At 34.9% G+C, this 57004-nt stretch overlaps 2 protein-coding genes, 2 long non-coding RNA genes and 1 pseudogene across 8 annotated transcripts; 4 read left to right on the forward strand and 1 right to left on the reverse strand.

Moving 5' to 3' along the window:
• Window positions 1-1815: 1815 nt before the first annotated feature.
• LOC129892287 (transcriptional adapter ADA2-like) lies at window positions 1816-20470 on the forward strand (annotated as a pseudogene).
• A 1067-nt stretch (window positions 20471-21537) lies between these two features.
• Window positions 21538-22379, forward strand: LOC129891979 (uncharacterized). The gene is made up of 2 exons (XR_008767250.1): window positions 21538-21863; window positions 21935-22379. It is a non-coding gene; the product is annotated as an uncharacterized LOC129891979 (long non-coding RNA).
• A 250-nt stretch (window positions 22380-22629) lies between these two features.
• On the reverse strand, window positions 22630-26883 carry LOC129891978 (uncharacterized). Of its 4 annotated transcripts, XR_008767249.1 has the most exons (6): window positions 26804-26883; window positions 26505-26621; window positions 24699-24880; window positions 23969-24313; window positions 23792-23869; window positions 22630-23418 (listed from the first exon to the last, which is right to left on the reverse strand). It is a non-coding gene; the product is annotated as an uncharacterized LOC129891978 (long non-coding RNA). The 4 variants fall into 4 exon arrangements; XR_008767248.1 differs by lacking the exons at window positions 26505-26621; window positions 26804-26883 and adding an exon at window positions 24990-26498 and having other exon boundaries at window positions 23969-24296; XR_008767246.1 differs by lacking the exons at window positions 26505-26621; window positions 26804-26883 and adding an exon at window positions 24990-26498.
• Window positions 26884-29907: 3024 nt separating this feature from the next.
• LOC129893058 (bax inhibitor 1-like) lies at window positions 29908-31847 on the forward strand. The gene is made up of 5 exons (XM_055968553.1): window positions 29908-30080; window positions 30693-30836; window positions 30922-31013; window positions 31178-31358; window positions 31456-31847. Exons 1-5 carry the CDS (start codon window positions 29943-29945, stop codon window positions 31648-31650), a joined length of 750 nt encoding a protein of 249 aa, XP_055824528.1. The 5' UTR covers window positions 29908-29942; the 3' UTR covers window positions 31651-31847.
• Window positions 31848-42117: 10270 nt separating this feature from the next.
• Window positions 42118-44416, forward strand: LOC129892605 (uncharacterized). 2 transcript variants are annotated; one of them, XM_055968188.1, is made up of 5 exons: window positions 42151-42375; window positions 43149-43186; window positions 43272-43363; window positions 43764-43944; window positions 44043-44416. In XM_055968188.1, the coding sequence occupies exons 3-5, from the start codon at window positions 43293-43295 to the stop codon at window positions 44235-44237; spliced, it is 447 nt and encodes a 148-aa protein (XP_055824163.1). In that variant the 5' UTR covers window positions 42151-42375; window positions 43149-43186; window positions 43272-43292; the 3' UTR covers window positions 44238-44416. The 2 variants fall into 2 exon arrangements, 1 of the variants encoding a protein (XP_055824163.1); XR_008767353.1 differs by lacking the exons at window positions 43149-43186; window positions 43272-43363; window positions 43764-43944; window positions 44043-44416 and adding an exon at window positions 43043-43142 and having other exon boundaries at window positions 42118-42375.
• Window positions 44417-57004: the final 12588 nt, after the last annotated feature.

Here is a 57004-nt window from a genome sequence, read left to right on the forward strand (position 1 = left end):
AGTGTTATTGATTTATTGTGTTTGCTTATTAGTTAGTGTGTGTTGTCTATATTCGACATTTATTGTTCTGTCTACAAATTTTTGGGTGCTTGGCCCAAGAATTTGTTCAACCCAAGATCTGCTACCCGCACAACTCAAAAATCGTTGTGAACATCATCTTGGAAATCAGGTTTATTTCAACTAGAGTTGGTACCTCCGGTTCCCATATCTTTCCCTATTTATACCTTACTCATACAATTGTAGCTACATTTTGCTAACTTTAAACCTTCGAATAATTTATTAGTTCATACACGTTTTCGTGGCTTTGGATAGTGATGGTAGACTAGGGTCATGTTCTCACTCAGGGACGGAGACGGGGACGGGGACGGGGACGAGGATTAGGAGGGGTAAGTGGGTTAAATGAGCATCTAGAATGAGAATAGGCTCTTGGAACATTGGGACATTGACGGGAAAATCCATAGAGCTAGTTAATATCCTAAAGAAGAAAAAGATTAATATAGCGTGTGTACAAGAGACCAAATGGGTAGGTTCTAATGCTAAGGAGGTAGACGGGTATAAGCTTTGGTTCTCTGATAGATCGAAGAATAGGAATGAGGTAGGCATTTTAGTAGACATTAACTTAAGGAATCGGGTGGTGGAGGTTAGGAGATCCAATGATAGGATGATGTCGATTAAGGTGGTCGTTGAAGGGAACACGTTGAACATTATTAGCGCTTATGCGCCGCAAGCAGGCTTAAACGAGGAGGATAAGAGGCATTTTTGGAAGGATTTGGACGAGTTTGTGGGAGGCATACCATCTACTGAGAAGCTTTTCATGGGAGGGGATTTCAATGGGCACATCGGGTCTACTTCGGGAGGGTATGATGATGTGCATGGAGGCTTCGGCTTCGGGGTCAGAAATGGAGGAAGAGTCTCATTGTTGGATTTTGCAAGAGCTTTTGGGTTGGTGATAGCCAATTCGAGTTTCCCTAAAAAGGAGGATCACTTGATAACCTTCTGGAGTGCGGTGGCTAAGACCCAGATAGACTTTTTACTCCTTAGGAAGGATGGTAAAGGTCTGTGCAAAGACTGTAAGGTCATTCCGATCGACAACCATACGTCCCGACATAAGCTCTTGGTGATGGATTTAGGGATCAAGATGACGAGAAAGAAGAGGATCGGGAATGACCGACCTAGGATTAGATGGGAGAGTTTGACCACGACTAGCGCCCTGGAGATGGGGGAGAAATTGAAGGATATGAGGGCCTAGGATAGTAGTGGGGATGCGAACACTATGTGGGATAGGACGGCTAGTTGTATTAGGGTTGTAGCAAGGGAAGTGTTGGGAGTCTCGACAGATAGCCGTGGCCGGCACCGAGGGGACTGGTGGTGGAATGGAGAAGTGCAAGGGAAGGTGGAAGCGAAGAAGATAGCGTATGCGAAGCTGATAAAAAGCAAGGATGAGGTGGAGAAGTGGACGAATAGGGAACTTTATAAGATAGCGAGGAAGGAGGCAAAGTCGGCGGTTTCGACAGCAAAAACGACAGCTTTTGAACGCCTTTATGCTGAACTAGAAGAAAAAAGGCGGGGATAGGAAATTGTTCAAGCTAGCCAGGATGCGGGAGCAAAGGGCACGCGATGTGGATCAAGTGAAGTGCATTAAGGACGAACATGGAAAAGTATTGGTAGAAGAGACCCTCATTAAACAGAGATGGCAGTCGTACTTCCATAAGCTCTTGAACGAAGAAAGAGACAGAGAGATTATGTTGGGAGATTTGGAACACACAGGGATGCTTCGCGTTGGTGAGTATTAGTATAAAATGGCTTAATAGTTTATTCCTCAAATCGAGGAAGCCGCACTTGTGTCTTTGCAGCAGTTTCAAATTCGAAGCTCCAATTCGGAAAAGATGGGTCCTTCTCGGGCTGTTCATCAATCCACCGATGATGATCCAACCCAGAGGTCAGTTAAGCTATTCGATGCTTACTACATTTCATTAACAATTTTTTTTTTACTTTATTCGTGATTTTTTTATTGTTTCCAAGTGTTTGGGTTCTGCACATATATATATACTTTTTGTTGTTGTTGTTGTTAATTTAGAGTTGAAAACACTGATGGGGTTGCTTTAATTAGTTGAAATTCAGCAGTTGCGGATGAATTAAGGGGTATGGGAGAAAGTTATATGTGAAAAAGGTATAAAAGGAGTATGAATTAAGGGGAAGCATAATTATTTAGGTATTTTCAAATATTTGAAGGGTAAAATATAAATTTACCCTAGTTCAGCTTTTTCGCGCGATGTTTGAACTTTCAAGTTATAGCCTTAGAAAGCAACACCATTATTTATTGTAAGAGTATAAATTAAGGAAAAAAATTAAGGAAGAAAGTGAATCTTGTTAGATTATACAAGAGAAGAGTTGGAGATCTGTTATGTTGTGCAACGAGAAAAGAATGCTCCCAGGCACATCCCACGACATTTCTCTCTTCTAATTTCTAGGATTGTAGAGCACCTTTTCCAGTGAATACTTCATCGGAATCTATTCCTTTCTCTTCTATCCCCTTAGCTAACACAATCTGTGCTAGCTTCATAACCACCTTTTCTATCTTCGTGTTTCCTAGGCGTCTTTCTCGGACACGGGGGAAAACATAATTTATTTTAATGCGGGATTTAAGTCTTTTGACATCACCAAGTGGAACTCAGATGGCTCAACATGGTATGAATGGGTTGAGAGGAGTTGGAATATGATGGGATGCGTATCCACGATCAAGAAAATCATGGACTGGATCTGTCATACCCTCAAAGAGGCTTTTAAAGACAAGAGGAATATTTTCAGGAGATGGAAAACTAAAGATTCGAGCACAAAATATTTCAAAACTAAAAAATTTAATGCTCAAGGCAAATATATGAGCATTTCGGCTTTAAATGGAGATGGGAGATTGGCATTAATTATTCCTCAAGCAACCATTAATGTAGGGTGGCTGGACATTGAATTTAAGATAGGTGAGGTTCACTCAATCAACCTCTTACCCGGATAAAATAGAATCTCACAGACTCACGAAAGCCAGTTACCCCTATGCCAAAGTAGTTAAAGAGAGTAAATGGCAAACAAAAAGCCTTTGAGAGGGTGATGTTAGCAGCAAAGCAAGGAGTATTAACATTATTGACTCTCACGAAGCTAAGGATGATGGTTTACTTAGGAGATGTATACTGGCACTTTGACAAGGAGAGTTTTGAAAGACTAACTTTGGTAGCTGTAAGAAGGTGGACCACAACAAATTGGTAATATATATGTGTATATATATATATTTATATATATATATATATATATGTATATATATATATGTTAGATCTGCATCATAACAGTGCTATATACAAATACAAAAACCCAACCATGCTTAGGACTACTGCTTCACAAGGAACCTATCATATGAACTACTGATTTAGTCTTCTCTAAATAGTTTTATTTACACCAAAATAAAACAAAAGAATACTATTCATCTTGGCTTTCTACACAAAGTTGATTTTGTCTTCAAAAATTCTATAGTTCCCCTCCTTCCAAATTGTCCACCATATATAAGCTGGGACAAGTTTCCACCACTTCTTTTGTCTCACTGCACCACCATTATAGTTCCAGCACTTCAATAACTCACAACTTGTTGTTGGCATAGACCATCTTAGTCCGACCAAGTAAAAAAAAGCTGCCACAGCTGTCCAGTTAGAGACCTTCCTGTAGTTTTGGTACTTGTTTCGTCATAACAGAAGAGGAAAGGGAGAAGATGCAAGACAAGTTTCATGAACAAGAGGTTTTGAGATATCTGAAGTTGTGAGCTACAGACGAAGCTCCAGGGTCAGATTGCATCCAACAGTAGTGGAGTCTTACCCTGATGTTAATTTGTGCATGAATGGTCGATGACATCACGCTTGAGACGAGCTTCTAGACATCTCCATGGATGCCCGATGCAATTTGAAGCTTCGGTTCTTTTTCTATTTAGTTTTCATTTCCTATTTGAGACTTTCCTTTTGTGTTTTATTTCTTTTGGATTTGGCCACTTTTGGGCCTGATCCGTGTATATAGTTGTTGATCTCTTTTTTAATAAATGGGCACCTTTGCCCCACTTTTAAATTAAAAAAAGTATTGAAGACTGAAAAAGCATGAGTTATGGAAGCTTTTCATAATTTCCACAACATCAAAATCTTTGAGAGAAGCTTTCATGCAATTTTCATAGCCTTAATTCCTAAGAATAAAGGTGCCAATGAATTGAGAGATTTCAGGCCTATCTGTTTGGTAGGTAGTGTTTATAAGTTGTTTGCAAGGGTACTACCAGAGCGATTAAAAGGGGTGGTAGCTAAACTTGTGGATTCTCAACAAATGACTTTCATAAAAGGAAGACAAACCATGCATGCTGTCTTGGTGGTCAATAAAGCCGTTCACTCTAGGATCATACTTAAAAAACCTGGAGTCCTTTGCAAACTTGATATTGCAAAGGTATATGATCATTTCAGCTGGAATTTCCTACTGAGTATGCTTCAAAGGATGGGTTTTGGTTCTAAATGAATTAATTAGATCAAACATTGCATTTCAACTGTGACTTTTTTTGTCCTTATCAATGGTTCCCCTACTGGATTTGTCGGAGCTCATATATGTCTTAGACAAGATGTAACACCCTCCAAAATTTTTCCCTAAGATTCAGACCTTTCTTGTATACGTGTAGAGTCAAACTCATTTATTGTGAAGCATATGCATAAGTTAGGATGAGTTTCTAAGTAACTAAAGAGTGTTAGAGGTGATGTGGGGTCATGAGGGACCCTTAGACCCAAGCAAAGTCCAAAAGATTCGTCGTGGCTAAGTTTTAGGATGAGCTCGTATAAGGGGTCGACTTCTAACGACCCTATCTTTTGAAAGACGACAATCTGGGTGGCCCACGACCTATTAAATTAAAGGTCATCGAATCTTCTTTCCAACGCCACCAAGAATGTAATTGTTGGAGTTCGGAGTCAAAAGATATGACGATCCTAAGACGAACTAGCACGGCAGGAATTTCAGGCCTGGGATGCAACTGCTGGAAATCTGGGCTTGGCGCCGCAGTGGTGCGATGCGCTCCTATCGCGCCAAGAACAAGCCTCAGTAGTTTGGTCCCTGGCGCGGTGCGCCACTACGAGGTGTGCAGGGTTTTCAAGCCTATTTTCCAAAACCCAGAAAACTTGGGCTTGGCGCTGTAAGGGCGCGACGTGCCACTATCGCGCCAGGAACAAGCCTCAGTAGTTTGATCCTTGGTGCGATGCGCCACTAAAAGATGTGCAGGTTTTTAGCCTATTCGACTTGGCGCTGTAGTGTCGCGACGTGCCACTATCGCGCCAAGGGTATTTTTGGCCTATTTTCCAGATTTTTGAAGAAAGGTCAATTTGGGAATTGTCCAAATTATATATGTATCAGCCTTAACACGTTTTGGGACCATTTTCAATCCCTCACTCTCTCTCTAAAAGCCCTAGAAAATTTTCCTCTCCTCTTCTTCTTCTCCAAATCCTTCTCCAACAAGATTTGCCTCCAAGAGCTTCAAGACTTCAAGTTGCCATTGAAGACCCAACAACAAGGTTTCTTCAAGAATCTATTCTAAGGTATGTAAGGCTATACAAAGCATGGGTTGAGTCCACCCATGTGCCCTATACTTTCTTTGAGGTTAAATGTCCATAAAAATAGAGTTTCTTGATAGGTTTATGTTCAAATGAGTCTTGCCTTCTATTTGTTTGATTCTTATTATGTTGATGTTGTTGAGCTAAGAAATCCCTAAAATCTTCATGTTAGCATGAGTTGATGGAGATGGGTTGTTAATATGCTTTGTTGATTTCCTTAATCATGTGATTATGTTGAATATGTCAATTTCCTTAAATGTGTTATTCCTCTTGAATTGTTGGTTTAAAATTCTTAGAGTTGTGATGAGTCCTAAGGAGGTGACAAATGAGGAGAGGAATGGTTTGTTATGTTGTGGGATGTTATAAATGCATATCTAATTTAGGCTTAATTGAGTTGATTGGAGGATAGAATTGACGAGTGGACAAGGTCCTAAATGAGACTTGCCATTATGACTCGATTGAGTTGAATTGAGGATAGAGTTGATGAGTCAGCAAGGTTCTAAATGAAACTAGCCGTGAAGGCTTGTTTGAGATGATTGGATAGAGTCTTATGAGCATGGAGTCATGGAAGGAGTATCGAGCACCGAAGCAGGTAAGAGTATAGTCCATACTCGAACCGCAGAAACTACGTCGCCAACGTAGGTAGGGATGGAACTGTTAGAGTCGGATGCTTCCCGTGAGATTGAACCGTTAAAGTCGGATGTTTCCCATTTTATTGTCCTTAAATGGTAGGACTTGACTAATGATGGAATCTATAATTAGGGAGGCGTTCATGCCCTGACAAGGTATGGACGGACGTGGCAACAACGTCTGATTGTTGTACTATCACTGGATCATAAGTGATGGTTGTCGGATAAGAGAAACTCCCATTTAGGTCTTGATAGTACTCCGAGTCGGTTGAGTTGAGTGGCATATGATTTGGTCCCGTCTGAACCATTTCTTGTTAGACTTAGGACACTTGAGTGAGTTGTTACTTATTAATGAGTTGAGATTTCCGAGTTGGTTGATCCTTTTCTGACGTTGTTTTATTTGGCCATTTTACATACTCGTACATTCCACGTACTGACGCCATTTGGCCTGCATTGTTTCATGATGCAGAGACAGGTACCAGAGATCATCAACCGGCGCACCGTTGAAGATCTACACACATCCAGCTACTTGGTGAGCCCTCCTAGTTTCTGGAGGATGCCAGACTTTCTTTACCGTTTTGTTGGCTTTCTTTATCTTGCTTGTTGGTAGCCATGAGCTTGTCATTGGCACCTCCTAGATGTTTATAGAGGCTTCATAGACCAGAGTGTGGAAGGTTGGATTGTTATATTGAATAGTTTTTATTATACTTGTTTTGATGAGTTGATAGTGTTTGGCCTTCGGCCCTTATAATATGAATAGTGTGCTTATGATCGAGTCCTCCAATGAGTGAATGTGATTGAATGAAAGTGTGACTGGACCAGGTACCCTCCCGGGGCGTGACACAAGATGACCCATGTCTCCCTTTCTGTTTATTTGGCTATGGAAGGTCTTAGCAATATGATTAAGACAAACACTCGTGGTTGGATAAAAGGCTTTGAGTTAGGCACGAATGGCAATAGCAGTCTGGAAATCACTTATCTGCAATACACTGACGACACCCTAATCTTCTGTGATGCTAATGGGGAGCAACTAAATGCTATTAGGAGCTAAATCAAAGTCAAAGGTGATCTGGAACAGTGTTATAGAAAAATGTGAAAAGAAGCTAACTAGATGGAAGTCACTTACATGTCTTTGTGTGGTAGACTCACTCTTATTAACCTAGTGTTAGATGCACTTCCAACATACATGATGCCATTGTTCCCAATATTGATAGGGGTTATCAACAAACTTGATAAAATTAGGTCATTTTTATGGAAAGGAAACAAGAAAAAGAGAGGTTTTTACTTGGTTAAGTAGTACCTTTATCACTACCAAAAAACGAGGACTGGGTATAAGAAATCTGGAATTTCAAAAGAAAGCTCATAAAATGAGGTGGTTATAGAGATTCACTGAAGAAAATCAACATCTTTGGGGAAGAGTATTGCAACGTATAGGAGGAAGATAAATGGAGGACCAAAGAAGTAAACACACCTTATAGAGTTAGCATCTGGAGTAGCAACTGGCGTGGGAGTGGTAGTTTATAGGAGAATTTTCCTGATTTATTTGGTTTAGTACTTCATCAACACAAGACTACTGCAGAACTTAAAACAGACCAATGATGAGATCTTATCTTTAGAAGATTGTTCAAGGATTGGGAGATTCAGAGGGTAAGATAGTTTTACCAGGTGTAGGAACTCTTCAGTGGCCTACGGGGGTTCTAATAGTTTAAGGTGGTTGGGACATGGCTGTGGCTCTTTTAGGGTGGGTAGTGCCTATAAGTTACTAAATCAGACCAACCAACAGGTTGTGAATTGGTTATGGAAGCACATTTGGAAGATTAAAATTCTATATAAAGTTTCTTGTTTTGCCCTGCTTCTGGCTAGAGAGGTTGTTCTTACTAAGAGAATCTGACAAAAAGAAAGTTCGCCTTATGCTCAAGATGTTTTCTTTGTGGTGAGATAGCAGAGACAGTTAATCATCTATTTCTACATTGCAAAATCACAGAACGACTCTGGAGAATGTTCAACAACCTTAGGGGAATATCTTGGATAATGCCTGGAAGGATTATTGACGTTCTACGTAGTTAGGAGGAAGGAGGTTCTCAGGCAATAGACACGGATAGATGGAGAATTGTTCCAACAAGCATTTTGTGGACAATTGGGAAAGAAAGAAATTCCAGATGTTTTGATAATGTGAAAAATTCTTTGCAGAAGATAAAGTTGAATTGTCTTTTGCTTCTGTGTTTTTGGGGTAAACAGACCTACTCAGAAGATTCTGCTGATATAATTGATGTTCTGAGTAGCATTTAAGATGGTTGTTTTTGTATACCTGAAGCACTTTTGTAAATATGGTTTCAGGACTATCTATGTAATGTTTTGTCTATTAATACACACAAGTTACCCTTTAAAAAAAGAAGAAGAAGGAGAAGAGAAGAGTTGGAGATACAATGAAAAACGAGCGAAGATTCAAGAGTCCTAATTTGAATTTGTTCGATCAATCACTTATGATAGAGCATTATTGAATAGTAGTAATATTTAGGGGTGTCAAATAAGCTGGTTGAGTTGAATTTAGGCGGATTAAAGTGGGATGAGTTAATAAATGAGTAGGTTATTATTACTTGGGCTGGGATGAGTTGTGCTAAAAAGTTACCCATTCAGTGACTTTGGCACTGGACGTTCCCAAAATGGGGACTATCGGGTAAATTCAATATAATAGACGCCTGTTGGCATTTCAAATGAATTCTGAGTTCAATCCATCCTGTTTAACAGAAAGACGGATATTCCTTCATCTTGTTCTATTTTTCTGGTTGAGTCGGATGAATCGAGGGTTCCAAACCTTCCAAAAGTCTTGACCTTTGTTATTTTGAGGTCATATCTAGTATTCAGAGTTTGCCTCGATTTGGTACCGCTCTCGCGGCCGGATTCAGAGTTCATTCTCGTTTGATGTCTACTCAATTGAAACGTTGGGAAAGACTGTTCATAACCCGAACTCACCTAGTTCTTACTAAGTTTTAATTTCTTTGTTTATTCTTTTACAATTCGTTAAGTACCTAATTAATTTTTTTTCTTATTATGATTATATATAACATATCAAATCAAAAAATGTCTCTTTAAACATATTTTGACAAAGTTTCTCATAGGGTCAATTTAGGTTGAAATGTATTAGGCTAAAATGAGCTGAGCTAATAAATGAGCAACTCAATGTCCCACCCTAACTTTGGCAGGTTAGGGTTTCATGAGCTAGTTTTGTCATTGCAGTACAATTATATACTGATTATATTAGGAGAAAAGAGATGTTGAGTTGCAAGTTTTGATCTGGAATACAAAGGAAGGCGATCTAAAAAAAAGAGAAGAGAATACGATGGAAGAAGGTGAATTTTTTTCTTAATCTCTGTAATGTGAGAAGTATCTTACTAAAACTACATAGGATGTATCAACTCAACAGAAGAATCAAGTATAAATTTCCTCATATCTAGATGAGTCGAATAGAAAGCTCCTTGATCGATAATGTAATTTCTATGAGGACTTTTTGGATTTCCTTCCATTTTTGGTTGGTTTTGTGATCTAAAAGCGTATATTAACTGCTATTGGAACTGCGTGTTCTTGAGATGATAGTCTCGTGATTTGCTTGCCAATGCGATCATAGTTGTTAGAACAGAGGAATTTAATGAGATAGACATGCCTTTTTCAACTTGAATTAGTGTTATTAACATCTCATGGTTTTATGTGTAAAAAGTTAAGCTAGCTACAGTGAATTCCCTTTTTTTATTTTCTGTTCTCCTTTTCTTCTCCTGCAGCCCTGCTTTAGTTAACACCTTCTTTAGGGCTTTTTATTAAAGAGCAGCAATGGTGAAGCTATTACTCAGAGATAGATCCTTACCTTTTGATCTCGAACATTAATTTTCACGACTTCATAGACAAAGTATGTATTTTCTTGCATTATATATCCTGTATGGATATTGCAACCAAGGGTGTAGCCTAGTGTTTAATGAAGTGGGTTGAGAACCACAAGGTCTGAGGTTCAAATCTCAATGGAGTTAAAAAAAAGCACAACATTGGTGGACAGAGTTACCTAGGACTTGTGCTAGTGGCGCGCAAGCTGCCCAGACACCATGGTTATAAAATAAAATGAAGTTTTGTATGGATATGTGTCTGTAAACATAGTTCCATATTTATCATTGCTTCATGTGGAACTATATCAAATTTGATTCCATTATTTATTGGCCTGATCTGGTAACTTATATTTTCCTTGTCCCTTTAATTCTTTGGTAGGTCTAAGAGAAAAAAGGCAGCACCAAATGTGGAGAATTTTGATACTGCAGCGACTGGTATGATGTTTTACATGGGGTAATTGCACCCTTGGGAATGAAAATCATTTACAAGAAGCAGGATCCCTGCAATGCTATTTTCCCTTGAGATCTCCCCTCAGTTTAAAGAAACCCCTTTTTATATTCTCACGGGAAGTTCTGCTACATCTTGTACGACACAACATTTTCATTCATGGGGACTCCCCTTTTTGTCTTTCCAATATAACTTTTTACTTTATTTTTCTCTCAAAGATCAAGATTCAACATATGACCAAACATGTTTCTCCTATAAACGTTAAATTATTTTAGTTTTAACTCTTTATCATAAATAAATAAGACTATTTAACTTATCTCCTCTCATATATGCTACAGAGTCAGATTGCACATGAAGAGGAAGTACATAATTCTTTATTCATCACAGCTTGTACCATGTTGGTGGAACAAAAATCTATTTTTACCTTCTATTTCTTGTTTCATATTTCTTAATCTTGTTCATGGCGAAACAGAAAAAAGAATAATTTATGAGTCTCATTGTATGTGTGCTCCTACGACATGGACATGCATTATAACTACTCCAACTTCTGGAACTTTGTTATTTATGTCTGGTGTTCTACTCAGATGCTAATCCTGAAAGTTTTCCTGTTTTAAATTGAACCTTATAATTTCTCTTGTTTCTGTTTATGAAGGCCAAATATTGACTTAAGGGAAAAAGGCTTTGTACCATTGCAATTATTGCAATAAAGACTTATCTGGAAGGATTCGAATCAAATGTGTTGTCTGCGCGGACTTTGATCTTTGTGTGGAATGCTTTTCTGTTGGAGCAGAAGTTCAGCCTCACAAAAGCAATCATCTGTACAGGGTTATGGTTAGTGACTTCATCTAATTGAAAGTATGAAAGTATGGTAACTGTAGTGTAGTTTGACTATTTTATCCCTTATTAATTCCTTATTCTTTATCTATTTACGTGCATCTTAGTTCTAGAATAACTTATGCTAAGGGCAAAGTTGGAAAACAATTAATTCTCTCTTGATGGTTTATTTGAAAACTATTTTGGAACAAGTATTTTTAATATACATGACAATTGAAAAGGAACGGAGGGAGTAGCTTGTATGGTCAAACTTCTAAAATTAGCTTATTTTAAAAAATGTTTGTTTCAAAACTACTTTAAAAAAAGTACTTTTGTGAGAAGCTATTTGTGTTAGCCAATCCATTTGAGAAACACTTTTAAGTAGCAGTTAGTGTTTGACCAAAGTTTTAAATAGCGTTCCTAAGTGTATTTTCTCAAAAGTGTTTTTTTAAAATTACTTTTGGAAGGAAACCTTTTTTCAGCTTCTCAAAAACAACTTTTTCTCGTACTCAAAATCACTTTTTATTCCTCTGAAAGCTTGGCCAAACCACTCAACTTTGAAAAAAGTTTTTTTTTTAGAAATCACTTTTTTCCATGGAGAATCTTGGCCAAACAGTCTACTAGTTACCTATAGTGAAGCTAAGTTGGATTCATAATGAGACGCAGAGGCAGATCTAGAATTTCTAGAACATTGGTGCACCACTAATGAAAGGAGAAAAAAGAATGTCGTAAGTGGGAATTGATCTGTATTCCTTCAAATAAATAACGTAGCATTCAACCAAGTGCACCATCCAACCGTTTTGGAGCATGGATGCTAGCAAACAATATTAGATCAATTATAGGAAATATGTACATAAGATGCCTAATTTGAGGAGAGACCATGGGTTCATGTGAACCACAATCCCTAATGAGATGGAAGATAATAGATAGAAATGATTATGCTCTTGAAAGAAGGTTGTTCTAATTGCAATGATGAGATGCTTATGTGTGGGAGATGATTTTCACGTGATTCAAGTAAGTTGGAGGCTCATGTTGATATTTGATACTATATCTAGAGAGGTAGAATTGAAGTTCACGCCTTTTTATGTGGATGCTAGGCAATAGAGAATGGGATGTTTACTTTGTTGAACTTGTCAAACATAAAATTGGGGACAGGGTTTTTATGCAGCTGTTACTCATGAGTGAATTATAATTATGCTTAATTACAAATGATGGGAATAATAGGTGGTCGTATGTACAATGGATATTCACTTCCCATCTTAGCTGATCAATGATCTAATAAAGCATTTTTCTCATATGTTTACATTTGAGGGAGGAGTTCTGGCTCTGTTATGCTGTTTACTTTGTTTAGTTATGTTCTCTCCCTTTTTATAAGCTCTCACTTTTTATAGATATATATGTCTGGGATATGTCTTCATGGTTTTCTTCTATGAACAGGATAACCTGTCATTTCCTCTCATATGTGCTGACTGGACTGCAGATGAGGAAATGTTACTTCTAGAGGTAGTCTTCCATCTTTTTGCTTGTGCTTAAATATTTCAATCATCACTTATTTCTCTACTCTATTGTTTGTTAACAAGTTCTCTTAAATATATCCTAGCGATCTTGATCTTATTCATAATTCTGGGAGGATTGAAGTTCTGTTGGCTTTAGTTTATCGCCTGTCCTCTTTTTCTTTTGCAGGGTCTGGAAATGTACGGATTGGCAAACTGGGCTGAGGTTGCCGAACATGTTGGAACAAAGAGTAAATTGCAGTGTATTGACCACTATAAGTCCACATATATTAGTTCTCCTTGTTTTCCGCTTCCGGTGAGTAATCTGCCTAACAGCCTAACACAGTACAGCATTACATCAAGTGCTTTATTATGAAAAGCTGAATCGGCACACTATATTTCTCTAGGACATGTCTCACGTTACGGGAAAGAACAGAGAGGAACTTCTTGCCATGGCCAAGGATCAAGGTGACTGAAGAGCTTTTCTTTATCGTATTTTCAATTTATTTTTTTAAATGTCTTAAGCTTAATCTCTGATTTGGGATGGTTTTGCCTCAGTTTTTACTGTGTTCACTTCATAACACAATCAAGCTATGCTCTTCCCAACCTCACGTGGGACAGGCCGGCGTTTACTTCAATTGGCTGGTTTGGCCATTAGTCGAGAAATTGATCTGTATTGGGTTATAAACAGAATTTTGGCATGTCTTTCTGGGACCCCTGCATTTTCCTTTTTCATTGGATCAATAAAAATTATGTAGCAGACCAAAATCATTTGTATCCCACGCTCTTCAAAAGGGATCAAAAGAAAAACATAAAAGGGTAATAGCCAGAAATGTCTGGTTTCCGCTTTCTTTCATAGGCCTGTCTGCTCATGCTTCGTTAGTAGTTAAAAGATATCATCATTTGATAATTGAGTAATAATGGTGTCGGAAGAAGTACAAGCATATCCACCATGTTGAAGTGTGTGAGTATCACATCTAAAAGATTAAGTTATTAGAGAAAGCACACTTTTATTTCATTAACTATGTATTCAACAATGCCCCCATGTGTAGGCATTATTCATTAAGCCTGATTCTTTTTCATAGGCCAAACATGTGGAAATTCTTTTTTATAATGGGTGGTAGTGAGACTCAAATTCAGGATCTCCGCCTTCTTTGATGACTGATGTTAGAATATGAATAGAAACAAAAATAATATATACAATCCTAATTAGAATTGGAATAGTATATAGAATCCTACTTGGAAAAGGATTGTAAAAGTGTCCTAGTTGGAAAAGGAGTCTAATGTAGTGTCTATAAAGAGGATGTCAATGTAATAACGTAGATACAAAAATTCAATAATATTCTTCTCCAATATTTCTCACATGTTATCAGAGCCTCTACAATCTTGGTAGAGAATCAAAGAGTTTTCCCTGCCGGCGGGCGACTATTACACATATATGCTATGGTATCAGAGCCTCTACGATCTTGGTAGAGAATCAAAGAGTTTTCCCTGCCGGCGGGTGGCTATTACACATATATGCTGCCCGTCTGGCGAATGATTATGTTAACAAAACTAAGACCAATGATATATGCATGAACCCCATATTCAGAGGATGAAAACTTAGTCAGACAGGTCATCGTGTGTCAATTTTTGGTGACTTTCTAGGATTGTTTTGTGTCAACCCCATATCCATCAGTGTTTGTATAGCACCATGCCATCTTTTCGGTGACTACTTTTTATATGTAATTTGTGTAGCACCGTGTCATCTTTCTGATAACTACTTTTACATATTTAATTTTTGTAGCACCGTGCCATCTTTTTGATGACGAATCTCTCATATCTAATTTGCGTAGCGTTGTGCATCTTTCCAGTGACTACTTTCTCATATCCGATTTGCGTAGCACCATACATCTCTCCGAACTCTTCTCATAGCTAATTTGCGTAGTACCGTGGATTTTACCGAACTACTTTCTCATAGCTGAGTTGCATTGCACTGTGTGTCTTTTCGGTGGCTCCCCAGATTTGATTTGCATAGTTTCATGCATCTTTTCGGTGACTCAAATCTGATTTGCATAGGTCGTGCCATCATTCTGACCCAACCCATATAATTCTCTTTCTCAGTAGGGTCATGCCATCATTTCGACCCTATCCATATAATTTTACTTCTCAGATTGTGACCACTTTCAACCATCAAATCTAGTAATTCGGTGCAAGAGCATGTTCTGACCAGTTTTACTGTGAATTTCTTGTTTGAGATCTACTCATCTCTTGATTTCGAGACGATCCACATATTTTGTACTTAGATTTCGAGCACTTTCTAGTGACCATTGCATTGTTTTCGACAGATTTGGGTTTTCCCGCAGTGTTTTTTCTTGTTTTAGATTTACTTTTGCCAAAAAAAAGAAAAAAAAGTAGGTATACTCAGATATTTGGACTGGATTACAGTGATTATTTCTCTATCGTGGCTAAAGTAACATATGTCTGCCTTTTTCTATACATTATTGTCGTTCTCCATTGGCCTTTTAATTAGTTGGACATTAAGAATGTTTTTCTCCACGGTGATTCGAGGAAGAAGTCTATATGGAGCAACCACCTGATTTTATTGCTCGAGGGGAGTCTGGTAGCCTTGTATGTCGATTGTGTAAGTCACTTTATGATCGAAAACAATCTCCTCAAGCTTGGTTTGAGAAGTTCAACACTGTAATTGAGGAATTTATCGCTCTGTGTTTTTATTGACATTATGTATCAAATCTATTATTTCATGAGAAGACCAAGCACATTGAGATTGACTGTCGATTTTGTGAAGTCAAGTGATACAACTTGTAGATATCTCACCAAGCCCCTCATTGGTCCTCGTATTACTCACATTTGTAACAAGCTAGGTACATATGACTTGTATGCACCAGCTTGAGAGGATTTTAGAATAGGAATAGGAACAAGAATAATGTATACTAACAATCCTACTTAGAATAGGAATAGGAATATGAATAGTATATAGAATCCTACTTGGAAAAGGATTGTAATGTATTGTCTATAAATAGCGTGTCAATGTAGATAATCAAATTCAATAATATTCTTCTCCAATATTTCTCACAACTGATACCATGTTGAAGTGTGCGATCATCTCACCTAAAGCTATTAGGGAGAGCAGTTTTTTATTTAATTAACAATGTCATCAACATCCATTCTCATAATCATATTGTCTATTAGTCTAATTGAATGTTCATTCTTGTTAGGATGTGCTGCTCCCGGGGGAGTTATTGTTACAGAAGAGTCTCCATTCTCTGCAGGAATCAAGTATGCTCGGGTTTGTTCCAAATGAATGCAAGTGTCGTAGTCTTCTCTATTCTCATATGTTTGGAGATGTATTTTCAGGATGGAAGACCAACGGGAAGAAAATTCAGCTGGACTTGCCTCAGGTAGTTTAGCTTCTGGCACAAGTTGCTCCTTATAATTGACATAGAAATTCTTTTTCATAATGGATGGCGGTGATACTCGAACCCAACACCTTTGCCTGCTTGATACTATTTTGCAATGTATGATCATCTCATCTTAAAGTTTAATCTATTAGAGAGAGCACTCTCGTATTTAACTTATTTATATCTATAACAATTCCCTGCTCGGCTTCTAAAAAGAGACAACAAAATAGAACAAAAGTTTCCCCAGTGTCCTGCAAAGGGTATATATATATATGTGTGTGTGTGTGTGTGTAGATACAGAGAGGGAGAGAGGGAGAGATGGCAACAGAATTGAAGGCAATTATAGTGGTAACTGTGGGAAAAGTTATTATATCCTTCGGTTTGTGTTGGCATATGTTCACTTGTTTTCTCTATCATGTTCGATTTGGTTTCAGTTGGAGTTTCACCTTCTGGTACATTAGCAGGAGCTGGAAAGAGGACATCTAGCTTACTTCATAGTAAGGAGAATCATGATAGCATCAAAGTGGAAGGTATCAGTTGCTCTAGCATTAAATGACAGAAAATAGTGATGCTTACTGTTTGTGCAGCATTGCTTTATCTTCACTTTAGTAATCGGATATCCATGTACTAATTTTATAAAGTATTCTTGTCTGGTGATGCTGTTTATAAATATTTTGAAAACCAAATATGGCAAAGAATGTCTTGCAAGTGTATGCTTATTCCAAATTTCTACTCGAGTGTGTGTGTGTGTGGGGGGGGGGGGGGACCATGCCATTGCTGTAGTACTGAGTTTGATAACAGTAATGCTGATAATTCTCAACTACACTGTAATAATATAGCTGATGAAGTTTTTATTGATACTTCCTTTAGAGTATGCATGGTAACTTTTTGATCTGAGAGATAAATGCTAAGAGGCTTTTGTTATTGCTCTTTAGGTTGTCCTGCAGATAGGAGTGTCGGAGAGAAAAAGCCTAGGACATCGGTGGATGAGGGGCCTTCTATGACAGAATTAAGTGGTTATAATTCCAAGAGAGAGGAGTTTGAAATCGAATACGATAATGATGCTGAGCAGATGCTGGCTGATATGGAATTTAAAGAGACAGATAGCAATGCTGAACGTGAACTGACTTCGGGTATTGCGTATATACAATAAAAGGTATGTAATCCTCACCGAACTGTGTTGTTGTTGTTGTATGCAAAAAAACAGAACGTTAAATGCTATCTCTCTCAGTTACTCTTTTACTTTTTCCCCCCTCTTCCAAGTGCAAGAATCATTGCAGAAGAGAACTATGATTCTGCAAGTGTTAACTTTCTTGCCACATGTGAAAATTTTAATTGACTTCTGGACTTTAAGGTGGTTTTATTGAATGCAACATTCAACTGATGTATGCTGGTAGAGCCACCTATTTTGAGTTTTCTCGGGGATCTTTTGGATGAATAATGGACTTTATCCTACCTTGAGCCACCTAGCAATTTGTAAAATCTTAACTGTTCCTTTTTATGATGCATTTCTCAGCTTCTGTCTGAACGATAGATGCCATTCAATGCAAGTTTCTCCTGCCTGTATCCATTTTCAGTTGACTTCAGATTCAAGGTAGTTCAATACCATGTTGACATCCCACTGGGTCTGTTGTCTTCAATAAATATGTGGTTGATAATCTTCCCATGATTGTAGAGGGGAGTAATCCCAGTTAGTGCTTTTGGTACATCATTTTGTTGAACTATGTATTCATGAGAAAATGTAGCTATTGAAGACAATTATATAGTAGAGGTCAGCAATTGTGTATGCTAGTTGCTTTGATGCGCTAATGGCTCATGATACTCTTAATTTGTGTTTGTTTGTGCAAATCTTCAATCTGTTAATATTCTTCAGGCTTGATGAGAGGAAACGTAGGAAGGATTTTATTTTGGAAAGAAAACTACTTCATCCTGATCCTTTTGAGAAAGACCTCATCCCGGAGGAGAAGGACATATGCCGTCGCTACAGGGTGTTCATGCGTTTTAGTTCAAAAGAGGAGCATGATGATTTCCTTAGGACCATAATCAAGGAGCACCGGATGATAAAACGAATACGAGACCTTCAGGTTAAATGCAAAGTCTTTTAGAGTACCTCCAGAATGATAATCTTCTTCTCTAGATTCTTTGGAATCATTTCTGAATGATTATAATCCTTATACAAATATTGGAACATTATCAGCTTGTAATCATGTTTTGTTACACATAAAACTTTAGGTTTCAGTAATCATATACAGGGAATGTGTAAAACACAAACTCAATAATATGAAAAGAATTTAAAGTTTTTTTTTTTTTTAAATTCTAACACTAGAACTTATAATCGAAAGGTTTCTGTACTTGGTAAGCATTTCGTATAATAATTTTATAACGTATTTTCTCCTATTTTGTTACTATCATGTGTAAGTCTACATGCATGCTAACTAGTTTCCTTGACCATAGGTAGTGGTCCATTTTCTTTTGTTTTTATAACGGTGTTGTTTTACCAACTTGAACACACCTGAACTTTTATTCATCAAGTACCTGGCTACCTGCTCCTCCCACCAGCATAACTATTGGCAACTTTGGCGTCCAAAATTTTGGCAGATGGTATATTTTATGTATGGTGGTATTTGAACCCTGATCTCCTATGGTTTTCATCCCACTTAGTAAATAATTTGTTCACACCCAATTGGTGCTGTAGGTAGTTGCTGTTGCATGGGATACATTTCAGATTCTATATGCAAATAAAATATGGCAAAAAGACCAATAGATTGGGTCAAGCACATACCTCTGGCATATGTGACAAATTTAAACTCTGAAGTCTCGTCTATTAAGTTTTCAAGTTAGTGTTATTATTGAAATATTCAGTCCCTGCACCCAGGATGCCCGAGTAGCTGGTTGCCGAACTTTAGCTGAGGCAGAAAGATATGTTGAACAAAAGAGAACGCGGGAATCTGAAGAGAATGTACGTAGACTAAAGGAGAACTCCCAGAGTGGCCTAAGTGGCAAATATTTGCAAAGAGCAGGTCACTTTAAAGTGGAGCATGACAGCAGCCCCAGAGGAGTTGCTAGAGGTCCTGAAATGCTGGATTCTTGTTGCAAGGACTTATCATCAACCACCGCACCACATGGTGTTGGAAGTGCTGTAGACATTTGGGATGTCAGTGGCTTTTCAGGGGCTGAGTTGCTCTCAGAATCTGTAAGAATCTTTTGTTTCTGCTGTCACATATTGTTGCTTTTTCCACAATCTTCTTTGCGAGCATTAACCATGCGACTGATATCATCTGACTTTGTACATACACCAGAATGGGTATTGATGTGGCAATTCTAACAGTATTGATGCCCCAGAAAAGCAACAATTTTTTGAACTTTTTGTTATTAGTGTATGGCTGTATCCTTTTAATCTTAAGCTGCATTTGTGACAATTGCAAATGCAGGAAAAAAAGCTTTGTGATGAGATGAGAATCCTGCCGACTCATTATCTAAACATGCAGCAAACCATTTCTATGGGGATCTTTAGTGGCAACATCACCAAAAAATCTGATGCGCATGGTCTATTCAATGTTGATCCGAATAAGGTGGACAAGGTGTATGAAATGCTTGTTAAAAAGGGCCTGGCTCAAGCATAATGGCACTACTTTATAGGTTCAAGCATGATTTTACTTATTTTCTACCAAAAGTGGCAATGATGTAAAATGTCTGGCCTGTTTGCTTGAATTCTTCCAAGACTATCTAAACTGTTACGTTAGAATGAAGGTTGCTCAAGGCACGGCTGTTCAAAGTTATCACATGTAACGTGAAGAAAAGCCATGCAGTGGATATCCTTTATAATGATAACCCATTGTAGATGTGAGGTTCGTAATACAAGCTTTTCACAGTGTTCCAATAACATTGCAATTATTATGGCTTGGTAAGTTATCTGTTCGAAAGAAAGAGTGCAATGGAGACGTATGCTGTTGTGTGAGGCTTGTGTATACATGAGGTTAATTCATCAAATTAGACTAAGATTAATTTGCTAGTTAAATGCTAGTTTTGAAAAATATTTCCGTTGTAATTCTTTATCCTCATTACAGGGAAGTCGGATTGGGTATCTATGTTATGTTGTTGGATCGAGTATATATTTTATGTTGTTGGATTGAGTATCTATTTTATGTTGTGTTCGTTGCATTCTCTAACCGTGGTGTTTGCATGGACATAACAATTATTCCATTCACTAATAATCTTGGAGATCTGTCAAACTTTCTCCATTTTGTGGTTCTAGACTTCTTGTACCACGATAGAATCACTCCTTTGAGTACTGTTATATATATATATATATATATATACTAGACTAGATGTAGGAGTTTGTGCTAGTACGCCTTCAATATATGTTATTTCTTTATCTCAATTTATGTGACATAGAATTTGGAGAATCAACCATATTTTAATATGAATTTAGATATTTTAAGTTGTTAATTGTCAAAAAATATATATTACTCCTTTGTTCTCAATTTATGTGGCAGAAATAGAATTTCAAGAGTCCATCAAATCTTTTATATATTTTAAAAATATTTTAGGTTGTTAATTATGGAGATTTATAGTACTTTTTACGTTGTTTCCAAATAATACATGTTACTTTCTCTATCCCAACTTGTTCCTTCTTATTGTTTCATTTACGTGATTATATTTGATTGAATACGATAATTAGAAATAATTTTAGAATTTATAGTTTTAAACATGTCATGACATTTGTGTAGATTTTTGTAGCTATAAGATTATGTCATTAAATATTAAATAGAACTTTTTTAAAATTTTGATGAACCAACTATGTGGTTAGGGGCTAATTGGGAGACAAGGATAGATACAAACAAGAGTATAGAAGATGAGAGGCTGTGTATGAATGCTAAGAGAAGTATTCTCAAGAGAAAATACGATGTTTATCGAAGGACAAAATCGATGGACTTTCAATGTTTATAAAAGATTATTGTGAAGACGTGAATAAGTCGATGGTTTATAGCCTGTTGATAATATTCATCTTGGAAGGCAAAAACCAACAAACTCTATCCGTTAATACCAAGAGAATTCATTGGCAAGAAAATTTTAAAAAACTATGATTTTTTCTGACAACTCGATAAAAAAAAAAGAATATATGTAAATAAAATTAATGTGTCAGTCATGTATACCATATATGAGTAACTATAGATTACAACTCAAAAGAAACGACTATTGTCTAGATAACCTTTATAGCAAATTAAAATAGTCAACTGAGACAGGCGTGAGGACACAGTATAAAGTAAAATTAGTCTTTAGCTATTTATTCTCTTCCAATGTAAAAAGAAACCCATTATCAATGTCCCTTCTTTCTCTTTTCTAATTTTAAGCCCTAAATCCCCAAATTTCTGCCATTGTCAATCTCACATCTTCATCTTTTCTTTGCTTTTTCTGTTGAATTCTTCACCAGCCGTCTTCTCCATCCATCTTTTCTAATAATTTGACGCCATGTCCCAAAATTCAATGAATATCAAGGAAGTCGATATATGTAATTACGGTGATTATTATCGTCTGAAACTTCGAGGACTCCATTGAATCCAAGGCGTAGATTTTTTGGATGCAAAGCTTCAAAAGTTGGTAAGTATTCGAAAAGTTAATATAAATTTTTGTCTGCTATTTTTTATTTATTACTGTTATATGATTTGTAGGAAAATGATGGATGTGGCTATTTTAGATGGATTGATCCGTCGCCTGAAAGTGCTGAGTGTCGTGCTCAATGAATAAATTCAAAAATAGTGAAAATTCGATTGATCGACTAAAGAAAAAATTGAAAGAGCTTGAAGAAGAAAGGGATTCTTTGAAATTGAAACTGAATGATTATGAAGAGAAGATGATGGTAGTTAATCAGAAACTCAAGAAAGTTAAACTACAAAGAAATCGGGCAAATGCCTAATTCAACAGACTTGTGCTTGTTCTTATTTGTCCTCTAACTATAAAATGGTTCTTTAATATAGTGTAATCTTGTAGTAGTTTAAAGTGTATGACCAGTGTAGGTGTATGTTGAATTAGCTGGTTATGTTTTGTATGAAATTGAAATCTTGAATGTGAATTGATTGGCCTTGTTTTGTATCAAACTGAAAGGTTGAATATGAATTGATTGGCCTTGTTTTGTATCAAATTCAAAGCTTGAATGTGAACTTATTGGCCTTGTTTTGTATCAAATTGATATGCAATAGTGTGTTTAGAAGGTTAGCTTGAGGAAAATGGTGTCTTGCATAAACACACTATTGCATATATGGCATAAACACACTATTGCATATATCTCAAATACAGCTGCATTTATGTCAAAATTTAGCTAAAAATCACAGCTGAAACAAAAGGCACTGCTGTCTTAACACATTGCTTGAAGAAAGGAAGGACATTGCTGCCTTAACACACTGCTCCTTTAACACAAATTATTCAAATACACTGTTGCATATATTTCAAAATTAAGTTCAAAACCACAGATACAACAAATCATAAAGGCATTGCATTCTTAAACACAAGTTGTTCAAAATACCTGACACTAGTTGTTCAGAAATACATAACATAAGTTGTTCAAAAATAAACTAAAGTAAGAGTAAATTGTTCAACGACCCTTTTTAGCATCCCTTTAACATAGCCCAAAATCTTAATAGCTTTCCGGATGAACTACTTCTTGGAGGTTCCAACCGATAAAGAAGATTTGTTTTTGTTGTTTTCTCTCATTTGTTGCAACTGTGAGGTGCTAACTGCATCTTTTCCATTCCATTTTAGATGGTTTAAAACCAATATCTATAATGATTGGTGAAACACTCTTCAAATTTATTGGCCTATGTAGAACCCTCTCACTTGATGTACCAGGTTGTAATAGAGGAAATTCTAAGACAATAGACAAAGTACTTATATCTTCTATAAGAACATACGGCCATAAATGAGCATACATTAAGCACTTGAGTCCCAGTTATAGGATTAGAGTAGACACCAAAATCAGTTATAGGCCTTTTGTTTCCTCCAGTAACAGCAGCAAATAAGGCAGAGCTTTATGGTCTCTTGTGACTAGAAGAATCATCTCTCTCACTAACAAATGGGGCACCTCTTGCATTAGCTTTTTTTCTCTCCAATCCTCTTCCTAACCCAACTTGCATATTTTTTTGAGGAGCTCTTGGTACAGCTGCTGTGTCACCATAAACAGAGCTTGGTTAACTTGATTGTGGATTTGCATATGTTATGTTGGAAGTAGATTGTGAAGGACATCCCAGTTTAGACTATATAACATAAATAAAGATATATGAATGAATAACTGTACAATAAAAGACAGCTAAATATAAATAAATATGTCTTGCTCCTCTTTGAGTGTCTTTTGGTGGAGCTGTGGTGTCACCATAAACAGAACTTGATTGAAAAGTTTGTGTATTTGCATATGTGGTGCTAGAAGTAAAGTGTGAAGGACCTCCTCTTTTAGACTATACAACATAAATACGAAGATATGAATGAATAATATGTACAATAATTGAAAGATAATGAATATGTTAATCTAATCTTACTTCTGTTTGAGTATCTTTTGGTGGAGCTGTGGTGTCACCATAGATAGAACTTGGCTGAGAAGTGCTCCCCTTGCCTTACTATATAATACAAAAAATTATATACAAATTATAATAGGATGTATAAACTTTAGGTAATTTACAAAAGTGAACGGGTTTTGTGAATGAATATATGCTTACTATTGCTGTACAGACAGATCTGTTATGGCCCAATTTCTTGCATATGAAACAGGTCATCTTCACTCTTTTTTTTGAAATTTTATCAATTTTTTTGGCTCATCTTTTCTCTTTCTTCTGTTCTTTCTATATCTGCCTGGCTTTTTTCTTGATTTTGGAGGCTCTATTGATGGATTTGTAGTGTTAGGCCACATCTTCATATTAGGAATAGGTTGGATGATATGGTTGTAAGCCTTGAGAAATGTTTCTTTTCTATACCAGTGCTTTACATGTTGATCAGGATCTTGATTCAAGTAATAATAAGCACAAACAGCATGAGGGCCAGGAATACCTATCAACATCCACAACCTACAGTCACAATATTTCTTGCCTAAGTGAACAACAAATGAATATCCCCCCTCACTAATTTCAAAACCATTCACCCCATTCCATTGAACTTTACACTTATTAGAATACTCCTTGTTATCTTTCAGTATTGTCCTTGTCATTTGTGCAATGTCTGTTATCCATGTTTCAGCAAACTTGATCATGTCTATATGTCTATTCATCATTTTATTCCTAATTTCCTCTAACATGATAATAATTGATTTATGTCTAGCAGCTAAGATCCAATAATTAAAAGTCTCACACATGTTGTTTTCTACAACATCACATTTGGAGTGAGTTTGAAAAAATGCCCTAGACCAAGTAATGGGATCATAATGCAACAAGTCCTTTGTTATTTCCTTCTTACCTAGTTTAGACATGGCATGAACTCTCTCTAAACTTGACTTCAAAGCTGCACTTTGAGCATTTCCAGAATTATTTTCTTCTTTCTTCTCCTTTCCAATTCACATGCCACTTACTCCATATATGTCTAGCACACATCCTTTGCTCAACATTTGGTAACAACTCCATCAAGACATGAACAGGTCCCTACAAAAATATGTATAGTATAAGATAATTAAAATAGTAAAGTTGAAACTGAAACTAAAAAATAAGAAGTTGTATCTCAAATTAAAAAATAAGAAGTTGTAGACAGTACCTTTTGCATGCCTGACATTACAGTCAAACCTTCACCAGTTCTTAAATTCAGATTAGCAATCAAATACCTTATGAACCAACTTCAACTATGTTTTATTTCTGTATCCACAACTGCCTAAGCAACGGAATACATTTGATTGTTCACATTCTTTTCAACAACAACTAATAACTCACCTTTATAAGCTCCTTTGAGAAAACAACCATCAAAACCAATTATATTCCTACACCCCTCCAACCATCCTTGCTTAAATGCATGAAAGAACACATAAAAATAAACAAAAGGTTCTTTTTCAGTTTCCTTATCAATTTTTACCCAATAAGAGCTTTCAGGATTGATTTGCTTGATCATGTCTGCATAGTCATATAATCTTGCAAATTTCATATTCCAATCACCCATATTTTTCTTCATGATCTTCTGTTTAGCCCTGTAACACACAGTCTTACCAGCATAAAGACCCAACTAATTTCTTACCAAATCTTGAATTTCCCAGATTCTTATATATGGTTGAGAAACAATTCTATCCTTAAATTTTTTAGCTATCAACTTTGAATTACACAACTTGTTCTTGTTTAATGGAATACACTTGTGAACAAGATGATAGTGCTTTACAATGAAATCACCTGAATCCCTGTCAATAGAAGCATATAACAGCCACTTACACTTGTATTTTTTGCACTTTACCCTCACTCTATGCCTTTCATTAGGTCTCAACTTTAACTGCCTCCTATACTCTACAACATAATCTGAAATTGCCTTCCTAAACTGATTTGCACCCTCAAAGACCATCCCAAGCTCAAATATTGACACCTCACAATCTTCACCATATCTTACTTTTTTGCTTCTCCTTCTAGAAGGTAGATCTACTCCCCTAACAGCGTCCATTTCAAGTTGTTCCTCACTATCATCACTCCAACAGTCAGAGCTATCAAGATATTCCTCATCTCCACCTAATTTTCCTGCATATTTGTTAGTTTTATCTTTTCCAATATCATCAAAACCCCTATCAACACCATCGGCCTCTCCAACTGGTATTTCTTCAGGTTCAACAGCCTTTTTTTCCAGTTTTTTATTTCTTCTTTCTTGTCTAAAAACTCTCAACTCCTCATCAACATCTGAGCCATCTTCTGGAGGTATATCTCCTAGATCTGAATCACTACTCCAGAAATCTGATAACTCACAATCTACATCAACATCTTCTAGGTTACTAGAATCAACATCATTCTCTTCACCTAGGTTAACAACCTCACCAACACCAATACTATCATTAGTTAGATAGTCAGCTGGTCCCTCAGTATCAACTACTGGTTCGTTCAATACATGACAAACAAATATACTTCAAAAGTGTCCTCATGTTTTAAGTCTTTAATAAGGTATAGTAGATGTTGGTCAGATTTAATTTGGTCGAATTCTTTAGTCACTAAATCTCGGTAATAAAACCCTCCAACAGTTGCATATCCCAATTCTTTAGTATAATATAATAGTTCCAATATGAAAAAGTGATCCTTATCTATATACCTGAGGGCTGGCTCACAAATTCCAACATAAGTAGGGACAGGAGAAATCTGAGATAAGCTTCCACCATGGTAAATTTTTGTAAATATGATCTCCGCCATGGTTAATTGTTAGGGAACCCTGTAAAATATCAAACAAAGCAATTAAAGTAACAGAATATATTGATTTACCATGGTGGTAAATAGTGTGAAAGAGATGGAATATTCTAGATTTTAAAAAGCCTAACCCTAGATTTTAAAAACCCTTAAATTCAAGAATGATTACACAAAATTAAGTTAAGAATATTCACAATCCTAACTTACACGAAGAAGATTCTTGAAGATGATGCGTTTCTTCTTGCCTTGCTTGAATTGAATCGTCGCGAGAGAGAAATCGTTAAAGATAACGATTTAGGGCTTTTTCCCATTTAATCTCTACGTGTTAGCCTCAATACACGTAGGATACACATGGGATAAGTTGAATGGACAACTTATCCACATCAGGTGCGATTAATAACACGCGCTGGTGACTTAATGCAAAGTGGCAAAAAAATACTTAGCTGGTTCAAATGTTGGCTGGTAGTGATGTTCAATAGGTACTAGACCTTGTTGAGATGTCTAAATGAAATATGTGGACAACTTTAAGTGTCTATCGATGACTTAAGCCAAAATGAAATGACAGAATGGCTAACATCTACATATTTAGTATGCGTCATAAACCGTTTCTCCAAAAATTAAGGGAAGATTTAAATAAAATATGAGATATATGTATGTACGACATTGATTTAAGAAAGAAATATTTATAACAATTTATAAATTCGTCATTTTAAATGAAATAATAAAGTAAAGCACATTTCAGAGTCATCTTGACACCTGATCTACCAAGAAAAAATTGGATGTTGATGGTGCATGGGTACTGTTTCTTTTAACTTCTTGATTATTTCTTGTTAGGTAAAGATATGAGAGCTGGGCTTAATTTAACCCTAAAAGCTAGTTCATGAGGAGAGGTTTGTTCAAGTCCATATAAGAAGACCAAATTCCTATCCCTCTACCAATGTGGGACTTTGTGAAACACTGAAGAAGAAAACGTATAACTTATTCATTCTTTTTACTTTGCATCATAAAATTGAACATCTTAATCTTGATTTTGGGAACTTCCAAAGGTTTGCCAAATGAACTTGGGAATCATGAGAAAATGAACAACTAACATTAAGGCCGAGAGTGAGGCCCTTTTTTTGTTGTTGCAGGAATTGAAGAATTAAGCTCTGCAAACTAGCAAGTTGAAGACCCCGCCAAGAGATCTCTTCTGATAAAAGAGTACTCGAATCCCAAAAGGATGTGCGTCTCACTCTTTTTTTCTTCAACAAATTGTTATCCCAATTGAATGTTTCTGGCAATATTTTTAATGAGGCAACAATAAGTATGTATAGGGGAAGAAAGAGATAACAATGTCTGGGAATTCATAGTCTCAAATCCCAAACACTGAGGGAGGGAAAGATTAGGAGTAACGATAACCACAGAAGATAGTGGAGCAATGGAACCATGAACCGCATGACAAAGAGCGAAGATATCAACCGGATGCTCGGAGATGAAATCATCAACGCAATATAATAAGGTACTTTTCTTTTTTGTAATGGTTGGAACCCCCAACATGGCAATAAAGATACAGTTAAAAGTTGCGATTTTCGTAACAGTTTCTAGTAAAGATATTTGTACTAATTGAAGGATGCGCCTTATCAAAATAAAGTTATTTCACACATATTTTGATTCACCGGATAGATGGGTTATTTCAAAAAAAATATTTGTTATAACGACTGGACGTCTAAAAGAACCCTGATCCTAAAATTAGATGGCATGAAATAACTAATATGTGCCCGAAGGAAGTATCGAAATTAAAGAAAATCGATTGGTCAATATCTTCGGTTACCACTTAAAAAGGCAAGATGTTGATTGCTGAGTATTTCGGAGAAGATATGCTTTGGGAAGAGCATTTTTGGCTTAGCAAAAGAAAAAGAAATAATTGTTCACAAAATAAATAAAAGAATGCAGAAAAATGAAAGTAAAAAATACCTTTATTAATAAAAGGGATAATTTATAAGTACCTGAACAAATTAACTTAATTAGAATCATATTATCTCCCTAAACTATTTTAAAATAAAATAAATACACCCTAAAAACTGACGTGGTATAGAATGCACACACTCTCTTGAAGACAAGTGATGAGTGAAAAAATTGGACACATGTCCTTTTTTAATTGATAACTTTATAATTAGTTAGTACACATAATTATTGATATTAAAACTTATATATATATTTAATTATTTTCATTTCTTTCTATTTAAAATATTTGTTTTAATTTCTTCCTCACTTTAAACTTTTATCTTTTTTCTTTCATTAATCTCTTATCTTTTTATTTTTAATTATTTTTAAAAAATTATGTGGATTTTTTAAAATATAATTAAAAAGTGTCCTTTAATTTTAATATTTTATTTAATTTTTTTTTACTTATTTTGATATCCATCAGAAATTAACTTATTATAAATACAAGGGATTTGGAATTATGTTTGAAACCAAATCAAAATGAAAGACAAAGAAAATAAAAAGAATAAATAAAATCAATAGAAAAATAAAGAGAAAAGACAATGAATGAAGGTAAAAAAAAATTTAAATACAAGATTTTTTTTTTGGAAAACATTACGTATATTAATTTAATTTAAATAAAAGATAAAGAAAATAAGAAGATTTAAAAGGAATTAAAAGCTTATAAAAATTTAAAAATAATTATTTTTTAAAATAAAATAATAATAAAAAGGGCAATATTAGTAGGCGCATGTGTACAAACACAACCAACTTACGTGGTTGAAGGTGCGACTTCAGCACAATAGGTACACGAAATGCAAAAAATAAATGAGTTCGAGGGGGGTGGGGGGATAATTGGACCCTAGTTAAGTTAATGTGTATAGCTGGAATTTCAATCATAGTTCAAGGGGGTACTTATGCATTATAAAACAGGCACGCAAAGACCCAAAACAAGTACATTTACAAAATCTCAAAAAACATGGGAAAAAACTAAATTCCTATAAGTTGAAAGATATTAAATACAACCACGAGCTATGGAGGGCTACCGTCATCAAAAAAGAATGTGTCTAATAGAAATATTTTATCATGTGTTCAAATATTAAATTGAAACAAATTATAATTTAAATACGTAAATAAAATTTATTGACAAATTTAAGAGACCGGTACGTTATTAAGCTAAGAAAGTTTGGTAACCCTTTTGGTTCCTATCAAAGAAAAGAAAGTAGAAAAGTCATTTCTAAAACTTCCCGCCAACGACCTAAGTGTATAGACGAAATTACCCTCAAAGGAATAACGGTTGGTAACGAACTTAGCAAAAACACGTGTCCGTATAACAGACTATAAACAGAGCTCATTTTTGTTCTCTCTGCAAAAAAAAATAAAAATGAAGAAGATGAATTTCTCAGAGATGAAAGAGCAGGTCATTAATAGTGTGACACGGTACTTCAATAGGGATTGGAACAGAGACGACATGATGAATTCCGATGAAATTCCAGATGAAGTTCACACAACCTTGCAGATGGTACATACATTCTTCCTTTTTTTTTCTTCATTCTACTTCATCATGAATGTAAGAAATAAAAATGCATATTGATCATCAGAAGTGTTGTAATTTCATGAAGAAATAAAAATGCATATTGATCATCAGAAGTGTTGTAATTTCATGAAATTACTTTGAGATCGATGAAGAAATAAAAATGCACATCATGATTCATGAATTTCGATTCTGGGAAGTTTTTTAGGTATTGCCTATAATGACAGTCAGGATAGATGAATATCGATTCTCAGAAGATTTTGATGTTTGCCGTTATTTTTCTGTGCTACTGAAGTAGTTTTTTGAGTTGAATTTTACGCCCTTTAACTTGATTTCCTTATATGAGAGTATTTGACGGACGAGAAATTAAGATGTTGATTTCACTTATCTTGATTTATGCAAGAAACTATGAACAGTTATTGTAGTTCAATTTTTAAACAGTTTAATGAACTTAAATTCTTGAAAGTATGAAGGATTGAATGGTGTCAAGCATTTTCAAACTTCCCAAAACTAAAGAGTATATGTGGTAGCTGGAAAACATGCATTTGTGCTTGGATTCTCCTTTTTCCTATGATTGATTAGTTCTTGCTGAAAATATAGGTGTATCTTTGTCTCTTCTGTACCATGTTGAGCTCTACTTTTGGAACCTATTTGCAATGGCTCTCGATAGCCGGGGGGAAACACACAGTCCTGTCTTATGTAGCAAATTTAATCTTGCTTTACCTTACTCCACCAGAGAGACTGGTACGTATGTGATCAATCACTCATAGATTTTGTTGAATTATTCTTGAAGTAGCTTCTTGTAATGTAAATCTTCTGTCTTGTGCAGAACACGAGGATCTTAATCTCAATGTTGGTTGCCTATTCATTTGGTTCTTCTTTTGGCTTTTTTGTCAGTTATCTCTTCAAAATTGAGCAAAGGTAAGACTCAGAAAGATACTTAACATTGTTTAGATATCCGTTGTTCAAGTTTTCCAATATGACAATGACATTTGGTTGCTTAGTAGTTGATTAGCCCCTGTCGTTCTCTGTTCCTTATTTGAAGAATATTCTGATAATCTTAACATTCCATGCTTGTTCTGCAGCTATGTTCTCAGACTTTGGGCAGGTATAACAATTGGCATTGGAAATTTCTTCTATAGAGCCATCACAACAACGGATAGGAGTGAAATCTACATCGGTTGCCTGCAATATTGCATTATTCTAATGATCTCCGGAATTGCTTTCATTCTCTGGGAAAGACATACAGCTCTCTGGATGATAACGGTAAGCAGTTGTATGCATACAATGTAGTCATGTTGAACTCGCTGATTCTAGTTTGAATGAATAATATGACTGACTTGTTGAATACTGCTTGTTCAAGATACACACTCTGCAGATATTGTTCATGGGGTACCTTGTGATATATAGCCAAGAAATACTATACGATGCTAACTATGGAGATATTAACTTCGTCAACTGCACACTCACCGTCTTCTTCCATTTACCAGGCATAGTGATCCATGCTGCAAGACTATACCTTCAGGGTGTAGAAATTGAGCAACACGAACAGAATTAAAGCTGATTCACCTAGGAACTATAGAGAGTAGAATGTGCACCTTTCTGTAAATGATGAACAAATATTCCTTTGTGTCTACATTTTACTGATTGAATTTGGAATTCCTTAGTTTAAAGCAAACTGCTTTAAATGTTTCCTGGCAAATGAAATACTGAAGTGATAGCCTTTTATAAAAATTATTTCGGTACTTTAGGTTACTGATAGCCTTATATAATTTTAGCGGAAACGTGAAAATATAAATAACAAGAAAGAATAAAAATATTTAACATAGTTCGGATCAGAATAATTCTACGTCCACCCGAGAACAACTGTATTTATATTAACAAAGAAAGGGGAGAGATCTCAAATACATCTAAGAAAATTGCTCCATCAATTCTCTACTCTTCTAATGTATTTTGCAAATGCCTTAGAATATGAGAAGACAAGAGAGATGTGATGAGAGGTGTGTTACAAATGAATCAAGAGCTACCTATTTATAGGAATAAATTTTTGCTCTTGATGTTATCCATGACATCACATTCTTGTTCTTGATATTATCCATGATATCATATTATGTCAAGATGTCAAAGTTTACCTAACTTTCACCTACCAAGTTTCTACATTAATTTATCTAAAATCTTGTCAAATTTAACAAACCTCCACATTGGCTAGATTCTCCATTTTCAACTTTCTCTCAACAACTTTTGATTGTGTCTTCAACTTCAACTCTTTCAATTTCTACCATGGTTTGCGTTCCGAGCATGCGTATGAACAACTCTGGCCAAACTTCTAAGCTTACTGGGAAATCCCATTGTAAGAAACAAGAAGAATCAAACCTTTGTTGAACACACTAGCTCCACCTAGCAGTTGTTCTCTCAGAGTTGTATCAGTTGATGCATACTCCCGCTAAGTCCTTGCAGTGTGCAAACTTGGCAAGCGGGACTATCTTAGTCAATAGGTTTGTAGTGTTTTTGTCTGTGATAACTTTCTCGACCTTGATAACTCCCTCTTCAACGACATCTCGAATTAAATAGAATCTGACATCAATATGTTTGGTGCGCTCATGAAATCTTTGATTTTTAATCAAATGAATAACACTTTGACTATCACATCTTAGAGTTGATTCCAGTTGAACCAAACTCAATTCTGCCACTAAACCTTTCAACCAGATAGCTTCCTTCACTGCCTCTGTAGCTGCCATATATTCTGCCTCTGTTGTAGACAAAGCGACAATCGACTGTAAAGCCGATTTCCAACTATCGGCATTGCCAACGAGAGTAAAGATGTATCGAGTTGTGGACATTCTTCTATCAAGATCCCCTGCATAATCAGAATTCGCATAACCAAGAATTGAAATACCTTCACTTTTTCGAAAGTTTAGGCCAACATCAGAAGCTTCTTTGAGATATCTCAATATCCACTTGACAGCTTTTCAATGCCTTTTTCCTGGATTGACCATGTATCTTCTTACCACACTTACAAATTGAGCAATATCTGGACGTATGCACACCATAGCATACATAATGCTATCAACTGCGCTAGCATAAGAAACTTTTGACATATGCTTCACCTCATCCTCAGACTGAGGCATTTATAACTCTAAAAACTTAAAGTGAGAAGCTAACAGTGTACTTACAGGCTTGCTCATTTTCATATTGAATCTCTCAAGAACCTTTTCGATGTACCTTTTCTGAGATAGATGTACAACACTCTTTTATTAAAATCTCCATTTCAAGAATTTTCTTTGCAGCTCCCAAATTCTTCATGTCAAATTCCTTTCTCAATAATTTCTTCAACATATTTATCTCTGTGATGTTGTTAGCAGTAATAAGCATATCATCAACATACAACAATAGATAAATCATAGAGTTACCAAACATTTTTTTGTGATACACACAACTATCAAATGCACTCCTCGAGAATTCATGTATAGTCATGAATGCATTAAACCTCCTATACCATTGTCTAGGGGATTGCTTCAAACCATAGAAAGACTTCTTCAGTTGTCATACATGATCTTCTTTTCCCTCAGCTAGGAAACCTTCAGGTTGATCCATATATATTGTCTTTTCTAGATCACCATGTAAGAAAGCAGTTTTGACATCAAGTTGTTGAAGCTCTAAATCAAATTGTGCAAGTAGCACACGAATTGGGCTATGTTTCACGACTGAAGAAAAGATTTCATTATAGTCAATTCCCTCCTTCTGATTAAAACCCTTTGCAACCAATCTCGCCTTGAACCTAGCATCTTCCACTTCTGGAATGCCTTCTTTCTTTCTGTAGATCCATTTGCATTCAACTGTCCTCTTCCCCTTTGTCCTTTCAACTAAGACCCATGTCTCATTATTGTGAAGAGACTCCATCTGTTCTATCATGGCTAACCGTCATTGTGCAGCATCCTTACAAGAGGTTGCTTCAACATACGTGGAGGGCTCGAGATCTTTAATCCCTTCTTCTGCATCTACAAATGCATATGAAATCAGATTTGCTTGCTCTATAAGACTTTCTGGTTTCCATATCTTCCTTTTGTCTCTTCCCTTCCCAATTGTGTATGATTCAGTGATAGCAAGTTCTTTAAGATCTGCATCTTTTGACTTATCAACTTAAGTCTCTTGATCCTTTTTCTTGGAAAGGTCCACCGGTAGTTCCACCTGCTTGTTGTTCTTGTTTCTTGATAACTCTACAAAAACTTTACGAGGATCAAGTATACTGGATTCATCAAAGGCAACATCTCTACTAACTACAAATTTGAGTAAAGACAAACACCAAAGTTTGTACCCTTTTACTCCATCTACATACCCTACAAATATGGCCTTCTTAGCCCTTGATTCAAGTTTTCCTTCATTAACATGATAAAAAGCCGGACACTCAAATATTCATAAGTATGAATAGTTAGAGGTTCACCTGACCATACCTCATTCGGAGTCTTAAATTCAATCGCTGATGTTGGAGATCGATTGACAATATAAGAAGCAGCGTGAACTGCTTCAGTCCAAAACACTTTGGACATTTTGGCTTGTAAGAGCATACAATGAGCCTTCTCAAGAAGAGTTCTGTTCATTCTCTCGGTAACTCCATTCTGATGTGGTGTGTGCCTGACCTTCTTATGTCTTGCGGTCCTATGAACCTTGCAAAAATTGTTAAACTCTTCACTGCAAAACTCCAAGCCATTATCTGTGCGAAGTTACTTGATTTTTCTCTCCATTTGATTCTCAATCAAAATCTTCCATTCTTCAAATGCTTCAAAAGCATAACTTTTTGCCTTCAAGAAACCCACTCAAAACTTTCGTGAAAAATCATCAATGAATGTGAGAAGATAGCTCTCTCCTCCCTTCGATGAAAACTGAGAGGGACCCTATAAATCTGAATGGATATAGTCTAGTACTCCTCCCGTCTTATGCTTATCAGTGTTGAAACTGACCTTCTTCTGCTTCTTTGGGATGTAATGCTCACAAAATTCAAGTGAGCTGATCTTCTCATTGTTCAAAAGGTTGTATTTGCTTAACATCTCCAGTCCTCGTGAGCTCATATGGCCAGTCTCATGTGCCATAATTTTGCCTTGTCATCATTAGATAACTGCTGCACTGTAGATACATTAACAGGGCTAACAATGGTGCTTTTTGCTGGTGTGTAGAGGCCATTCTTTAGCTTGGCCTTCAGCATGACTAAAGAAATTTTAGCCACCTTCATTGTATCTCCCTCGTTCATGTACTTGTAGTTTTGTTTATCTAGAGTACCCAGGGAGATCAAATTCTTCTTCAGATCAGGAACATGACGGACTTCTATAATATTCTTCACGATTCCATCATGGTAGCGAACCTAAATTGAACCAATGCCAACTATTTTACAAATTGCATTATTGCCCATCACTACAATTCCTCCACTTGTCTCATAATTGTTGAACCAATATCTTCAGAATGTCATATACAGAGTACACGTAGAGTCTAACTTTCATTTGTTGTCATAGACTCCACTATTGCATTGTCATGCCCCGGGAGGGTACCCTAGACGTGACCGACACTCGAAAGCCATTTCTGATCTTCAAGCGAACCACCTGATTCAGTCACACTATCATTCAATCATGTTCACTCGAAGGAGGGTTCAATCATAACATACTATTAATAATATAAGGGCTGAGGGCCAATCACTATCAACTCATCAAAACAGATATAATAAGACTTCTCAAAAGTAGCAGTCCAACCTTCCCACACTCTAGTCTATGAAGCCTCTATCAAAGTCTAGAAGGTGTCAATGACAAGCCCATGGCTACCAATAATTAAAATAAAGGAAACGACAACAAAACTATACAAGAAAGCTCAACATCCTCCGGAAACTAGGAAGACTCACCAACTAGCTGGAAGTGTATGTGGATCTTCAACGGAGCGCCGGTTGATGATCTCTAGTACCTATCTCTGCATCATGAAATGATGCAGCCCAAATGGCGTCAGTACATGGAATGTATGAGTATGTAAAATGGCCGGATGAAACGAACATTAAGAAAACATCAATATCAACTCAGAATCTCAACTCATATATATATATATATATATACATAACAACCCACTCAAGGGTCCTAAGTCTAACAAGAAGTGTTTTAGACCGGAACAAATCTCATGTCACTCAACTCAACTGACTCGGAGTACTAGCAAGACCTAAATGGGAGTTTCTCTTATCCGACAACCATCACTTATGAGCCAGTGATAGTACAACAATCAGACGTTGTTGCCACGTCCGTCCATACCTTTCCAGGGCATGAGCGCCTCCCTAATCATGGATTTCATCGATTAGTCAAGTCCTATCATTTCAGGACAAATAAATAGGAAACATCTGACTTTAACGGTTCGATCCCATGGGAAGCATCCGACTTTAACAGTCCCATCCCTACCTACGTTGGCGGCGTAGTTCCTGGGGTTCGAGTACGGACTATACTCTCGCCTGCCTCGGTGCTCGATACTCCTCCCATGACTCTATGCTCATAAGACTCCCTTTAATCATCTCAAACAAGCCCTCACGGCTAGTTTCATGTGGGACATTGCCAACTCATCAACTCTATTCTCATTTCAACTCAATTAAGTCATAATGGCAAGTTCTATTTAGGACCTCGTCCACTCGTCAATTCTATCCTCCAATCAACTCAATCAAGCCTCATTTAGATAAGCATTTATGACATCTCCTCAAGACTCATCACAACTCTATGACTTTAACTCAACAATTCAAGTAAAATAACACATTTAAGGAAATTGACTTATGCAACATAATCACATGGTTAAAGAGGTCAACAAAACATAATAACAAGTCATCTCCATCAACTCATACTAAAATGAAGGTTTTAGGAACTTCTTAGGTCAACAACATCAACACCAATAAAGTCAAATTAATAGGAGACAAAACTCATTCAAACATAAACCATACTAAGAAACTCCATTCTCATGGACCTCTAACCTCAAAGCAAGAGTAGGGCACATAGGTGGACTCAACCCATGTTTTGGATAGTCTTACATACCTTAGAATAGACTCTTGAAGAAATCTTGTTGTTGGGTCTTCAATGGAAAGCTTGAAGTCTTGAAGCTCTTGGGACAAATCTTTGTTGAAAATGGAGAAAAAGAAGAGGATGAAGAAGAGAGTGTTTTCTAGGGCTTTTCTAGAGAGAGAGATGGGCTACAAATTGTGATCCCAAAATGCCCAATGATGTTACATATATCATTTGGGTGAATTCCCAAATTGCCCCTTCTTAAAAGTTCTGAAGATAGGCAAAAATGCTCCTGGCGCGATAGTGGCGCGTCGCGCCATTGCAGCCCAGGCCGATTACGCCTAAAACCTGCACATCTCGTAGTAGCACGCCGCGCCAAGGACCAAACTACTGAGGCACATTCTTGGCGCGATAGTGGCGTGTCGTGCCCTTACAGCGCCAAGGCCATATTTTCTGGGTTCTGGAAATTGGCTTGAAAAACCCTACACACCTCATAGTGGCGCGCCGCGCCAGGGGCCAAACTACTGAGGCATGTTTCTGGCGCGATAGTGGCGCGTCGCGCCACTGCGGTGCCAAGCCCAGTTTTCCAGCAATTGCAACCCAGGCTTGAAATCCCTGCCGTGCTAGTTTGTCTTAGGATCGTTATATCTTTCGACTCCGAACTCCAAAAATTATCTTCTTGGTGGCGTTGGAAAGAAGACTCGAGGACCTTTAATTTAATAGGCCGTAGGCCACCCAGATTGTTGTCTTTCAAAAGATAGGGCCGTTAGAAGTCGACTCCTTATACGAATTCATCCTAAAACTTAGCCACGATGAATCTTTTGGACTTAGCTTGGCCCTAGGGGTCCTTTGTGACCCCACATCACTTCTAACACTTCTCAATTTCTCAAGGACTTATCTTAACTCATGCAAATGCTCCACAATACTCGAGTTCGACCCTACCCGAATACAAGAAGGGTCCGAATCTTAGGAAAAATTTTTGAGGGGTGTTACATGCATGATGTTATTAGTACATATTCATCATCATAATTATGTACCTTCTCAACAATGGATGCACTCGCATTTTCTTTGGACTTTGACATAGGATAATCTCATTCAAAGTGTCCCTTCTTATGATAGCCCCAAAATTCTGCATTCTTCTTGTTCACATGAGACTTTGATCTGTCCTTTGATTTGCTCCTTCCCTGTTGGCTAGTACAACCTCTCACAAAAAGCCCACTAGCTTCATCATCTTTGTCTCCTTAAAAATGCCTCTGCACATCACAAGAGTTAAGTGCTTGCCGCACTTACTCCAGAGTAATAGGTGCCTTTTTATATATCATCGATATTTTGAACTCAATGAAAATAGCAAAGCACATGCAAGCGTCTCCTCAGCCTTCTTAATTCCGATAATCTGTAAGTCCATCACAAGTTTATTGAATGCATCTAAATGGTCTTGCAACAAAGTACCTGACTCCATCTTAGATGTGTGAAGACGCCGTTGTAACAACGTCCTTGTTATAACCGATCGGTCCTAGTAAAACCCTTTCATCCTATCCCATAACTATTTGGCCATCTCCTCGATACTTGTACTCACTTCACAAAGCATGTTAGGTGCAAGGGATAGTTAGATTGCACTCAATGCATCTCCTTCAATCTTCTCCTTGTCAAAAAATAATGTGATATCAGGGTATTTTCCATCAATAGCATGGATTGTCCCTCCACAGTAACTCCATCATCTGGATTTTTCAGATATTGAAGTTGTTGCGCCAACTAAATCTATCAATTTCAAACTTCATAGAACTCATTGTTACTTGTTCTTCCTCTTCTACTACAAAGTATTTGAAAATATAGGAAACCAAATTAATTCTTTTCTGATGTGGAAGTTCAGACTCTGTTGCAATCATAGAGCATACTCAGACAGAATCTTGGCTCTGATACCAATTGTTAGTAGAAACGTGAATATAAAGAACAAGAAAGAACAACAATATTTAATTTGGTTCGGATCATGATAATTCTACGTCTACCAGAGAACAACTGTATTTATATTAACAAAGAAATGACAGAGATCTCAAATACATCTAAGAGAATTTCTCTATCAATTTTATACTCTTCTAATGTATTTTGCAAATGTCTTAGAATTAGGGGTGCTCACGGTTCGGTTTGGATCGGTTTTTATTTAAAAAATAACCAAACCAATTGAGTCGGTTTTTCAAATTGTCAAATCAAACCAAACCAAACTATATCGGTTTTTACTATTCGGTTTTTGTCGGTTTTTATCGGTTTTTTCGATTTTTGTCGGTTTTTTAATATACCTTGTAGTCACTATTTGAATAAACAGAAAATAAATTTCAAAAGTATTTTGTTATTATAAATTTCATTGTAGCCAGTAGCTACTAGCCAAGATTGACGCATACATGTTTAATAATAGAGAATGACTCACCTAAAGTTTTACTATTTGTAATTGTGAGTAGCTTTTCTGCGTATGAAGTCCACATTTTATTTATTTTTACTTTATTTAGTATAATTCAAAAGAATGGCCCAAGATCAAAAATATAAAAACTCAATATAAATTATATTTTTTTCATAAAAAAATTAAAATATACACATATATATACAAATTTAATTTTTAAAATATGTATATATAAAGTCGGTTTGGTTCGGTTTTTTCGGTTTTTTTTAGACTTGAAACCAAAACCAAACCAAATATAGTCGGTTTTTAAATTTAAAAACCAAACCAAATTAAACCAAATAAATGTCTGGGTTTTTTTCCGGTTTGGTTTGGTTATCGGTTTGGTTTGATTTTTTGATTTTTTGTGTTCAGCCCTTCTTAGAATATGAGAAGACAAGAGAGAGATGTGATGAGAGGTGTGTTACAAATGAATCAAGAGCTACCTTTTTATAGGAATAAATTTTTGCTCTTAATGTCATCCATGACATCATATTCTTGTTCTTGATGTCATCCATGCCATCACATTGTGTCTAGATGTCAAAGTTTACCAAACTTTCACCTACCAAGTTGCTACATTAATTTATCTAAAATCTTGTCAATTTTAACATATAATTTTCCTGAAGTGAAGAACGATTTAATTGCTTCTGTGACCACTTGATTAATAATCTACCAAGTCTGCTTGAAGAATAGGGCATATATTCATCAACTCCCGGGGCTTTGTCATCTCCTATTGAGCCCAATGCTTCATATATCTCCTTCTCTGAGATTGGCTCTTTTAGCATGAGTTGCTGGTCATGATTCAGTTTTGGGCCTTTCTGCATAACTTCTTTGTTCACTGCTACTGGCAGGGAAGCTCCCATGAGTGATTTATAGAAAGCAATGATAGATTATGAAAATCAAAAGCATAATACATAAACATGACTGTTAACTTGGATTCAACTGACAACTATAGCCTTTAACTTTGTCAGTGCACAAGTAGACACTTTAACTTGTAAGCCTAGAGGCAGATCTTATGCCACTCTACCTGGTCGTACAAAGCTGGCATGCATCCTGGTTTTCGAGATCCTTTCATAGAATTCCAACAATTTCTCCCGCTCCTCAAAAACCCATAGAAAAAAATTGAACATATAGACACATTCGTCCTTCGTGGTGTCCTACATGTTAAATTTGTGTCCTACATGGAGGCATACATGTATTATTCCACGTAAGATGTGTGTGTCTACTTTTTTTATTTTATACAAGTTTAAGTGTCTACTTGTTCACACTCAAAGTTGGAGGGCATAGCTATCAGCTAAAATTAGGTTAAATAGTATATATATATATATATGTATTATGCCAAAATCAAACATAATACATTTTATTTGAAATTTTTAAAATTAGAGTTGTTTTTGACACTTTTTGCAAATAATATTTTATATTTGAGTATACTTTTTCTAAATCTGGTTTATAAATCCCCCTTCATTTCTAAAAACTAGCAAAATCATTCAATTTGACCAACTTACCTGAAATATACTATCAAATAGGTTCTAAAAGAGTAGTAACTCAAAATAGATTGTCCCATAATGTCATACCTTAACTCTCAGATACAAGATACTACATACTCTTACTAATAGTTTTTCATTTTATTTGGATTTTGAAGTTGGAGTTGTGTTTGGTTATAGTTTTCGCCAACAATATTTGGTATTTGAATGTAGCTTCCCTAAAAAATATGAAAATTTGATTTAAACTTTAAATATAATTTAATTAGTGAAACAACAACATATCCAGTGAAATTTCACAACTCAAATTTGGAGGGTAGAATGTGCGCAGACCTTACCACTACCTCGTAGAGGTAGATAGTCTGTTTTTGAAAGACATTCGGCTCAAGTGCAACAAATTTAACTATAAAGATGAAGGAGACAATGAAGAAAATATTGCAAGTAACAAGGAAACAATGCAAAGTATACCAGATGGGAGCAAAAAAAAAAATAGTGTTATAATCGAAACATAATAAACAACATACTAGGATAGATTATTGCAAACAGTAATAAAAAATGATAAATATAAAAAAATAAAAAATAAAAAGAACGACAATAATACAACTTGTATAATAGCAAACACCAACCACCCTAAGCAAGACAACACTACACTACTTACTAACATTTTATCCTAATACGTGTCTTCCACACCCTCCTATCTAATGTCATGTCCTCGATAACCTGAATCGCCACATACGACAAATGTTTCTATTTGTTCAATTTTATACAAGTTTAAGTACTTCCTTGTGAACATCCAAAGTTAAAGATCTATATGTCAGTTGAGGCAAAATTAAATAAACATTCTTATCTATTATGCCTTTTTTTAATCATGTCTTGGGATCAAAAAGTGTGAATCATAGAGATATAATCCACGTAAAATGTCTTGACAATTGAGTAGTAAAATATTCTTTTAGTTAAGATAATTCAAATTTTGATAGGAGCCTAAATCAATAGTTTCACATTTTGGAAATTAAATTAATTTAAATAGAAGCAATGCGATTAATTTAGAAAAATCATAAGAGAAAAAGAAAATAGAAATTGGCGACAAAAGTTATTTCTAGAACTTCCCGCCTACAACCTGAGGCTGGAGACCAAATTACCCCCGTCTTATTCCCAAGACTCAGCCTATAACCGTAAATATCCTTCAAGGAATAACGGCCAGAGCTCACATTTTCTCCGAAAAAAAGAAGAAGAAGAAGATAAATTTCTCAGAGATGAAACTTCAGGCCATTAATGCTGTGAAATGGTACTTCAATAGGAATTGGAATAGAGATGACATGATGAATTCCGATGAAATTCCCGAGGGAGTGCACAGAACCTTGAAGCAGGTACAATTCATCCTAACACTTTCATTTTTTTTCCCTTTCCTTCTTCTTGATCACGAACGTAAGAAATAAAAATGCGCAATAGTGTACAATTCATCCTAACACATTCATTATGAAATTGTTGTAATTTCATGAATTTATTATGAGATTTTTCTTTACTGTAATCTGGTTAGTAATACGTACTAGCCGATCAGAAGATGATCATGCTAAATCCCCAATTCCTAAATTGTCGTGATTTTCAGATAAGGCAACATTCTACTTGCGGATTGATGAATTTCGATTCTCACAAGATTTTGATTTTGACATTTTTTGGCTCTTTCTTTTGCACTTGCTTATGCCATTAGCGATAATCTGATAAAATTATTGTAGTTTCAAAGCCACTGAAGTAGTTTTTGAGTTGAATTTTGCACTCTTTGACTTGATTTCCTTATATGAGAGTATTTGACGGACGGGAAATTAAGATATTAATTTCACGTATCAAAGTTATAGTAGTTAAAATTTTGAACAGTTTAATGAACTTGAAAGTATGACGGATGGAATGGAGTCAAGCATTTTTCAGATTTTAGCTTCTCGTGTTAGCTGGAAAACATGCATTTTTGCTTCTGCCTCTATGTATTGGATTCCCCTTTTTCCTGTGAGATTGATTATGTTTTGCTGAAAATAAATATAGGTGTATCTTTGTCTCTTCTGTGCCATGTTGAGCTCTACTTTTGGATCCTTTTTGCAATGGATCTCGATAGCCGGGGGGAAATTCACAGTCCTTTCTTTTGTAGCAGGTTTAATCTGGATTTACTTCACTCCACCAGGGAGACTGGTACGTACGTTATCAGGGACTTGTAGATTTTGTTGAATTATTCTTGAAGTCGCTTCTTATCACGTAAATCTTCTGTCTTATGCAGAACGTGAGGTTCTTACTCTCGATGTTGGTTGCCTATTCATTCGGTGCTTCTGTTAGCGCTTTTACCAATTATCTCTTCAAAAGAGAGCAAAGGTAAGACTCAAAAGATACTAAACATTGTTTAGATATCTGTTGTTGATCAAGTTTTCTGTGTTTTCTTTTTTAGTGTTTTCTTGTCATTGTTTTTTGTAGTCTTCAATTGTATATACTTGTGATCTTAAATGGATCTTTAATGGAAAATTGTAATAAGGACTTGGAGTGGATGAATTTGACATAAGACATAGTCATTCTCCATCACGTTCCGTATCTTTCTTGCGCAGTTTGCTAAAAGGGGCTACTAGAATTTGTGCATTCTTGGTTACAACACATTTGCTTGCTCTGTTAATCCTCTGCTCCTTCTGTATGTATCTGTAGTTGATTAGCCCTGGACGTTCTCTGTTCCTTATTTGAAAGAATATTCTGATAATCTTAACATTACATGCTTGTTCTCCAGCTATGTTCTCAGACTTTTGGCTGGTACAACAATTGGCATTGGAAATTTCTTCTATAGAGCCATGACAACATCGGAAAGGAGTGAAATCTTCATCGGTTGCCAGAAATATTGTTATTTTCTAATGATCTCCGGAATTGCTTTCATTCACTTGGACAGACACAGAGCTCTTTGGATGATAACGGTAAGCAGTTGTATGCATACAATGTAGTCATTTTGGAACTCGCTGACTCTTGTTTGAATGAATAATATGACTAACTTGTTGAATACTGCTTGTGATAGATACACGCTGTGCAGGTATTGTTCATGGGGTACCTTGTGATATATAGCCAAGAGATATTGTACGATGCTAACATTGGACATATCAATTTCATCAACTGCACATTCACTGTCTTCTTCCATTTACCGGGCATAGTGATCCATGCTGCAAGACTATGCATGCAGGGTGCAGAAATTGAACAACACGAACACAATTAAAGCTGATGCACCTTGGAACTATAGGATAAATAGAGAGTAGAATGTGCACCTTACTGTAAATGATGAAAAAATGTTCCTTTGTGTCTACATTTTACTGATTGAATTTAGAATTTATTAGTCTAAAGGAAAGTACATTGAATATTTCTTGGCAAATGAAATACTGATTGTTGATTACCTTACTTTTACTCCATACAAAATCTTGAATACAATACACACAATTACTTTTACTCGATACAAATAATGACTATTTGGACTTCAAGATGATCAGTCCATTACCTACTTAACTCAAAATTGAGCAAATTGAACTGTTATAAGAACCATATGTAAGTTAAAAACAATTAAAAGTCATATGTTGGTCATCCTCAACTCATGAGTTTACACCTTTTTTAGTTAACCAAGCTTAAAAGGCTATTTTGAAACAGTACTTGAGTTGTGTCACGTATCTAAAGTTGGTTCTGGACTTGAGGTTGATTGGTGTCAGTCATGAAATCATTGCTTGCACATCTTGGACAAGGTGGGGGCCGCTTACACATCTCGGACAAGGTGGAGGCCCCAGGCTAAGAGGGATCAACAGGGGTATCTTTGGGCACAAGATGAGCTTTGATGCATTGAGAAGTTTGTTGATCCCGACTTTCTTTGGGGCCAGATTTCTGCTGCATGCCCGACCCAGGGCCGACTCAACTATAAGGCCACTATAGCAATGGTCGGAGCCCCAATGTTTTTTTGGCCCCCACTTTTTCCTAAAAATGTATTGTCTATATATATTTTTACAAAAAATCTCATGTACTTTAAATTTGAAAAGAGTATATATACTTTGTGTAACACTTATTTAAGAAATCCAAATTGCACGTCCAAACAAAACTTCAATTTCAAATCAATCTGATTTTAAATTATGATTTCATATCGCATATTCAAACAGGCCTTAAATGAAGAGCTGAGGCTTCAAGGTTTCAAGGCCTGGCAAAGGTGGGGCATTTCTTTCTAACGAAGCGTGCTCTTGAATTTCCATTTCTCAGAGAAGTGAAGATTTAAGACTGCCATGAAATGAAGAGGTTTTGTCCAACAGGGATCTGTGAGTACACCGAGCATCGAAAGTGTGGACAATGATGATGAGGTGAAAGTAGTTGATCTCAATAAAGCTATGTTCAATTCTAATTATTTCCAATTAAACCATTTGAATAGTACTCTTTTCATATATCTTTAAAGTAAATATTATACTTGCTAAGCTAGTCATCTCTGTTCTTTTGTAATCTCTACTAGATGCTACTAATGACAGATAGCTAGTTTGTTGCTATGGAATTGTTATCTATTTTTGTGAAAAAAGTCACAGATTGCTTGATCCAGACAGTTGCGCGAGGGATTGGGTATTTATATTACAACAAGAGCAACATCACATCTCTGGATGAAGAATCTCAAATGCTGGAGAATATCAGAAGCGGTGTGCATCAAAGAGTGGAGGCTGCCCGGAGAAACTTACAAGTCATATCACCCAATGTTGAGACTTGGTTAACTAGTGTTGACACTACTACTGCACATGTGGCAGGTGTAATGCGACGAGGTAGAATTGAGGTTGCTTCTATGGTTGGTGTCCAAATTTGAAGTCACGTTACTCACTGAGCAGGAGAGCTAAGATAATTACACTGGAGGTGATTGAACTTCGAAATGAGGGTAACAAGTATGATGTTTTTGCTATCCTGCTGTCGATATTGAACCTTTAACCATTTAGTTTAGCTAGTTATTACAATATTAATATGTGCTTGATCAAGTAATGGCGAAGCTACATGTATTCAAGAGGTGTTAGTTTATAGAAAAATTATAGCGTAAATAACATCCAAGGAACTTTACTTTTCTATGTATATCTATATTATGTGTTGAATTCCTTTTATTTTTTTTGTGCATTTACATTATCAAATTTGACATCCAGAGGCGATCTCAGGATAAATGCATGTTAGCGGAAGTGATAACATGCAACACCGTCTCATTTGATATTCTAATGTATAGATAGAAATTAAATGACATAAGTAAATAATGAAGCTTGCTCTGTGGACCATGGCTTGGGCACCATTTTGTATATGTTATGTTGCATGTTTTGAGACCTACCACCTACATGTTTTATGTATTTTTTTAATTATCAGCTAAAAATGAAAATAAAGACACCTAAACTCGAAATCGAGTCACACGTCGACGTTCACGCCCTAAGGGGCACCCTGACCTAATGAACAATTTGGCAGATCGGTTTGAAGGGTCCTTTTTATCACGCCCCAAGAGGGTATCTTAGGCGTGGTTGGCACTCAGAAACCATCTCTGGCCTCTGAGAGAACTACTTAGTCTCATCACTTATTCGTTCATCAATGGAAGACTTACGTAAAAATAAGAATACTTATGTGGACTCGTCATCATCAACATCAAAGGAAAGAAATAATCCTTAGAAGAAGTAGTTTCAAAGGAAAACTATTCCAATTACATCATGAAACTCTGTCTACGAAGCCTCTAACACTATCGGATGGTGCCAATGATATGTCCATGACTACCTCAAAGAAAACATAATACTCAACAATAATAAAAGGATAAAGAGTTCCTCCGAATATAAGAAGAACTCGCCAAATAACTGGAAAGAAATGATCTTCAATGATACGCCTGTTGAAGATCTCTAATACTTGTATCTGCATCATAAAACGATGCAGGTCGAATGACGTTAGTACATAGAATGTACGAGTATGTACAATGGCAGAAAGTAAGGACAGATATCAAGAAACTTCTCTCAAGAAGACTCATCTCAAAACTCAACATCATCTCAACATCAATATTAATGCAAGTTTAAAAATAATAATAAGCAATGTTTACTCAGTTGGGAGTTTCTCTAACCAACAATCATCACTTATGAGCTAGTGATGATACAACGAAGGATGTTGTTGCCACATCTATCCAATACCTTGCTCGGGTAAAGAACATCACCATCTTGGATCCAATCATCAAAGTTCTCTTTTTGGGATATGAGAGGCATAGCCTCCATACTACGCTGGCTACGTAGTTCTGAGGTTTGAGTCAGTTAAACTCTTACCCAACTCGGTGCTCAATACTACTCCCAAAATATGTGCTCATATTAACCTCATCATCTAGTCTCATTGGACTTTAATTTAAAACATCAAACTCACCTCATTACCTCTTCATCAATCATCACACTTCGAAACATCATTTACATCTCATCAAAACAACTTGCTCAAAATATTATTGAATCCAAATAATCAAATTCATTTAAACTCAATATTTTTGCTATTTTAAAACTCAATAAAATACATATATAGTATTAATTCAAATCACTCTTTTTGTCAATGTATATTAAAATCCAACATCTTTACTCAAAACATACATAAAAAATTAATCATGAACATCAAACCAATTAGGGTTAATGAAATAGTAGCCACGAACAACAATTCCAATAATATGAGAGATAAAAATAATAATAATCTCAAGGCATAAATATATTTATCTCAATAGAAGAAGAATTAACTCATTTAGAATTTAAGAATTAGGGTAAGACTCAATTATAACTCAATTACGATGAATTTAAATATTTGGCGCATGGATGTACTCAATCCAATGCTATGAATAACCTTACATAGCTAGAATTTAAAACTTTACTCCGAATTGAAGAACTCAATAAATAATCTTGAATCTCTAGCCTTTTTCTTCTCGCCGGAGCGTTTTGTATACTACCCGGAGTATAAGAATCACCGAAATAGTATTTCTACACTACTAAAAATTAAAACTATATTTGAGAATGAGTAAAGAAGTGTATAAGGAGAAGAGTTGCTTGAGAAAACTTGATGAATAAAATGAGAAAATAAGGTGGTATTTTTAGGTGTGGAGGAAGACCTAACAATAAATAAAAATAATTATAAAGAATGATCTTTAAAATTCAATGGAGGATTGTGATGTCATGGTGATGTCAAATGGAGGACTATTGATGTTATGGTGATGTCAAATGGACTAGATCTTCCATGGTTGGTGAGATGGATCTTTTGTTTACGGAATATCCTTTTTTCAGAGCTACGTTTGAACAAGATAACTTTCTAATTAAGATTTGGTGTCTTCATATGAATTGTATATCTAGATGTCTACTTTATGTCATTCTGGAATCAACTAAATTGGAGCATCCTACAGTGAGATATGATATTTCTTCTACAAATACTTTATTTCATCACAGCACTATATCTTTCAAAAATTAATTTATTTGACATACTTAGCCTCTGAATATTAAGATATGGTCTTCACAAAAGTTGTAGGTAATGATGTTGGGGTTATGCAGAAATTTGAATCACCTAATTTGGACTATCCTATAAAATGTTATCCCAAAATACAACAGTAGTATCATTTTCATCGAGAATTGAAACACCACATAGAACGTTTTAGGGTGTAGTTACACTTTTATAATTTATGATAGTTCTTTAGGGTATATAAGTTTTTTCCGAAGTTAACAAGTGCACGTGCACCCCAAACCCACCACATGGGTTCGCCTATGTTGACACTCTCAATAAAAATCCTACTCCCACCATTGTGACCAAAGTTCTAAAAGTATTTTTTGGAAAAAGTTATATTTTCAGCTTTTGATAATATGTTTTATTATCATCAAAAACACTTTCGATTAATCTAGCATAGGCTAAATATGAGTTGTTTATCAGATAAATTGAGTTGTCGGCATTTTCAATTGATCTTTTCTTTTCTGGGTGTGAACAAGACAAAGAAAATTTTTCTTAGTTTTTCCATTTTTTGATGATATCTATAAAAAAGAATATTGTTGGAAGGTAAACAACAGCTCCTGACTCAAGAAAAATAATATCGATTGAAGGTAAGTAAATTTTTTAGTTTAGAAAAGGAATCTGCTCTAGGACAAAATACCTTAACTTTCTAAAATAAAATCAAAAACCAAAAAAAAAAACACTTTTGATTTTTCTAGATTTGCTATCCAAAATCATTAGATAAACTTAAATAGTTTAGAGTTAAGGGATGACACTATCAACTTCTATTAAAACAAGAACGACAATTTTTTATATTTAAAAATAATTTACTTTACTCTTCTCATCTTATCCATAATAAGAAAAAATGATATAACTACACAGATTTTATGCTTAGGAACATAAATGCTTTTCAATTATTTATAGTCACAATCATACTACAATGTTTTAAGTAACAAAATTTTAAACAAATCATTTTTAAAAAAATCCGTGATGATTCAAACAATATATAATATAGTATTTACTCCTTTTAAAATAATCGTCATATTTTGCTTTCCGAAAAGTCAATTTGATTATTTTTAAAATTAAATTTAATTAGATAAATTTAAACATATAAAAAAATTACATGAAAAATACTGTAAATTGCAATTCTTTTCATTTCAATAATTCTAAAAAAATATTTTAAAATATTAATCAAAATTCAAGAAGTTTAATACTCAACAAATATTTTGTGACAGAAAAACTAGTTGAAGAGGGATCTTAAATTTTTCAATCATCAAAAGCAATATTCATGGCAAGATATTTGGACCCATCTAGATATAACTTTTATCAAGTTTGAAAATCTAAATAATGGGCAAAAATAAAAGTTAAAAAGTTACTAAGCAAAATCAGTTCTTTATCTGGTACTAGAAGAGATTTACTATTGCAAGAATAAATTAGATGTGTTACTAATTGAATAGAAATTGGCTCTTCAGAAATACTTGGTTAAAGAATATGACTATAACATTAAATCCACGTACAAATATTGTACTCAAGTTGCCATAATTAGCTTTAAACAAAATTTTGATGAAGAAACAATTATAATTACACATCATTTACGATGACTTTGGTTTATGCTTATGCATCATTAGAAAAAAAAAACTAAAAAATATCTATCTGATATATACTTAACGCATAGGTGATACAAATAAATGAAAAGTGATATAAACTAAATAAAAGGTGATATCTAAATAACTTCACAAGTTCGAAACAAAAAAATAATAATAACATTTTTTTTGCTTACTTGTTTAATATATTAAAAATAAAACTTCATTTTTCTTGTCCACTTTCATAAATCATAAGCAATTGATTAATATTTTTACAACTTTTTGCCTCATCAGTCATCATTAAATAATTATTTGAAGAAATCTTGTCAAACAAGTTTCAATAATGAGGCAAACCCTATTTTTGGTAAAAATATACTTATGGTAATATGTTATAAAAGGTAGTGCCCATGTCAAACAAGAAAAACTAAACCGTGTCATTGTACAACAAGGAAAGGTTTTGTGGCTTTTCTATAAAGGAGAGGACTACTTACTGCACGTTTTATTGCATCTATCAAAGCAAGAGAGCAAGATGGTTTTCAACAACCTATTGCACACGCACAGAAGCAACTATTCTCAAGCGATAGGAGAACTCAAGCAAGCGGGATCAAGAAGACTTAATCTAAGTTGTTCTTATACAATTTTGTATGTTTGTTGAGTTATAGTGTGTGAATTTGTGAGGCTTATAACAAGAAGTGGATTTGGCTTCTTGAGAGAGTTTTAGGATACAGTAACAGTTTTAGTGAATTGTTTGTGGCTAGGTACTTGAGGTAGTTCCTTTAATTATTAAGTTGTAATTATAAAACTTGAAGAGATTAGTGTATTTGAGGTCGTGGTTTTTACTCCTACTCCTGGAGTTAGGGGGGTTTCCACGTAAATATGCGTGTTAACTTATTTATTGTTTTACGAGAAACTATACCAAGGACCTAGTCCCTCGATAAGTAGTAGGCACCAATTTTCTTCATTATTTTTCAAATCAATTAGGGGTCATTTGGTAGAATGCATGTATTAGAAGAAATAATGCATGCATTAACTTTATGTATTAATAGTACCTTATTTGGTACACTTTTTGAACTTATGTATACACTCTATTGTGTACTGAGGTGTGTATTACTAATACATGAAAATTCATGGTATTAGTAATGCAAGACGTTCTAATGCATGCATTAGCATGATTAAAGACTCAATTGTCCTTCAAAACCTTTTTTACATCTTTTTCATCATATTTATGGAGGATATTTTTGTAAATAAATTTTTTACAACAAATTATGCAATCCCATGCTATATTTATTACATCAAACCAAACAATACATAAAGAATAATTTATATATAATTAATGCAAGCATAACTAATACACTCTAACTATTCGAATATATCCTCCGTTACATTTGGGATAAAAAATGCCCCCGATGTTATTTCAAGAGATCATAAATATCCTGAAGAGTTAAATCCAATTTTTAGTGACGTGGTAAGCCATATGAGACTAATCCCTCGACATAAGAGTTGCCAACTAGGATTCACTCCAAGAAACTAGTCCTTCAGCAGTGACAATAGTCGCCACAAGATCCTAGAATATCGACACTAAAGGTTTTCACTAATTTTTAGCATTAGATTATAAGAATAATTTTGTTATTTTTTTCTTCATAATAGGGACATTGTTTTTAAGAATTACAAATGACATTGATCAAGGAGAAGTTGTAAGACATTATGGGGCCGTTTGGTTGCTGGTTAGAGTTATGAAGGTATTAGTAATACATGTATTAATTATGCAAGTATTAGCAATGCAGGATTTAGTTATGCAGTGTTTCTTTATGTAGGGTTTAATTATGCATAGTTAAGTTATGGAGGGTTTAATAATTTCTCTGAGTGTTGATTTGTTAAGTTAAAAATTAATAAACATTATATACTTTTTAAAAATAAATTATTTATTGCCAATATATCCTTTAATCAAAAGTTTGGATCACAAAGTTTCACAAGGTCCAAATATTTGATCATGTGAGAAGTTATTGTTAGGATATACTATTAACCATATAATATTGTTTATTAAACAATTGTTTATTTACTTATTCAATTGAATATGAGAATGGTATAGTTCTAACTTCTCGTGCTAGTGCATTTTGTATGTATTGAACGGGACCGAGTAAAGATAGATGTTTTAGATTAACTGATAAAAATATATTCTCTAAACTATTAAATGTGCTTATATTCTCAATCTTGATATAACGATTATGATCTGTATATAGTGATTATCATTCTGATTTATTAAAAGATGAGATTCTGAGATAGATCAATATGCCTAGTAGATTGGATGATAATAATATATATTTGTGAAATGATTAGTTAGTTGTTGGAATCTATGTCTCAATATAGAGATTGATGATATACATTTTTATGAGAAGCTTATAAGTTTTCATGTGCAAATCCGGTCGGTACATTTATGAATCTGGCACATGAAATAAGTTAAGTATTGCTCTAAAGAAAATTAATCATTGAATTTATTGATTAGTATCTGTAATCTTAACATGAGAAATTAAATAAGTGTTTAGTGGAAAATTTTAAAATATAAATAGAGGAGTGCAATTACGAATTTCTAGTGGAATGATTTGTAATTTATTATAGTAAGAATAATTCAAATTAATTTTTGGAATTATTTCCATAATAAGAAGCCTCAGTAATTAATTATGTGGTCCCTACAGTCTCATATTTAACTAGAACTCAGAATCCTATTTTCTAGAAAACGAGAAAAAGGAACGGGTGTTTTATTCCTTGAAGGAAAAGGATTGTGGTTTTCCTCTCGTTTTTGGATAAGGAAGAAATCTCTATAAATAAGGGTTTCTTCTAACCTAGAAAGACAATCAGTTTTCTATACGATACTTGTCAGCCCAAGTATTGAGAGAGTTCAGTTGTTAATTAATTTGAGATCACTGTAGAAGACCATAGAACTGGAGTCTGACTTACTTCAAGATATTTGTGCACGCTTCAAGAGGTATTCCTTGAGTTAATTTTCAGCATACTTTGTATGTGATATGTATTTATGGTTATTGTCTATAATTCATGTAAGCAGTATAATTCTGGAATGCTTTCGATGTGTGCTATTTACCAACAATTATTTCCATGGGAATGCATATACAACACTCGTGAATATAAAATTGTGTATTGGATGTTACCATACCAAGCGACATCCTAATTGAAGTCCACAATCGTGAATATAAAAGTGTGTACTGGATATTACCATACCAAGTGACGTCATAATTGAAGTCCCTGTCGCCGCCGGACGGTGGAGGAGAGAAAGTGGAGTTGGCTGCCATGGAAGGTGGGTCTGCAAAGTAACTGGATGGGATCATATTGAAAAGATGTGGAGTATATTCGATTGAGAGTGAAGGGTGAAGTTGTCAATTTATATTTTTATTCATGTATTAGTTATTCTTGTATAACTTATTCCATCTTATACCCCGCATAAAATAATACATAGATTTACTCATAGCTTATACATGTATTAGTATGTGATTTTCTAATTTTCTAACCAAACATAGTATTATGTGTATTGAATTTTATACCTTACACATAAATGTTACCAAACATGGTAAAAGCTTATGCAATATTTTATTCATGAATAACTCAACTCTTATCCAGTAACCAAATGGCCCCTATATGTTTTACTTTTTGTCATATGTAAATGCATAAAATATACAATAATGCATTGTGTACTGGGAGATTTTCGAGTTGAGAAGTAATTTTTGTGCTTTTTGTAATGACTAGTTTAGAGAATATGTTTTACACGTGTGTGTCATGTCAATCAATAACAACAACAACAACATACACAGTGGGATCCCACAAGTGGGGTCTGGGGAGGATAGGGTACATGTACGCACACCTTACCACTATACATATTTTTTTTTCCATATTTTCCTCAACATTAATTATTTTTTTGCTAAATCATTTCCTTAGACCTAAGACTATACATCAATAAATATGGATATTTTATAAAATATTCATATTAGTCATTATTTTAATTCATTGTAGGTGGATTATATAAGTAACTGAATTTTAATTAACTTAAATTCGTCCAGTTATTATGAAGGGATTAGGGATATAGACCCTAAGAGCAGCAACTATTAACCTTGAAACAATTATGTTATCAAAATGACGTATACCAACTTTCTATATTTAGAGGGAATTCTTGCCTTTCGCATGCTTTCAACTGTCTTTCAAGCTCAACTCAAGAGAAGTGAAATTGATACCTAATATTTTTTCCTTTCCCCTTGACACTACATGAAAAATGCCTAACACTCAAAATATACCTTAATAATTACATAATCTTTTAGCAAGTATTATAGTGCTTAGGCAAGACAAAGGTAAGCATCTATCAATGAAGAACCCACACGATACTAAAAATAATTTTTAGCGACAATTACTTAATGATAATAACTTAATTGTTGCTAAATATTTTTTTATAGACAATTAACACTCTTTGTAAATGTCCTTAAACCCTATAACGACATTGAATCTAATGATATTTAACTAATGTCGTAAGCGATGGGCATGCTATGGTATATACCGAATTACCATACCATACCAAAATTTTTGATACTGTGGTTTTGGTATTATGGTATTTGGTATGGTATATAGTATACATTTTAAATATTTTTGGTATTTGATATGATATTTGGTATTTAGAAATAACATACCCAAAATACCGAATACCATACTAGCAAATATGCAACCTAGTATTAGTAGAAACTAAATGCTTAAAAGTTAAAACTTTGACTACTCTATTTTGATTGAAATGTATTTTAAATGTAATAGATTAATAAAAAGAGTTGTTTATACTTTCTTTTGAATATATGTTTCTACATGTGTAATATTTTAGTATAATACCATTGACACCATTTTTTGAATCGTCGAAGTCATAATACTCTATTATATGAGTATATATTAGTCGAAGTTAACAAACTATGGTTACCGATTTACCATACCGCAAAATATCAAAACAGGACTTCAAAATACCAAACCATACCGAATTAAATTGGTATGGTAATGATGTAATAGTTTTAAAAAATCGAATATCGAAATTATCATACCGAAGTTTCAAATAACGTACCATATCATATCATATCATGCTCACTCCTAAATGCTGTTAAAAATTTTACACTCTTTGTTAATATGTATATTTATTGTCATTAAAATAAAAAGAATGAACATGAATAAGTTTTTGAAATTATAAGTCCTTTTATTGAATTAGAGGAGTCATAAATTAAAAAGGTCACTAATTAATATTTTATGAGGTTCTTTCCTAGACATGCACTCTTTTCCATACATAAAGCAAAAATGACGCTAACTTTTCCAGTTAATTAGGAATCATCCTAATTATTTTAGGATTATTCTCCTTCACATAGATAACCTTATTGCCTAATTATTTTAGAATTCCTTTTTTTTATTACATGACTATATAATTATAAAGGGCAGTCCGGTGCACTTAAGCTCCCACTATGCGCAGGGTTCGGGGAAGGGCCCGACCACAAGGGTCTGTTGTACGCAGCCTTACCTTGCATTTCTGCCAGAGGCTGTTTCCAAGACTTGAACCCATGACCTCCTGGTCACATGACAGCAACTTTACCAGTTACTCCAAGGTATATAATTATATATAACAAAAATAAAAAAATATTTTTTTTAAAAAAGGAAAAGACTATATTATCTAAAAAAAGTAAAAGACGATATTGTCTAAAGAAGAGACTTTTAATGAAGGAAAAAAAGTTCAATCAATATTTCTAAAGACCTTCATGCTTTTAATATAGTACTAGTTTAGTGTATGTGCGTTTCACGTGTGTCATGTTAATATTATTAACTTGAATATAATAAAGGTTTAAAAATATGTCTAACAAAAAAAGTTGCTATAAACAAGCTCAAATAAAAAAAAATCAATATTATTAACTTGTATATTATAAAGGGTTAAAAATACGTCTAACAAAAAAATTACTAAAAACAAACTCAAATAAAAAAAGTCAATCTTAGTAAATAAGAATTATTGATCTTTCCAAATTTTAGTATCAATATGGTATGTATTAAAATGTTTTTCATTTTAATTTGTCACTTTTAGTACGTATATCAAGAGAAAAAATATATTTTTTTACATAGTTTATTTTTAATATCAATAACTTATTTTCAAGTTCTAGAACTAAATATTAATTAATATAAATATTATTAAAAAGAGCAGTAAGAGTATAAAGAAAGAATGATGACTGCATCTTGCTACTAAAGTTGATTGATTGATAGAAGAAGAGAGGCAGGATATATAGTTCATTTAGCATGGGATCAACTTGTAAGTTTTTGCATTGTAATGTGGTTTCAAAAATGCATCTCTTTTATGTGGATCAAAATATTGTTATAGCTTATGTTCTTTTGGTAATAATTGTTATATCTTATGTAAGATAGTCCAAAACTATTAAAAATAAAATAAACAATTGTTATATATTTTAACTTTTAAATATATCCAATAAATCATAAATAAAATTGAAGGAGTACTAATATATATCAACATGTTGGGTTTTAAGAATATTACTCTTTGAATAAGTACTAAGCAAATTATCTAAGTCTCTAATTTAATGTGGCCTACTTCATTGAGTAATTTACATAATAGTATTGGAGGAGATCTTTCCTAATTTTCATTATCATAATCGTCATCCTCGTCAACTAACAACGCAATCACTTGCCTTTGTCGTATCGTCAAACTGCTTTAATTCCTTAACCGCTTTCATTCAAATCTCAATGAATTTTCAAATCTTAAATATGAAGAAAATAATAAATAGTTATTTTATCTAATGTAAACTCTATTTTCAAAGGATATGCAAGGTAATCCACATTTTGATACTATATCAAATGTTCTATCTATATTTTTCCACAGATTTCTTCTGTCAAATTTCCTCAATTATCCATAAAATTACACATTAGA

This window comes from Solanum dulcamara, chromosome 6, assembly GCF_947179165.1.
Source record: "Solanum dulcamara chromosome 6, daSolDulc1.2, whole genome shotgun sequence".
NCBI lineage: Eukaryota > Viridiplantae > Streptophyta > Magnoliopsida > Solanales > Solanaceae > Solanum > Solanum dulcamara.

Coding starts and splice junctions, on each gene's coding strand:
- LOC129893058 (XM_055968553.1), top strand. CDS start 29,943: ATGAAGAAGATGAATTTCTCAGAGATGAAAGAGCAGGTCATTAATAGT. Junction 30,081..30,692: donor TTCACACAACCTTGCAGATG/GTACATACATTC, acceptor CTGAAAATATAG/GTGTATCTTTGTCTCTTCTG. Junction 31,359..31,455: donor CAGCTCTCTGGATGATAACG/GTAAGCAGTTGT, acceptor TGCTTGTTCAAG/ATACACACTCTGCAGATATT.
- LOC129892605 (XM_055968188.1), top strand. CDS start 43,293: ATGTTGGTTGCCTATTCATTCGGTGCTTCTGTTAGCGCTTTTACCAAT. Junction 43,364..43,763: donor CTCTTCAAAAGAGAGCAAAG/GTAAGACTCAAA, acceptor CTTGTTCTCCAG/CTATGTTCTCAGACTTTTGG. Junction 43,945..44,042: donor GAGCTCTTTGGATGATAACG/GTAAGCAGTTGT, acceptor TGCTTGTGATAG/ATACACGCTGTGCAGGTATT.